The sequence below is a fragment of the Jaculus jaculus genome, chromosome 13 (genome assembly GCF_020740685.1).
Source record: "Jaculus jaculus isolate mJacJac1 chromosome 13, mJacJac1.mat.Y.cur, whole genome shotgun sequence".
NCBI classification, from domain to species: Eukaryota; Metazoa; Chordata; class Mammalia; order Rodentia; family Dipodidae; genus Jaculus; species Jaculus jaculus.
Genome location: NC_059114.1, coordinates 26,197,137 through 26,267,282, shown reverse-complemented (window position 1 = coordinate 26,267,282; position 70,146 = coordinate 26,197,137). Strand labels below are relative to the sequence as shown.

Genomic DNA, 70,146 nt, shown 5'->3' with positions numbered 1-70,146 from the left:
CAAGTTTCTTTAACCACTGCTGCGTTTTCCAGAACCCCTTCCTGAGCTCCCTGTACACCAGAGGCAGGGACAAGCAAGTCCCCTGAGGACACAGCTGCAAGGCCAGGCCAGACCAATGTCTGGGAACTTTACTGCTACCAGTTTGCAGGTCCTGCTCACCCAGGAAGTTAGGGCACCTTGCATGTGCTAATGGCCAGCCATATGTATTTTTTGGTGGGGGAGGTGTACTCAAAATAGAGTCTTGCTATAGCCCAGGCTGACCTCGAATTCACTATGTAGTTTCAGACTGGCCTCGAACTCATGGCAATCCTCCCACGTCTCTGCCTTTTGAGTACTGGGATTAAAGGCATGCACCGCCAAGCCCAGTTGTATTTCTCCCCCCCCCCATGATACTAGTGACTAAGCCAGGGCCTCTGGCCTGTTAGGCAAGTTCTGAGTACCATCCCCAGCCCTGTTTTTTAAAATTAATTAATTTGACAGAGATAGAGGGAGAGAGAAAGAGAGAATGGACATGCCAGGGCCTCCAGCCACTGCAGACAAACTCCGGATGTGTGCGCCATCTTGTACATCTGGCTTATGTGGGTCCTGGGGAATCGAACCTGGGCCCTTTGGTTTAGCAGGCAAATGCCTTAACCAGCGACCACCCCCCCCCCCCCAAGTCCTTCCTGCATTTTATCAGGAATGCTGGTGCTCCAGGTTATCCTGGCTGTCCTTCACTACCTGGCCTGGGCAGTGACACCCTTTGCCTAGAAGCTCCCACGCTTCCATCTCTTCACTTAAAACGTTTGTCCACACTACAGCACACTTATCAGGATGCCCACAATCCTGAGCAAAGAAACAGCCGACAGCCAAAACTGTGGCTCAGTGGGAGGGAGCTTGCTCAGTACGCACCAAGCCCCGGTTCTACTCCCAGCACTCCGTAAACCGGGCACAGACATACGTGCTCGCCATCCCTGCACTCAGGAGGTGGAGGCAGGAGGATCGGAGTACAAGCTCATCCTCGGCTACATAGTGAGTTTGAAGCCAGCCTGGGCCCATGTGACCCTGTCTTTAAAATAATTAAGGCACACGCCTTTAATCCCAGCACTCAGGAGGTGGAGGTAGGAGGATCACTGTGAGTTTAAGGCCACCCTGAGAATACACAGTGCATTCCAGCTCAGCCTGGGTTACAGGGAGACCCCACCTTGAAAAACAATAATGAATGCTGAGTGTGGTGGCGCACACCATTAATCCTAACACTCAGGAGGCAGAGGTAGGAAGATCGCTGGGATTAATAGTGTGCGCCACCACTCCTGGCTAGATTTTTGGTTTTTGTTATGCAGCCTCAACTGGCCTCAAACTCCCAGTCCTCCTGCCTTGGCCTCCCTAGTTGCCAGGATTACAGGCCTGCACCGTCATGCCCAGCTCTGCGCCTGTTTTGTTTTTCTGATGTGTATGTGGTATATGTTGTGTGTGTGCAGATGTGTGTGCTCCATGGACACGGGCGTGTAGGATGTAGGGTGTCTCCTCTATGGCTTTTCTCACGGAACTTGGAGCTGCTGTTTCTCAGTTAGAATAAGTGACCAGGGAATCCCAGAAACCCTCCTGTTTCCACTGCCCTCAGCATGGGCTGCAGGCATGAACAATCAAGCCCAGCATTTCCCATGGCTTCTGGGATCAAATTCAGGTCCTCATTTTTAAAAATGTTTTTATGTATTTATGAGGGAGAGAACATATACCAGGGCCTCCTTCCACTGCAAACTCCAGATGCATGCACTACTTTGTTTATCTGGCTTTACATGGGTACTAGGGAATTGAATCCAGGCTAGTTGACTTTGCAAGCAAGGGCCTTTGACCACTGAGCCATCTTCCCAGCTTCCATCAGCATGTGTTTCCTTTAAGTTCCCAAAAACCCAGGTCTTCTCCTTCTCAAGATTTCTTTTTAAATTTAAGTTATTTATTTGAAAGAGAGAGAGAAAGAAGGAAAGAAAGAAAAAGAGAAGAAAGAAAGAGGGAGAGAATGGGTGTGCCAGGGCCCCTAGCCACTGCAAACAAACTCCAGACGCATGCGCTATCTTCTGCATCTGGCTTCATGTGGGTACTGGGGAATCAAACCCAAACCCTTTGGCTTTTCCAGCAAGCACCTTAACTGCTGAGCCATCTCTCCAGACCATGTGTTTGATATTTTTTTCCTTCCCATATTTCAGAGTCTCCCATTGCTTATTGGCTCACAGATCTGCTCACTACCTGTCCCTTCCCTCCAAAATCCCCCGCGGCCCCTGGCGCAGGTGTGGCCCTGCAGCTGCCCCAATGTGGGCAGCATCTTCCGTTTTGTAAGAAGGTTGCTCAATGGGTTATACTTCATAGTTGAAAAACTGAGGCCCAGCGAGACAATGGGATATTCCGGGACCACACAGCCATTGCTGGGGGGTTCAAGACCCAGCTCTACCTGAGCTGCTGGCTGCAGCTTGTGGGGGAACTGCCCCATGGCAGTCACCTGAGCATCACCCTATTCAGCCCTCTACTTCTATCCCTCCCCATCCTCACTGCCAGACTGGGAGGTCGCCCAGACAACACTCCCAGCACCTCAGGGACAGCCTGAGTCCTCTGGAGGTTGGTGGTTTGACCTGCTGCACCGTGTGACTGCTCAGAGCTCATCGCCTTCCCTCCCGCAAGCCCAGGACCTCTCCCCTCTTGCTCTCCCCTCAGAGTGCACAGTGAGGTGGTACTGCTCTGGGTCTGGTCGAGGGAATGGTCTACCTCCCCTAGTCCTGCCATCCTCTTCCCCAAGGCTCCATCTGAGCCCAAGAGATCTCTGAGGACACAAGACTCAGGGGTTAGGTGGGACAGGAAGGGACAGCCAACTCCATGCCTCAGGGGGAAGTAGAGAACAGAAATGCCCAAACCCACAGGAACACTTGGAATGCACGTGCCCTGCTGCAAGGCACATGCTAAACCAAACACAGGTCCCTTCCTTGCACAGAAAGAAGCCACCGCAGGGCTGGGGTGGAGTAAGGAGCCCTGAGTGTTGTCACCAGCTGGCTGTGTGACCTCTGACAAGCATCTAGACGTCTCTGGGCTTCCCTTTCCTCACCTGCAGAGAGGGCTTCACCAACCCTGCTGTGGCCACAGTCACCCTGGTGCCACCTATGTTTAGCTCCATGCTGCCCTGCCCTCCCTTTGTGATCTGAGGGAGGGATGGGGATTGTGGAAGTTCCCACCCCCACGGCGGCTCCATGAGGAGGCCGGACAGCTAAGAAGGCAGAGGAATGCTTCCATACCTCTTCCATGTTTGTTAACTCAAAGTTCTGGTCTGCTGGGCACGATGGCACACACCTCTAATCCTAGCACTTGGGACGCAGAGGTAGGAGGGTCACCGGGAGTTGGAGGCCACTCTGAGACTACAAAGTGGGTTCCAGGTAAACATGGCCTAGAGTGAGGCCCTACCTCAAAAAAAAAGTTCTGAGCTGGGTCGTCTGGTGACACACACTTTAAATAGAAGCACCTGAGAGGCAGAGGTAGGAGGATCACCATGAGCTCAAGGCCACCCTGAGATGACAGTGAATTCCAGGATAGCTTGGGCTACAGTGAGCCCCTACCTCAAAACAAAACAAAACAAAAGTTGTGGACTTAACAAATATGTATTTTATATATTTATGAGAGATAGAGGCAGATAAAGATAGAAAAAGAGAGAGGGAAAGGGCATACCAGGGTCCCTAGTCACTGCAAATAAACTCCAGACACGTGTGCCACCTTGTGCATCTGGCTTACATGGGTGCTGGGGAACTGAGCCCTGGTCCTTAGACTTTACAGGCACGTGCCTTAACCACTGGACTTTTATGCTGAGGTGATCCCCACTGTGTCTCCCCACACGTCACATCCTCAGTGGCTCTGCAGCCTGAGGATGTGACATGCTGGCTTGAACACGGTGGAAGAACGAAGAAGCCCATAAAGCAGTGGCTGCTGGAAGCGCGAAGGGACAGACGGCCTGGGGGCCTCCGGGAGGAACCAGGCTCGCATGCTCACATTTTAGCTCTCCGGGACCCACCTGAGTCCCAGAACTACACAACAGATCTGGGTTTGCTTGTAATTATTTTTATCTTATTCTTTGTAATATTTTATTTTGGGGATGAAGAGATGGCTTAGCAGTTAAGGCACTTCCCTGCAAGCTATAGGACCTTGGTTCAATCCCCTAGGACTCTCACTCAAATAAATAAATAAATAAAATCTTTTTAGAAGATTTCATTTTTATTTATTTGAGAGAAAGAGGCAGAGAGAGGGAGAGAGAAAGAGAATGGTAGCGCCAGGGCATCCAGCTGCTACGAATGAAATCTAAACACATGCACCCTTTGTGCATCTGGCTTATGTGGGTCCTGGGGAATTGAACCTGGGTCCTTTGGCTTTGCAAGCAAGTACCTTAACTGCTATGCCATCTCTAGCCCTTTATTTATTTATTTCTTTGAAGTAGGGTCTCACTCTAGCCAACGTTGGCCTGGAACTCACTCTGTAGTCTCGGGCTGGCCTCTAACTCATACCTCTGCCTCCCAAGTGCTGGGATTACAGGCATGTGCTACCACGCCTGGCCCTGCTGTTATTACTTTAGACAGGGTCTCATACAGCCCAGGCTGGCCTTGAAAACATCTAGGTAGCTGAGGCTAACCTTGAACTCCTGACTTGCATGTGTACCAGTGTCAGTGTTTTAAAACTGGGACATGTGGCAGTTTGTCACAGCAGCAACAAAAAGCTGATAGCCTGGTCAGAAGTCCCTTCAGTGAAGACCTCATAGCACCTCTGCCTCTCAGCTTCCTAAATTCCTCTACTCAGCCCCCCCAAAGACTATGCCCACGTGACACAGACAGCCTCCTCTCCTCAGCCCAGCAGGTTCAAGAGGGCAAAGGTTAGGGGAGGACAAGCACATGCCTCCCAGCCAGAAGCAGGAAATTCTCAACAGTGTTCCCCCAAAGCCCTGAGTCTTGTGACAACTGCTCTGCAAGGCTGGGTGTCGCTGGGTTATAGACACAGGGCCTCAGATCGTGCTGTCCATCTTAGTGCCGGGGGACCGTGGACAAGTCACTGAACTCTGAGCCCAGCTTCCTCCTCTTCAGTGTGAGACGGGCGAGCGCATGTCTTTAACCCCAACACTAAGGAGGCTGAGGTAGGAGGATCACTGTGAGGTCAGCCTGGAGCTATAGAGTGAGCTCAGCCTAGGCTAGAGTAAGACTCCACCTTGATAAATAAATAAATAAATAAAGTGAGAGGGGGCTGAGGAGGTGTCTCAGTGGTTAAAGGTGCTTGTTTGCAAAGCCTTCTGGGTTCCCAGATTCAATTCCACAGTTACCATGTAAAGCTACATGGGCATTCATTTGCAAGAGACCCTGGCATGTTCACATGCACACACGCATGCACACTCATACATGCATGTATGTGAGCAAATAAATAAAACAAATACAAAAGCAAATGTGAGAATAGATAAATACAAAAATAATTTTCAAAAATTAAAACGAAACTACAGGACCTAAAGAGATTGCTCAGTGGTTAAAGGTGCTTGCTTACAAAGCCTGACAGTATAGGTTCGATTCCACGGTACCCACATAAAGCCAGATGCACAAGGTGGTACATGTACCTGGAGTTCGTGTGCAGTGGCAGGAGGCTCTGATGTGCCCATCCTCTCTGTCTCTCTCTCCCACAGCTGCTGTCACCATGTCACCTGGCAGCTGCCTCCTGCTTCCTGCTCCTTTGTGTCCTCAGACTGTGCCCACCCTTCCCTGCAGCTCCCAAGTGACCAACAGCCACAGTCTGCCCAGTGGCCCACGCGGACCCTGTGATTCAGCCCAGCTCTCTCTCCAGTCCCAGTCCCAGTTCCCCCACCTCTCTTCCTTAGTCACATTAGCCTCCCAGAGTCTGTGAAAAACACCACCCTGTCCCCACCCCAGGGCCTTTGCACCTGCTCTTCCCTCTGCCTAGACTTCTCTTCCTCCAGATGTTCCGGAAGCCAGTCTCAATGAAAACATTACCTCCAAGGACAGAGCCCAGCTGGCCACAGGCAAAAATGCCACACCCCCATCCTGTTTTCTGTTTGTTCATGGCCAGTGAAGTTACCTTGCAGGTTTATTTCTTAGCTTGCATCCTGAGCTGTCTGCTTCCCACTATACCCTGACATAGTTTTGTACACAGGGGGTGTTCAATAAATATCCACTGCCATGCATGTGACCCCAGCACCAAGTAGGCTGAGAGGCTGAGACTGGAGAATTGCTATGAGTTTGAGGCCAGCCTGGGCTGTGAATGAATTCCAGTTCAGCCAGGGCTGGAGGGAGACTTGACTCAAAATAAATAAATGGAGCCAGGCATGGTGGTGTATGCCTTTGATCCCAGCAGTCAGGTGGCAGAGGTAGACGGATCACCTTGAGTTTGAGGCCATCCTGAGACTACATAGTGAATTCCAGGTCAGCCTGGGCTACAGCAAGACACTACCTCAAAAAACTAAATGATAAAATAAAATTAATCAATCAACCAACTAATCATTATTATTATTATATTTATTCTTTTGCTTTGTTTTTTTGAGGTAGGGTCTCACTGTAGCCCAGGATGACCTGGAATTCACTATATAGTCTCTGGGTGGCCTCGAACTCATAGTGATCCACCTACCTCTGCCTCACAAGTGCGGAATTAAAGGTGTGCGTCACCATGCCGGTCCTGACTAATTAATTAAACACGATCTGGGGACATGTTTCAGTGGAGTTTGCCCTGGAAGCATGAGGACTTGCGTTTGGGCCTCAGGGCGCACGTCGAGCTGGGTGCTATAGCTGGCTTCTGCAAGCCCAGCCCAAGTACAAGGAGAATGGAGGTGAGCCCTGCCCCAGACAAGGTGGAAGGGGAAGACCGACATGCGCTCTGACTTAGACACACATACACGGAAAAAACACCAAAAATAAAGTTAAATATTTTTTAAGAAAAGAGGGGCTAGAGAAATGGCTTAGCAGTTAAGGTACTTGCCTACGAAGCCTAATGACCCAGGTTCAATTCACCAGAATCCACATAAGCCAGATGCACAAGGTGGTGCATGTGTCCGGAGTTCGTTTGCAGTGGCTGAAGGCCCTGGTGTGCCCATTTTCTCCCTCTCTCTCTGTCTGTCTGTCCATCTCTCTCTCTCCTCTCTCTCGTTCTCAATAAACAAATAAAAATATATTTTAAAAAATAAAACATAATGGGGCTATCATAGCTACCTCAGCAGGTAAAAGCCACACAAGCATGAACATTGGAGTTCAATCCCAGCACCTATGTAAAAACTCATAAGAGGGCTGCAGAGATGGCTTAGCGGTTAAGCCACTTGCCTGCGAAGCCTAAGGATCCATGTTCCACTCTCCAGGTCCTACGTTAGCCAGATGCACAAGGTGACCCAAGTGTGTAAAGTGCGTACAAGAGGGCGCACTCATCTGGAGTTCAATTGCAGTGGCTGGAGGCCCTGGCATACCAACCCCCACCCCCCACCATAAAAACAAAAACCTCAAGATGAAAACAAAAATCAATAAATAAAAATGGGGATGTGGCAGTGCACATCTTTAATCCTAAACACATAAATAAAAGCTCAGTATGGCCATGCATGCCTGTAACCTCAGCCGTGAGGTGGACGGAGGCAGGAGGATCACTGTGGATTTCTGGTTAGCCCTAGTCTACCCCCCAAAACAGGGAGCTCCAGGTCCAGTGAGAGACTGGCTCAAGGAAATAAGGTAGAAGAGTGACAGGGAACATCCTGTGGACACTTTCTGTGGCCTCTGCATGCAGGTGCACAAGACATGTCCATCTGCACACAGGTGCATAACCCACATACCACACCACACATATTAAACACACCAAAAATAAATAAATCAGCCAGGCGTGGTGACACACACCTTCAATCCCAGCACTTGGGAGGCAAAGGTAGGAGGATTGCCATGAGTTAGAGGCCACCCTGAGACTACATAGTGAATTCCAGGTCAGCCTGGGCTAGAGTGAAACCCTACCTCGAAAAACCAAAAAAAAAAAAGACATAAACACTGGCTGAATGAATGATTGCTCCACTAGGGTACAAGCTAAGGGGTGGTGGCCCTGGCACCCCCGGAATTTCTAGAAGGGGGCAGATTTGAGGAGAGTCTTTCCAGAGAAACAGTAGACTGAAAAGTTTAGATTCAGCATGAGGCTGCCACTTACCTTGTGGAAAGCCAGTTTCACCTCCCTGACCCTCAGAGCTTTCTTCTTGAGCACAAGGATAGTGGCACCCACTACAAGGGCTTTAGGAGAGACACGGTGAGTTTGGCACTTCACCAGCCAAAGTGCTTGGTCATGCAGACAGAGCATCTAGTTTCTCACCAGAGAGGCAGCAGCCAATTTTATAACCACGGTAATTGCAAACCACTTTCCTGTCTATAAAACGGGCTTAATTGCCTATCTGCCTGCTCAGAGGGTGGCATGAAGACACTCTGCCTGTAAACTTGGGATGGGTGCAACATTCTCCACCCCTAGGGTTTGAGTCTAAGGTTCCAGCCAGATAAAATATAAGAAGTGCTGGAGCTATGGCTCAGTGGGTAGCGTGTAGGTCTAGCATGTGTGAAGCTCTAGGTTCAATCCCCAGCACCACATAAACTGGACGTGGTAGCACATGCTTATCATCCTGGCACTCATGAAGCTGAGGCAGGAGGATCAGAAGTTCGGCTACACAGAGGGCTGGGTTGCCAGAAGATCCTGTATCAAAGAAAGAGAAGAAAATACCAAAGGGGACTGCAAGCACCCACTGGCATTGGCTCTGTCACGGGAGGTACATGGTGACCTCTCTCCCCACTGACTCCAGAAGGGAATGATGCAAGCTCCCCACAGCTATGTACCGCCCAAGGGCTAGGAGGGAACTACCTTTGTCCTCAAAGCTGGGGCATGACCAGGCTGGAGCCACAGCAATGAACCTCTTTCCGTAATGCTTTCTGCCAAATCCACCCATGCATCCTACCTGATGTCTGGAACATCTGTTCCCAACCCTACCACTGTTCCCACGTCACTGCTCCACAGGAGCTCCACCCCTGTGGGTCTCTCAGCCAGCACCCTCTCTCCTCTCAATCCATCCTCCCTACAGTGGCCAGAAAGATTCCTTACAGAAATAAATCAGATGTCCACATGTCTCTGCTTTAAAACCATCTGCCTCCAATTCTTATCTTCCAGCCGCAGCCCACAAGGTCCTTTGTTATGGGGCCACTAGGACCTCCCCATCCTCCAATCTTAACTGGAGGCAAGACAGGGAGATAGAAAAAACTTTGAGAAAGCTGTCACACACCTTTAATCCCAGCATTTTTTTTTAATTTAATTTTATTTATTTACTTGAGAGGCAGAGAGAGAGAATAGGCATGCCAGGGCCTCCAGCCACTGCAAAGAAACTCCAGATGCATGCGCCACCTTGTGCATCTGGCTTTCATGGGTCCTGGGGAGTCAAACCAAGGTCCTTTGGCTTTGTAGGCAAGGGCCTTAATCACTAAGCCATCCCTCCAGTCCCCCTCCCCCTTTTTTTTGTTTTATTTATTTATTTATTTGATAGTGACAGAGAGAGAAAGAGACAGATAGGGAGGGAAGAGAGAGAATGGGTGCACTAGGGCCTCCAGCCACTACAAACGAACTCCAGAGGCGGGCGCCCCCTTGTGCATCTGGCTAAGGTGGGTCCTGGGGAACTGAGCCTCGAACCGTAATCCCAGCATTTTAATTCCACGCTGAGGTAGGAGGATTGCCATGAGTTTGAGGCAACTATACAGTGAATTCCAGGTCATCCTGGGATACAGGGAGACTCTACCTGGGTGGGGGTGGGGGGGGCTTTGGGAATGTTGAGAAGGGACAGGAACTTTCCCCACCCCACAGGAGTCTGGTTGAAGTCTCTTATCAGCAGAGGAGCAAGCATTCCAACACAATTAGGCTGGAGAGATGGCTTAGCTGTTAAGGTGCTTGGCTACAAAGTGTAAGGACCTGAGTTAAACTCCCCAGTTCACACATAATGCCAGATGCAAAGTGGTGCGTACATCTGGAGTTGATCTGCAGTGGCAGGAGGCCCTGGTGTGCCCATTTTGTGCTCTATTTGTCCCCCCCCCAACACACAGTTGCTCAAATTAATTAAATTTAAAAAATTAACACCTGTTTAAGGGCTTAATCCCTTTCCCAGCTGGAAGGCTTGCAAGTTTCCGAAATCTTACCAGAAACCCCATTTCCAGGGAAAGCCATGCTATAATCTCAATTACCAAAGAAGGAAACAGGAGAGGATTGTCCCCTACAAACCCGTTGAATGCGGAATTCCAAAAAGCTTTTAGAAACCTATATATAGTCACCACCAGGCCACGTGCACGTGACTCTCCCCTGAGACACCCATACCACCCTTCAATAGGCCTTATTCCTTCCCAAGCAACTCTCTCATAGACGTATTCACATCCACACTCTCAGGAGTGCTTTCATTCTCTCTTAAGCCTGGATTAAAATCCCTTTAGGGAGTCTGGAGAGATGACTCAGCAGCTAAGGCACTTTCCTGAAAATTCTAATGACCCAGGACTGGAGAAATGGCTTAGCGGTTAAGGTGTTTGCCTGAGAATTCAAAGGATCCAGGTTCTATTACCCAGGACCCACGAAAGCCATATGTACAAGGTGCTGCATGTGTCTGGAGTTCATTTGCAGCAGCTGAAGGTCCTGGTGTGCCCATCCTCTCTCTCCCTCTCTCTCTCAAATAAATAAAACAAAATAAAAATAAACTTAAAAGCTTTATTTAAAAAAGTTGAGAAAGGGAGGAAGGGGGATACTTAATAGGATGGTATTGTATATATGTAAGTAGAAGAATAGATTAATGGGGGTGAAAAGGCCCAAAGTGAGGTATGGGATTAAGTAAAGGAGAGGTGGAGGGAGGGCTAATCAAAATCTAAGAGGATATAAATAAATCATATGGAAACCTATTTTTTTGGACAATGGAACACTCAGGAGCCATATATTGTTGCTAGAAAATTTTCAGTTCCAGGGATGGGATACCTTCCAGTGAGTTTTTGGCCAGGAAGGTTCCTGATGCCCCCAAAACATTACAGGCCATTATCCAGGCCCTTGGTTTCCCACCAGGAATGTAAGACCCTATTGCTGAAGACTCCACATACTTGGGCTGCAAGGCCACTGAGAAATCCTGCTGGAACTGAGCTGATAATCTCCCTCATGTAGACCAGCTGACAGAAAGCTGGAAGAAGCCATTCTGCATGCAGTTCAATGGGAGAGAGAGAAATCACCAGTGAAGATACTCAACAGTGGACACTGCAAGCCTTGTATTTTGCCAGCTAGGCCAAATGAGCCAATGGGTGCAATAGTGGCATGTCTGTCATGGTGGAAACCAACTGCCCTCTAATTGGACTGGAGTCCCGCTCCATGGGAGGGAATACATCCCTACTACTGAAAACCTATAACAGGAGTAGTCATGAGCCCTAGGGGTGTAACGTCTGCTGCTGTCTGGCTGAATGTATATACTATGCTTATCAAACTGCCCAGTAAGTACTTCTCTTAATGTTCATACCCATATATTAATGCTACTCTCACTTTTGGTAGAGAACCTTCTCTTTTCAGATGGCAGTGACCTTGGGATGACTCAGAAGGCATCATGGTGCTGGGAAGAAGTGACAGGAATGTTTAGCACTGCAATATCTCTATCATACCTTCCAAGGCTCAGAGTCCAATGCGAAAGAGGTGGCGAAAAGAATGTAAGAGCCAAAGGAAGGGTAAGACTCCTTACAACGTGCTCCCCGCAGACACAAAATGGCCTGGATATCCATTACCTCACAGTGCCTGACACTACCTACACAAGACCATCATAATAGGAGGAAAAGATCAAGATATCAACATAAAAGACTGATTGAGGGGGGATATGATGGAGAGTAGAGTTTCAAAGGGGAAAGTTGGGGGAGGGCATTATCATGGGATATTGTTTACAATCATAGAAATTGTTAATTAAAAAATTGAAAAGAAAAAAATGTCCAATGATCTGGGTTCAACTCCCCAGTACCCACATAAGCCAGATGCACAATGTGGCCCATGTATCTGGAGTTCATTTTCAGGGGCTGGAAGACCTGGCATGCCCATTCATTCTCTCTCTCTCCCCTCCTCCCTTCCCCTCTCTCTGTTCTCTCTCTGCTTACAAATAAATAAAAAAAATTTTTTTTAATCTCTTTAGGGGCTGGAGAGAGAGCTTAGTGGTTAAAGGCACTTGCTTGCAAAGCTTGACACTCCAGGTTCGATTCCCCAATGCTCATGTAAAACAATATACACAAAGTGGGAACATGTGTCTGGAGTTCATCTGTAGTTTGCAAAAGGTCCTGGCATGCCCACACTCACTCTGTCTGCTTCTTTCTGTATCTCTCTCTGTCAAATAGGTAAATAAAGTATTTAAAATCTCTCTCTCTCTCTCTCTTTTTTTTTTTTTAAGGTAGGGTCTCACTCTAGCTCAGGCTGACCTGGAATTCACTATGTAGTCTCAGGGTGGCCTCAAACTCATGGTGATCCTACCTCTGCCTCCCAAGTACTGGGATTAAAGGTGTGTGCCACCACATCCAGCTTTTTTTTTTTTTTTTGAGGTAGGGTCTCACTCTAGCCAAGGCTGACCTGAAATTCACTACGTAATCTCAGGGCGGCCTCAAACTCACAGAGATCCTCCTACCTCTGCCTCCCAAGTGCTGGAACTAAATGTGTGTGCCACCAAGCCTGGCTTAAAAGTTTCTTTAAATCACAGTGCATCACACCCTATACTCTTTAGGGCTGAGAAGATATCTCAGTTGTTAAAGGTCCTTGCTTGCAAAGCCTACTGGCCCAGATTCAATTCTCCAGTCCCCATGTAAAGCCAAATGCCCAGTGACACACGCATCTATAGTTTGTTTGCAGTGGCAGGAGAGCCATTCTCACTCTCCCAAATAAATAAAATATTTTAATTAAAAAAATAAAATAAGCTGGGCCTGGTGGCACACACCTTTAATCCCAGCACTCGGGAGGCAGAGGTAGGAGTATCACTGTGAGTTCAAGGCCAGCCTGGAACAACAAGAGTGACTGCTCCATCAGCGTGGGCTAGAATGAGAGACTACCTTGGTGAGGGGGGGAACAGTGCTGGAGAGATGGCTTAGCAGGTAAGGGGTGTTCACCTGTCAAAGCCCAAAGCCAAAGGACTCAGGTTTGATTCCCCAGAACCCACTTAATCCAGATGTACAAGGTGGTACATGTGTCTGGTGGCTGGCGGCCCTGTACACTCATTCTTTATTTCTCTCTCTGCCTCTTTCTCTCAAATAAATAAATAAATAACAAAATATTTTTAAAAATATATTAACAAAATGTCATTGATCAACTCTGTCACCACATTTTTTACCACAGCACTCCAGAGGCCGAGGTAGGATCATTCTGAAGAGGCCAAACTGGGCTACAGAGTGATTTTCAGCTCAGCCTGGGCTTGGATGAGACCCTGCAACACCCACACACCCCAAAAAATTATCATCAACTCTGCTTCTTATGTGTTTTTCCCAGACTCCTTTCCTGTATTGAAGCCATAAACCCCAGGCTTAGCTTGAGTTCCCAAAGTCTGCTGAAGGTGAGTGTGGAGCCATGTCTCAGGCTCTCACCACTGAAAATGTCTTCAGAGAACTCAGCCTGATAACCAGCTGAAGCAGCTGGACCTGCTCCCCCTCCCCCACGTCACCGCCTGTTTGCAGAGTCCTCTGGCCCTTGAACTCTCAGCGACCCTCCTGAGTTCTGAGATTAAAGGCATGTGCCCTCACGCTCAGCTTCCAGTAGATTCTTAATAAATGCTTGTCAATTGAACAAACACATCCCACCCAACTCTGGGTACTCACGTCTGCCATGGGGGTCACACCTGGGGCTGGAAACTGGGTGTTAACATGGACTCCAGTGGATGAGTCCCTGGCACTGGGTGCTGTCTCCACCATCAGAGACACCTGCCAAGTGTCCAGTGCCCACTCAGCCACCTGCCAGCCATTGGCCCCTTGTGGAACCCTCACTTCCCTTCTGAGCTTCAGTTGCGAAGGCTGGTAGCTCTGGTGCCTGCAGGTGGGATGGGAGGAAGGGGCAGTGTCACTGAAGATCCCAGGTCTAAGGAAGAGGGACCCAAAGAGCTTTCTGCACCTCCCCCAAGGAAAACCCACAGAGAAACACCCATTTTCAAGGGGGTTTCCTTAGGTAATCGAGCCCTGTGCATTGGGGTTTCTCCCTGAGACCCGTCCCTCCACACTTGGTCTCAGAATGTGACATCTAAAAGGAGCTTCAGTTGCCAGTGCCTCTGGGCCAGCTGAGGGGACCAACGTGGGAAGTGTGAGCCCCAGAACAAAGACAAACACCTCTCCTTCCCTCCCTCCCTCCTTCCTTCTTTACAGAATTGAGCTCAAACCCAAAACTTCGTGCATACGAGGCACTCTTACCAATGAATTACATCCCCAGTCCTCCATTTTTTTTTTTTTTTTTTTTTGAGGTCGGGTCTCACAGAAGCCCAGGCTAACCTAGAATTAACAATGTAGTCTCAGAGTGGCCTCGAACTCATGGTGCTCCTCCTACCTCTGCTCCCCGAGTACTGGGATTAAAAGGGGTGCGCCACCAAGTCTGGCTTGGAAAACACACTTCTGAGGTGGACTTGGCTTGTGGCTACCAGTCTAAGAAGCCAGTGCATCACGCCCTAAGAAAAAAGGCCCTGCTCCAGGAGCAAATTGTGTTCCCGGAAGAGCAAGGAGGTCAGAATGACCGGAACCGGGTGCGGAAAGGAAAGGTTAAGACAGGTGCTCCGACTTACAAGGTCTTACAAGAGTGAGCCTGGCACTTTCCGGAGTATCTCATTTAATCCCCACTTGGGCAAACTGAGGCAGGCTCCTCACTGTCAGCGCGGGCACCACGCCTCCCTGGTGGCAGCCTCAGGAGAGGCAGGGCACTATGCCTTCTAGCTTTTACTGAGGAGGGTGGGGCTCAGAGAACTTCTGCAACCTGCCCCAAGTCACACAGCTCTCTGAATGGGGAAATCAAGGCCCATTGCAGAGTGAATTGCTCAAAGCCAACAGCCTGTGGGCAGCAGGAATGGGTGGGGCTTCAGAACCCCCTCCACCTGCCACTTCCCCCTAGGCCGGAGGGGAAAAGGGCTTCATTTTTTTTTTCAAGGCAAAAAATAAAAATAGAAAAGAAAATGAATAATTGTAAAAAGAAAACAACTGGCAAATCACTTCCTGCTTTGGGCTTACAGAGATGTTTGTGAGTCTCTTATTTTTGCAATCAGGAAAAACAAAGTACATAAAATGTTTTGGGCATTTTGGGGGGTGATTCTTTGTATAAGCATTCTCAATTTCTCAATGTTCTGGTGGCCCAAGGGAGGAGAGGAGAGACCCAAGAGAAAGAGAAGGGGGCAGGAGAGTGCAGATGGCAGCTTCCTCACCTGTTAACCTGACAAAGTTCTCTCTCTGTTCTTGCTGCTCCTCTTGGCACGGGCTTGGAATGGAAAAACACGCAGGCCTCTCAGTTCCGACTGGGCGGTTTATTATCTGTGCAGCCCGGGGGAGGACTCGTTGCCTCGGAGTCCTGGTCTCGAAAATGGACACAAACGCTGGCCAGGGGACATTCCAGACGACCACAGCCCGAGGGTCCCCAACATGTGCTTGTGCCTCGACTCCTCCCTCCACTGGCACTGCTTCTTTTCCTTACTTCCAAATTAGCTTTGATTGCGCGCCTCGTGAATCGCGGGGCCAGGGCCAAGCGCTAAGTCCGCAGATGAGGACCGGAAACAGGCAGCGCTGTCTAGGCTCGGGTACCCAATCGGGCCAGGGGTTGAGAAGTGGAAGTTGGGGTGATGGGGTCCTGTCGCAGCGTGTGCCCGGTGGGGAGGCGCGTCTTACCTCCAGCCGGCCCGGATCCCCGAACCTGAGCCTCCTATCGCCGGGGCCTCACGGTCCTGCAGCTCCGGCCCGCAACCCTCCGCCCCAGAGCTGCCGAGCCCGGGGTCACGCCCGCAGCAGCTGGCACTCCCGAAGTTCGGCGCAGCCGGCCACGCCCACGCTCCGGCCACGCCCCGCGCCGGCTTCCCCGCCCAGGCCACGCCCACACCGCGGCCCGCGACTGGCTCTCTTGTCCAGGCCACGCCCACGCCCATACACGCCGGCACACTAACTTCCCCTCTCTGACCACGCCCCAGCCACGCCCACGAAGACTAACCCCACCCCTCCTCCGCTCTTAAAGGCGCAGACTACATCAGTTCTCGGCTTGCCGCTTTGGCTTACTGGGATTGGGGGACTGGGGAGATGGCTCCCCAGTTAAAGGCACTTACTTGCAAAGCCTAACAGCCTGGGCCCGGGTGTTCGTTTGTGGTGGCAGCAAGAAACCCTGACGTCCATAACACAAGCATAAATTAAAAAATATATACATATATATATATTTATATATAATATATATATTGTATATGTATATAAGTTATATATTTTATATATATATTTTATTATATATATATATATATATTTTTTTTTTTAAAACAGAAGCTTAGTGGGGCGTATTGGCGAAGGACTTTAATATGACCACTCAGGAGGCAGAGGTAGGAGGATTGCCATGAGTTGGAGGCCACCCTGAGACTACATAGTGAATTCTAGGTCAGCCTGGGCCAGAATGAGCCTCAAAAAACAAACAAAAAAAAAGAAAGAAAGAAAGAAAGAAAGAAAGAAAGAAAGAAAGAAAGAAAGAAAGAAAGAAAGAAAGAAAGAAAGAAGACTCATTTGGGAAAGTCATGTGTGTTGGCACAGGCCTGTACTGTCAGCACTTGCGAGGTGGAGGGCAGGAGGAAAATTCAAGATCGTTCTCAGCTATGTGGGGTGAGTTGGGGGCTATCTTGGACTACATGCAACCCTGCCTCCAAAACAGGGAGGCTGGACATGTGGCTCACACCTTAAACCCCGCACTTGGGAGGCAGGAGGATGAGGATCGCTATAAGTTTGAGGCCAGCCTGAGACTATGTAGTGAATTCCAAGTCTGCCTGGGCAACAGTGAGACCTTACAGTGAAGAAAAAACCAAACCAAACCAAAACAAAACAAAACAAAAATCATGGGCCTGGGAGATAAGTCAGTGGCTAAAGTGCTGTCTTGCATTCACTAGGCCCTGGGTTCAGCCTCCAGCACTATATAAAACTGAATGTTCATAAAGCCAGCAGTTTGGGTGGTGGAAGCAGAAGGATTGGCAGTTCAACTACACAGCCAGTTGAAGCCCAACTTTGGCTATGAGAGAGTTAGTCTCATGATACAACAATCAATCGATCAATCAAAAACTAGGTCTGTTTCCCTGTGGGGACACTGGAGAACGGCCAAGGTCACTCTTGTTACTGTAATCATAATTAGTGCAGTGACTGAGGTGGCCATGTGCCCCACGGCACAGCTCACTCCTCTGTCCAGGCACTCACAACTGGTGTCTACATGGTGGAATGATCTAGTCTGCTCTGGGGCCACCGTCCCCTGGTCACCTGCTACCTGGGCAAATAGCTCTAGAATTGCTGAGTTCGGAGCCAAGGTCCTCCTTCCTGAGTACTGTGACCCTGGTATCAGGTGCTCAGCTCTGAGGGGAAGGTGTCCCAGGTCACAGAGCAGGGGGCCATTATCTCTCCATCTCTCAGGACTGGGTTGGAGCAGGGGCCCAGTAAGTGGGAGCATGAGTATTTGCTGTGGCTCACGGATAGATCCAGGGAGGGGAGGAGCCCTGGAGGCAGAGAAAGGGAGAGAAGTGGCCAAGAATAGAGTCTCTGACTCACCCTGCTCTAGTGAAGGGTGGCAGAGTTAGGGCTTGTTCTCCATGCTGGGAAAGGCTATCGGACATTGTAGAAGCTGCTTTATTTATTTGTTTATTTTTATTATTATTGGTTTTTAAAAATTATTTATTTGGGCTGGAGAGATGGCTTAGCGGTTAAGCGCTTGCCTGTGAAGCCTAAGGACCCCGGTTCGAGGCTCGGTTCCCCAGGTCCCACGTTAGCCAGATGCACAAGGGGGCGCACGCGTCTGGAGTTCGTTTGCAGAGGCTGGAGGCCCTGGCGCGCCCATTCTCTCTCTCTCCCTCTATCTGTCTTTCTCTCTGTGTCTGTCGCTCTCAAATAAATAAATAAATAAATTTTAAAAAAAATTATTTATTTATTTATTTGAGAGCGACAGACAGCGAGAGAGAGAGAGTACGTGCGTGCCAGGGCTTCCAGCCACTGCAAAGGAACTCCAGACGCGTGCGCCCCCTTGTGCATCTAGCTAACGTGGGTCCTGGGGAATCGAGCCTCGAACCGGTGTCCTTAGGCTTCATAGGCAAGTGCTTAACCGCTAAGCCATCTCTCCAGCCCTTATTATTGGTTTTCTTGAGGTAGGGTCTCACTGTGGTACAGGCTGACCTGGAACTCGCTATGTAGTCTCAGGATGGCCTCGACCTCACAGTGATCCTCCTACCTCTGCCTCCCAAGTGCTGAGATTAAAGGCGTGTACCACCATGACCGGTTAGAAGCTGCTTTAGAAGCCCCCCAAACAGCTAGGTGTGGTGGCATATACCTGTAAGTTCAGCATTCTGAAGGCTGAGGCATGAGAATTACATTACTGTGAGTTCAAGGCCAGTCTGGTCTACATAATCAGTCCCAAGCCAAACAAGACTACACATCAAGACCCTGTATAAAAACTTAAATTAAATTTCAGAAGTCACCTCCTTCCCCAACCCAGATTCAAATCCCAGCTATTGGATCTAACCATATCATTCCATCTTTTAAAAAAATTATTTAGCTGGGCGTGGTGGCACATGCCTTTATTCCCAGCACTTGGGAGGCAGAGGTAGGAGAATTGCAATGAGTTCAAGGCCACTCTAAGACTCCATATTGAATTCCACGTTAGCCTGGGCTAGAGTGAAACCCTACCTCAAAAAAAATTTATTTATTAAAGCCAGGAATGGTGGTATATGCTTTAATACCAACACTTAGGAGGCAGAGGTAGGAGAATCACCGTGAGTTCGAGGCCACCCTGAGACTCCATAGTGAATTTCAGGTCAGCCTGGGCTAGAGTGAGACCCTACCTCAAAAAAACAAAAAAAGAAAAAGAATTTTTAAAAAAAATTTTATTATTTATTTGCAATGCGAGAGAGAATGGCACACCATGGCCTCTTGCCACTACAAACAAACTCCAGACATATGTGTTACTTTCTGCATCTGGCTTTACGTGGGTACTGGGGAATTGAACCCAGGCCGTTAGGCTTTGCAAGCAAGTGTCTTTAACCATTGGGCCATCTCTCCAGTCCCATGCCTTCTTTTGAGCTTCAGTTTCATCATCTGAAAATGGGAACAAAAAATGGGAACAAATTCACATTTAAGTTTATTACTGACTTCATAGTCTGTTCCTATAGAAGTATTTTTCTGGGCTTGCAACTATTCCCACATATGAGTTTCCCCTTCTGTTAGGAGAAGTTAATGTTACTTCACTGATTATGAAACTTGTTCCCTGAAACACATTAAATTTGTTTAATAGTTGAGTGACTATATTAACCTGCTCAAACAAAAATTTGTGAGACTACAATGGGCATATGATAACAAGACAGTGTCTAAGAGGCGTGTGCTGCTTTGGAGGCAGACCGAACATGTGAACAGAAGCTTTTAGTATTAATTATGTAGTGTTTAGTGTGATGTTATTCTTGGAAAAATAGTCTTTTGATAAGTTGCATGCATAATGATATGACATGTAGTATTTCATTTATAAGCTGCCTTCAACACATGCTTACCATTAGTGTTTTCTCAAAATATAGTAGTATGTTTTCCAGAATTTCACTATGTGCTTACAGTAGATAGTTCTAGCTTGCTGAAATGTTGAATTTCTTGTTGGTTTCTTTTTAATTATATGGATCATATAGCAAGCCTGAAAGACACTGTAATCATTTTTTACAGGGTGGAAATTTAGAAAGATTGTGTATGAGAGCCTATATATTTTATCATTATCATCTTTGATTAAGACTTTTTTACAATTACCATTTAATACATGCTACTTCCAGTTAATGCCTGTGGCCCTACTGAATTTTAAGGGACTAGAAAACTTTTAAAAAGTTTTACATCTTATCGGGGCGTGGTGGCACACGCCTTTAATCCAAGCACTGGGGAGGCAGAGGTAGGAGGATTGCCATGAGTTCGAGGCCACCCTGAGACTCCATAGTGAATTCCAGGTCAGCCTGGGCTATAGTGAGACCCTACCTTGAAAAATCAAAAAACCAAAAAAAAAAAAAAAAAAAAAAAGTTTTACATCTTGAGTCAGGCCCCGCGCCCCGCATCCTGGGAGAGCGAGCGTGACGGACGTTGACGTGGTGACGTCGGGGCGCGCGGGACGAATAAGTGTGAAAATTCCAAAAGATAAAGATGGTAAACTAAAGCAGTTTGCATTTGTGAATTTCAAACATGAAGTATCTGTTCCTTATGCAATGAATCTACTAAATGGAATCAAGCTTTTTGGGAGGCCCATTCAGTTTAGATCCGGAAGTAGTCATACATCTCAGGATGTTGGTTTATCATGTCCCCAGCATCATGTTGGAAATTCAAGCCCTACCACCACATCTCCTAGCAGGTATGAAAGGACTGTGGATAATATGACTCCATCATCACAGATAAGTCAGAGGTCATTCTCTTCTCGGGAAAATTATCAGAGACAAGCAGTGATGAACAGTGTTTTGAGACAGATGTCATATGGTAGGAAATTTGGCTCTCCACGTGTGGATCAGTCGGGATTTTCACCATCAGCTCAGTCACATAACCATACTTTCAACCAGTCTTCAAGCTCCCAGTGGTGCCAAGATACACCGTCATCACTGCATAAACCCAAACAGAATTCTCACCCCTACCTAGCGGTAGGCACCATAGCCCTGAGTGAGCAGCGTTACACTGGTCATGGGTCTGACCATCACTACAGAGGAGGCAGAGATGATTTCTTCTATGAAGACAGAAATCATGACGGCTGGAGCCATGACTATGATAACAGAAGGGACAGCAGTAGACATGGAAATGGCGCTCATCTCGACACTGATAGTATTCCTAGGACATGACTAGGGCCATTTTAGGCCCTGTTGACTAAGGTTGTCTGGAAATAGTTTGAAAAACTCTACAAGCAGTTTTACAAATTAACCACATTTCTTTACAATTTTTTTTTCTAATTATGTTGCCAAAAGTAGATGCCTCCCGTGTCAACAGTAGAAGATTCTGAAGAAACCTTTAAAAGGTTTATGTCCTCTGTAACATGGGACACAACCTTTGGGCATTCAGTATCACAATAATCCAAGAATCTTCGCTTGATTGGCTTGGATAGTTTAATGGCAGTAATGGAAAGTCGGGTCTGCTTTCCCCTAGTATTAGCAGCCTTACATGAATTTGGAAAATTCATTGGGGCAGAAGCTCCTTGGCCATCCACTCTCAACTCCTTAAGATACAGAAACATAGGGGATCCACATTTATCCAAGGTCTGTCTTTTTGCATCAACAAATTGCTTGAGCTCATGCCCAATACCAGCAGGAAGCCATGGGATAATCCATCTTCTGTGAATGTTTTCGTCCTCATGCAAGGTGTCATTTCAGCAAAAGTAGCCATGAGCTTAATTTGTGATGAAGGCCTTTCCTGTCAGGCCAAGCCCACTGAAGAACATTCCACAAGTTCAAGATGTCATCTGAGTTACAACATCCTTGCTATTTATGAGGCTGGTGTCAAGGTCGACTGAGTGTGTGTAGTGGGGTGGTCACTCCAGGCCTTATAGCTACAAACATTGCATTAAACCTCTTTCTTAATTTGTTGAAGCAGTTTCTGTTGTGGCTTCCTAGCAAGGTAATAAGCCAAGGTCAATACAATTTTAATCTTTAGGTCACTATTAACCCTGTGATGGCTAATTATCAGAAAGGCTTTGCTCAGGCCGAATATTGTCCAAAAGACTAGAAGCTAGATTATAAAGTTGAGGGAATACTGTAAGAAATGTTAGCGTGACTGAGATCACTTGGCCAGGGGTCGTCTGGATTATCCATCCAGGTAGCATCAGCCATTGCTGTGGCTGCACCTGCATGCTCAGGCTGAGAGGTATGTCAAAAGTATCCATGCCTCTACATTCCAGCATTACAGACATTGTGTCCTCTATATAATTTAAAAAAAAAAAAACTTAATACAATTTCATACAGAAATAAGAATTGTGGTTGTAGTTTTATTACATTGATAACCTTCCACCTCAGGGTTTTATGAAGAGGAAAGGGTTTTTTTGTTTTTTCAAAATAAGTACAATTCCTAATCATTTCAGGCAATTTTGAAATGGCAAATTGTACAGATTGGTTGTATTATAAAGAAATACTTAAATTACTGATTATCCTTTTGTATTGCAATAAAGTTCTTCATTTTGGTGTGTGTGTGTGATAGAAAACATCCAAGTTAGTAGTCTGAAATGGCTGTTTTATTTTGTTGATAAATTTAAACATACAACGTTTCCATGATTGATTTTATTAGAGAAAGGATCTTGATTATGTTTGAGGACAGGCCATAATGGCTAACTTAGAATTGAAGGATAAATTCTGTGACATTTCTCTTGAGTTTAATCCTAATTGAGCATACATTACATGTCTACTATTCTAAAACAAATTAGACTTTTCTCATTAGATCATGTTTGTATGACTGGTCACTCAAGAAGTTAAATATTCACATGTATATTTTTACATTAAAATAAATTAAAATGTTAATGAATTTCCTTTTTCTTTTCCAGAGGAACAAAAATGTCAGTGCATAGATTAAGTCATAAAATGGCTTACTGCAAGTATTCTTTTTAGGAATTGGAAACCTGTATGTGCCTCCCTAATCACCCAAATTTTAGAAAACATACATTTTTACAGAGCTCATAATTGTATACCAGGATACATTTTATTACAGGAATTGTACAGGTTCCTTCTTTGTAAACATTGGAAATGTTATGTTACTTGGTTTATAATTTTTTTAGATATTGCTTAATAGAACATCCATGTATCAAGATACTGTTTTATTTTAATTGAAGAACTGTTTATAAAAATTAACACCTTGAGAAATTTGGATTCTTTCAGTACCACAATATTTGTACTATTATTTCCTTATATTAGATGCATTTAAAAAGGCAAAAAAAAAAAAAGAGTTTTACATCTTACTGTTGTAACCAGTTAAGTATCATCTTTGGGTTGTCCTGAAGTATGAATTGCATAGAAACTTTAGTAAGCATAGTTGGCAGGATTCTTAAGCTGAAACTTGCCTAAATTTGTTTTTGAATGTTAATGGAAATACATACAAGCAAAACAAAATTTAAGGTGGCCTGAAAGAAAAGGATGTTTAGTCTTTGTAAGGACTCTCCTTGTCTGACTTACCCCAATTTGCCATTACATGAGGACAGATTACCTTAAAACATGCTAACTTGGTCTATTTTACATGGAAGATTAGTTGTATAAGTTCACTGAAAATCTTAGCCTAAAAGAAATTGCATTAGCTTCTGGTCAGCACTGACTGAAATGTGACTAATCTACCCGTGCTATCATAGGTTTCTGAGGTAAAAGCACTCCTCACCTAGTGGTATTATATTTGTATCCAGAATACTGTGTAAAATTAAAAATTGCTATGTTCATGCTCCCTCCAGGCACAAAATGGCCTGGATATCCATGACCTCACCATGCCTGACACTACCTGCACAAGACCATCATAAGAGGAGGAAAAGATCATGACATCAAAATTAATAGAGAGACTGATTGAGAGGGGGAGGGGATATGATGTAGAATGGCGTTTCAAAGGGGAAAGTGGGGGGAGGGAGAGTATTACCATGGGGTATTTTTTATAATCATGGAAGTTGTTAATAAAAATTTGGAAGAAAAAAATTGCTATGTTCAGAAAAAAATGAAAAGGGAACAAAAGCAGGCCCTCTAGGGCAGTTTCTGGTCTGTGAGAGGATTCGCTGAGGTTGCTGTACTCCATGTACTGCTGGCATTTGTGACAGCTCAACAGATAGGTGTGAGCCACCATGATTCCAGTTTCCTTCTCACTACTCCTGACAGAACCCAGGGTCTAGCAAACAGCAGGGAGTTGGGGGGATGTTGTTCCCCTTTCCTTGAAGGAGAGAATTTGGGGCTTGCATCAGTTAGCTACAAAGTTACAGGTCAAAGGCACCAGGAACTTAGCCTTATTGTGTCTGGTTGTCTGACTGCTTGGATCTGGAAGGGGATCCTTGCAAAGCCTGTGGCACAGGTCCCTCCAGTGTTTGCAGCCTCGTGGTGATATCGCTGGGCTGGGCAACTCGGGGGGGGGCCTGAACATGTGCCTTTCCTTGTGTCGTCTCAGGTAGCCCCCGTGTGTGAGCTGCCTGGGCCCACGGGGTCAAGGTAGACGTGTGCTCACGTACGCTCATGTGGCATTCCAGGAGATCAGGAAGGGGACTCAGAACAGAGGGGAAGTTTCTTGTCTCTGCCAGTTGTGAAAGTGACTTTCTTTCACCAGAGTCACAGGCCCAAGCCAGACTGAAGAAGAGGAAACAGTTTGTCTCTCAGAGGGAAGGTGCTTCCAAGTCAGAATGTGAGACCCAAAGCCCTGATGTGGCCTCATTTGCAAACACAAGCTGCCACCCGTGACTCCGGTCACAGAGGTGTCCAGCGGGGGATGCTTATGTGGCACAATGAGTGGCAGAGGGGAGCTATATTGTGGGTGGGAGGGGAGAGGCTCCCAAGTCCCACTGGGTGGACAACTTCCTATAACATAACTTGGGAGCTGATTCTGTCATGTGACTTTCTTTTGAAACGGGATCTCCCTATGTAACACACAAGGCCTTGAATTTCTGATCCTCCTGCGTCAGCCTCCCTGGGACTGAAATCACTTTGTGTGCTGCTATGACCAGCTCCTGTCCTCAACTTCTTATTAATTAACCTCAGCCCAATAAAAATAAGTGGTGAAGTGGGCTGGGAGGATGACTCAGTAATTAAAGGCACTTGCTTGCAAAGCCTGCTGGCCCTGGTTCCATTCCCAAAAGCCAGATGCACAAAGTGATGCATGCATCTGGAGTTTGTTTACAGCAGTAGAAGGCCCTGGCACATTCATATGCTCTCGTTCTCTCTCTTAAACAAAAAGCAAATTAAAAAGAACTTTTTTTTTTTTGAGGTAAGGTCTCACTCTAGCTCAGGCTGACCTGGAATTCACTCTCTATTTTCAGGGTGGCCTCCACCTCATGTCAATCGTCCTACCTCAGCCTCTCAAGTACTGGTACTAAAAGTGTGCACTGCTGGGCGTGACGGCACACACCTTTAATCCCAGCACTTGGGAGGCAGAGGTCGGAGGATCATTGTAAGTTCGAGACCACCCTGAGACTACATAGTGAATTCCAGATCAGCTTGAACTAGAGTGAGACCCTACCTCAAACAAACAAACAAACAAAAAAAAGTGTGTCCCACCACACCTGGCTCATATAAAAATACTTTTAAAATAGGGCTGGAGATAGCCGGGCGTGGTGGCACACGCCTTTAATCCCAGCACTTGGGAGGTAGGGGGATTGCTGTGAGTTCAAGGCCACCCTGAGACTACATAGTGAATTTCAGGTCAGCCTGTGCTAGAGTGAGACCCCACCTCAAAAAACCAAAATAATAATAATAATAACAACAACAATAAAATACTTTTTTTTAAAAAAAAGATCTCATTTCACCAACGAGGGAAATTGCTGTTCAAGGAGCTGAAGCAGCTGTCCCCACAGCACACAGGGGAGAGTGGCAGAGGCGGGCTATGCCAGGTCTGAGGGGTCCGGTAGAGTCCCCTTTCCTGCTGCATACATAGTTAAGGCCAGACCTACCTCACTTTCAGCATGCGTGTTTCAGAGGCCATGCTGTGGGTGGCTGGTGACGTAGTGCCAGAAGCTGGTAGGGCACAAGCAGAAGTGGTAAGGGGGAACTAAAGAGGAACGCAAACTAGGACTTTCAGTCTTACTCTAAGGGGCCCACAGACTAGGAGACGCTACTGAGGGGCACATGAGACTCGCCTTTAACCTATGACCTCCCCGCTGATCCTGGCATCTCTGGGCAGAGTCACACAGCATCTAGTTAAATGCCCCTAGAAGCCAGGCATGGTGGTGCCCGCCATTAATCCCAGCACTTGGAGGCAGAGGTAGGAGGATCACCATGAGTTCGAGGCCACCCTTGAGACTACATAGTGAATTCCAAGTCAGCCTGGGCTAGTGATTCTACCTCAAAAAATCAAAACAAAAAACAACCAGAAAAAAAAGTAAGATTTGGGGTGAAGAGATGGCGGTGCTTCTTGCAGAGCCTACATGTTATGGTTTGATCCCCCAGTACCCACATAAAATAGATGCACAAAGAGTTCAGGTGTCTGAAGTTCCTCTGCAGCAGCAAGAAGACGTGATTTCATTCTTACTCTCACCTCTCTGCTCACATATAAAGAAAAAAAAAAAACCCTAAAATTTGAGTATAATTGAAGGATTTACTGAGTCTGTTTGGGTTTTTCCTTTTTTTCATGTTAGAGATTGAATCCAGGGCCTCAAGCGTGCTAAGTACCAGCTAAACCTCTCTCTAACTTTTTTTTTTTTTGTGGTAGGGTTTCACTGTAATCCAGGTTGACCTGGAACTCAGTCCATAGTGCCAGGCTGGCCTTGAACTCACAACAGTCCTCCTACTGGGATTAAAGGCGTATGCCACCACACCTGGTTCCAGCTTGCCGTTTGTGTGTGTGTATGTGTGTGTGTGTGTGTGTGTGTGTGAGAGAGAGAGAGAGAGAGAGAGAGAGAGAGACAGACAGACAGACAGACAGACAGAGGCAGAGACAGTTTGTCTCACTATGCAGCCAGGCTAGCCTGGACCTCTCAATCCTCCTAGCTCTGTCTCCCAGAGGTGTGCCTCCATGCCAGCCTCTGAAAGCCCATGCTCTATTGGGTGGAGAAGCACCCACTGGGTTTGCACACAACTCCAAGGTGGCCCCAGGGGTGTTTGCGGCTGGGACTTGGCCCACCGAGCACCGTGCTCTGTAAACAACCTTGTGACTTTGCTCCTGTGGGCAGCATCCTGACAGGGGCCAGCAGGCCAAAGGGCATGCTTCCACTAGATGTCAACAAGCTCTGGCAGAGCCTTCCTTGCCTTAAGGAGCTGTGGCGTCCACTGTGCCCACCAGCGCCTCCTGGCAGGACTGACCCCTGCGTCCAACCAGCTGACCTCGGCGGCTCTGCTCAGTGGTGCCACCCAGGCGGGGACAAGCGCTTTCTCACGGTGGTTCACTCGGCTCGCTCGGCGCCTGCGCTTTCTTGGGCACGAACTCCTGGCTGGCTCACAGGCTGCGGATGGAGCGCGGGCGCTCAAGGGGGTCTCTGCCACTCGGTTCCAGCCTGCCGGCTCACTTTTGTATTTTAGCTTTGGAAAGAGAGCCAGAGCGGGAGAAAGAGCCAGAGAGATAGACAATGGGTACGCCAGGACCTTCCGGCCGCTGTGGACGAACGCGAGCCCTGCGCCCCCTTGTGCGCATGTGCGACAGTGCACGCTCGCGTCCCTTGCGTCTGGCTACGTGGGCCCTGCAGATTCATCAGGTTCTTAGCTTCGCAGGCAAGCGCAAGCTCTGTAAGTTCAAGGTCAGCCTGGTCTACACAGCATAACTGTTTCTTAAAAAAAAAAAAAAAAAAAAAAAAAAGATGCCGGGCGTGGTGGCGCACTCCTTTAATCCCAGCACTCGGGAGGCAGAGGTAGGAGGATCGCCGCGAGTTCGAGTCCACCCTGAGACTCCATAGTGAATTCCAGGTCAGCCTGGGGTAGAGTGAGACCCTACCTTGAAAAAGAAAAAAAAAAAAAATAATATAATTAAAAAAAAGAGGCTAGGAGTAGTGGACCACTTTTCTTCTTTTAATGAGTTTTTTGTTTGTTTGTTTTTGTTTTTTAGGTAGGGTTTCACTGTAGCTCAGGCTGACCTGGAATTCACTATGTAGTCTTAGGGTGGCCTTGAACTCTTGGCGATCCTCCTACCTCTGCCTCCCAAGGGCTGGCATTAAAGGCGTGCATCACCACGTCCAGCCTTTTAATGAGTTTTAAAAATTATTTATTTGTTGAGTTGGAGAGATGGCTTAGTGGCTAAAGTTCTTGCCTGCAAAGCCAAAGGACCCAGGTCTGATTCCTCAGGACCCACATAAGCCAGATGCACAAGGGGATGCATATATCTAGAGTTTGTTTTCAGAGGCTGGAGGCCCTGGCACAACCGTTTTCTCCCCCCCCCCCACCTGCCTATTTCTCAAATAAATAAATAAATAAAAATAAACACTTTAATTTTTAAAATTTATTTGCAAGCAGACAGAGGAGAGAATGAGAGAGAGAGACAAACAGAGAGACTGGGTGGGCCAGGGCCTCTAGCCACTGCAAATGAACTCCAGATATATACACCGCTTTGTGCATCTGGCTTTATGTGGGTACTAGGGAATCGAACCTGACAGGTGCCTTAACTGCTGAGCCATCTCTCTGACTGGATTTTTTTTTTTTGTCTTTTTAAAAATAATTTTATTGATTTGAAGAGAGACAGAGAGAGAATAGGCACGTTAGGGCCTCTAACCACTACAAATGAACTCCAGATGCATGTGCCCCTCTGTGCGTCTGGCTTACATGGGTACTGCGGAACACAACTTGGGTCATTAGGCTTGGCAGGCAAGCCATCTCTCCAGCCCTGGATTTTTTTTTTTTTTTTTGAAGGAAGGCCTTGCTCTGTAGCTGAGGCTGGTGGTACACTCATGGGGGTCCTCTTGCTCTTGCTTTTGCCTCAGCCTCCTAGGTCCTGAGATTACAGTAACACTTGGTCAAAGGGCAATTTGAGTTCTTGCTCAGAAGTCTTCCAGCTCCACAATGCACTTGAGCAGGTGTTGGATCTTTTCTTTTAGTCCCTCCATTCCCCCCTTTTTAAAAAATTTCCTTCAGCTTATCTTCCTTTTTAATTTTTTTGTTTGTTTTTATGGCTTTTTGAGGTAGGGTCTCACTCTAGCCCAGGCTGACCTGGAATTTATGCTGTATTCTCAGAGTGTTTATTATTATTATTATTAAAGTTGTGAGCCACCATGCCTGGCTAAATTTATCTTTTTAAATAAACACTATTTTTTTTTTGTTTGTTTGTGTATGCTGGCTATTGAATCTAGTGCCTCAGGTATGCTGAATATATACACACATTTGCTGGGTGGGTTTGTTTGTTTTCTTTAAAATTTTTTTTTTTTTTGATTTTTCGAGGTAGGGTCTCACTCTGGTCCAGGCTGACCTGGAATTAACTCTGTCATATCAGGGTGGCCTTGAACTCATGGCGATCCTCCTACCTCTGCCTCCTGAGTGCTGGGATTAAAGGCATGTGCCACCATGCCTGGCTTGATTTACTTTTTTATTGACAGCTTCCATAATTATAGACAATAAACCATGATAATTCCCTCCCTCTCCACACTTTCTCCTTTGAAACTCCACTCCCCATCATACACTTCCCCCCTCTCAATCAGTCTGTCTTTTATTTTGATGTCATCATCTTTTCCTCCTGTTCTGATGGTCTTGTGTAGATAGTGTCAGGCACAGTGGGGTCATGGATATCCAGGCCATTTTGTGCCTGAAGGAGCATGTTGTAAGGAGTCCTACCCTTCCTTTGGATCTTGCATTCTTTCTACCACCTCTTCTGCAATGGACCCTAAGCTTTGGAAGGTGTGGCAGAGATATTTCAGTGATGAACACTCCTCTGTCACCACTTCTCAGCACCAAGGGGCCTTCTGAGTCATCCCAAGGTCACCACCATCTGAAAAGAGAAGCTTCTTTAGCCAAAAGTGAGAGCAGCATTAATATATTAATATATGAGCATGAACATTAAGGGAGGTGCTTACTGGGCAGTTTGATGAGCATACTATGTACATTCAGCTGGACAGCAGCAGATGTTACATCCCTAGGGGGTCATGATTACTCCCTCATAGAGTTTCAATATCAGGCATGTATTCCCACCTGTGGAGCAGGCCTCCAGTCGAATTAGAGAGCATTTGGCTTCACCATAACTATTGCACCCATTGGCTCATTTGGCCTGGCTGGCCAAATTTAAGGCTTGCAGTGTCCACTGGTGATTTTTCTCTTTCCCATTGAACTGCATGGAGTGTAGCTTTTTCCAGATTTCTATCAGATAGTCTACATGGAGGAGGTTTTCAGCTCAGCTCCAGCAGGATTTCTCAGTGACCTTGCAGCCCAAGTATGTGGAGTCTTCAGCAATAGGGTCTTACCATCTGTTCCTGATGGGAAACCAAGAACCTCGGCAATGGCCTGTAATGTTTTGGGGGTATCAGGGGCCTCTCTGGCCAAGAAGTCACTGGGAGGTATCCCATCCCTGGCAATTTTCTTTCTTTCTTTCTTTTTTTTCCTGGCAATTTTCTAGTAACAATCTATGGCTTGTGGGTGTTACATTGTCTAAAAAAGTAGGTTTCCATATGACTTATTTATACCCTCTTAGATTTTGATTAGCTCCCCCCCACACACACCTTTACTCACATAGGCCTTTCCACCCCCATTAATCTAGTCTTCTACTTACATATATACAATTTCTTCCCACTACGTCCCCTCTTCCTGCCACCTGGTCTTCTAGTTTAGATATTCTGTCTTCTCCTTGATCCATTCTACTGGTGAGACTTTCTACAGAGTTTTCTATTTGGCTTACTCTATTTTTCATTTCTAGTCTTTCTGATTGGTATTATTTCTATTTTCTTACTCATGTTTTGTATTGACCTACTTATTTCATTAAGTTGGTTTCCCTTGTTCCTTCAGGAGTTGTTTGGTTTTCTTTGCTTTCTTTGAGTATAGATATAGTCACTTTTTAAAAAGACTTATTTATTTATTTATTAAAGAGAGAGAGAGAGAGAGAGAATGTGTCCATCAGGACTCTAGCCACTGCAGACGAACTCCAGACACATGTGCCACTCTGTGCATCTGGCTTATGTGGGATTTTTAGAATTGAACCTAGATCCTTAGGCTTCATAGGCATGTGCCTTAACCACTAAGCCAACGCTTCAGTCATAATCATTTTTTTAAAATATTTTTTTGTTCATTATTTATTTTTGAGAGTGACAGACAAAGGGAGAAAGGCAGATAGAGGGAGAGAGAGAGGATGGGTGCACCAGGGCTTCCAGCCAGTGCAAACGAATTCCAGATGCGTGCGCCCCCTTGTGCATCTGGCTAACGTGGGACCTGGGGAACCAAGCCTCGAACTGGGGTCCTTAGGCTTCACAGGCAAGCGCTTAACCGCTAAGCCATCTCTCCAGCCCCATAATCATTTTTTGAAATCTTTGTCAGGCATTTCATCTAAAGCAGTCTTTCTGGAGGTCATTTCTGATAGATTTATAATTTTTGGTGGGATTGTATTGTCTTGATTTTTTTGTGTTTCTTGTATTATAATGTAGAGATGTTTGCATCTGGAGTTAATTTGATGTTTGGGTTTTCTAATTATCTGCAGTGTTCGTAGCCATATAAATCCAACTTTATATATCTTCAGTGTAGGAATTTAAGGTGTCAGGTATAGCTTTAATACTCCAAGAGAAACAACAGCAGTAACCCTAGGTGTTCAGTTGGCCTGTTATTCAGGTGTTGTAGTAGACTAGGTGAAGAAAATTACTGGCAAATTCTAAAATTCAACTAAGCAATATAGACATTCAATCAAAACCAGCACAGAGTATTTACACAAGTGTGGGGATTAAACTAAACAGATAATCTAGTAAAGCCAAAGTCCCTAAGGGTGTGTGTTGCCCTACACTCTTAATCCTGTTAACTAGAAGGTTGTTAACTGTTAACTGGCCTGGAGCCAATCAGTCCCTGCTCCCAATAGTGACTAAAGAAAAAGACAAAGGTCCTAAAAATCACGAAATGTCAAAGGCAACAAAGTCAAAACCAAAATATAGCTTATTTGAGAAGGGTAAAGCCAACCAAGAATATATCAGTCAAATGTAATGCATAATCTTTCCTGACGTGGAAAGAGATTAGCACTTCCAGTGCAGGCCTATGTATCTGGCTTTGTATAAGTAGGCCCTGTTACCTTGTTGGATGGTTTCCAATGTCACCAATGCTGAGTGCCCACCTTGATCCCTCTTGGTGCTGGGCTGCTGGTGGGGTGAATGAGTTCTCTGGACTTCATGGCCCTGACGGTTGGGGGATGGGAGACTTTGCAGGGTGCCTGGGTGTACTGTAGATGCTCAGCTTTTGTATCTCCTTTAGCAGCTGCTCAGCTGGTCTCTGGTATCTTCCCTTTCCGGTTTCTTTGAGTGGAACATCCCCTCACCTTGTTTCTGCTCCTGCCGCTCTGCGTGGGCTTGTGACTCGGCACTGCTGGCCCCTCGGTGTGATTCTGGCCAGTTTCCTCCTTACTGGAAGATCTTGATCTCTCTTGCTTATGTGCTATAGTTAATAAAAACTTATACACCTTCACTTTTCAGTAGAAGAGTGTATTTTGCTTTGTTTCTGTTTTATTTCCTTCCCTAGGCTGCTTTAGTATGGCTAGTATGCCGTCATCTAACCGGGAAGAACTTTTCTTTTTTTTTTGAGAAATGGTTTTGCTGTGTAGACCAGGTTGACCTTGAGCTTGCAGAGACCCTTCTTCCTTAGCATTCTGAGTGTTAAGATTATAGGTGTGTATCACCAAACCCCACTTATTTAGCACTTCCAGTTAGTGCTGGGCTCAAACCCATGGTTTCCTACATGGCAGGCATTCACTTGACCAACTGAGATGCAGCCCCATCCCTTGTGGTTTTGTTTGTTAAGTCAGCGTCTTGTGTACCTGGACTGGCCTTCACCTCTTGATTCCATCCTCCTCCAAGTGCTGGGATTATAATTGTATGCCACCACACCAGGCTCGCTCCCTCCCTCTCTCTCTCTCTCTCTCTCTCTCTCTCTCTCTCTCTCTCTCTCTCTCCCTACCTATCTATCATCATTATTACTATCTATTTATCTATCTATCTATCTATCTATCTATCTATCTATCTTCATCATCATCATCATCATCTATCATCTATCAATCAATCATCTATTTTGTGTTGCTAAAGGTGGAAGCCAGATTATGTGCATGCTCAGAAGTACTCCACCACTTAGCAACACCGTCAGCCCCCTACTGACAATAGTATGCACTTTCAGCGTGCAGTGTGTCATTTCAGCATGTGTTCACATTGTGTAATGTTCAGATTAGAGCAACTGCAAGATCCAGTACAAAAAACAGTGCCAGGAATGTGTGTGTGTGTGTGTGTGGTTACCATGGTTTATTGTCTATAATTATGGAAGTTGTCAATAAATATTTTTAAAAAAGGGCTGGAGAGACAGCTTAGTGGTTAAGGCTTTTTCTTGCTAAGCCAAAGGACCCAGGTATTCCCCAGAACCCACATAAGCCAGATGCACTAGGTGGTGCATGCATCTGGAGTTTGTTTGCAGTGGCTGAAGGCCTTGGTGTGCCCATTCTCTCTCTCTTTTTCTAGCTGCCTCTTTCTCACTCTCTCAAATAAATAAAATAAAATAAAAACCCTCAACAAGGCTTCTATTTGTTTATTTGAGAGAGAGACAGGCAGATATATGGGGTGAAAATGGGCACACCAGGTCCTTTAGCCATTGCAAATGAACTCCAGGCACATGTGCCACTTTGTGCATCTGGCTTATGTGGATCTTGAGGAATCTAACCTTGGTCCTCAGGCTCTGCAGGCAGGTGCTTTAACTGCTAAGTCATCTCTCCAAACCTATATTTGTGCTTTCTTTCTTTTTGGCTTTTCAAGGCAGGGTCTCACTCTGGCCCAGGCTGATCTGGAATTCACTATGTAGTCTCAGGGTAGCCTCGAACTCATTGCGATCCTCCTACCTCTCCTGAGTGCTGGGATTAAAAGCATGAGCCACCACATTTGTACTTTCTTATCATTGACTTACTGCTAAAGGATTTTGTTTTTGCCTCCAAATCATGTAACCTTGGAAACTTGTAACCCACCAATAGTACAAAGAAGTCAAGATGGTGTCAAACTGTCTATAAAAATTCTGAGCTATTAAAGCTCAATACTCAGACTTTGTAAGTTATTTCCCTGAGTCGCTGTTGACATGAATAAATTTTCTGATCCTTCACTTAAAAAAGGAAAAAAAGGGGGGCTGGAGAGATGGCTTAGTGGTTAAGGCACTTGCCTGTGAAGCCTAAGGACCCAGGTTCAATTTTTCAGGTCCCACATTAGCTAGATGCACATTGTGGCATATGTGTCTGGAGTTCGTTTGCAGTGGCTAGAGGCCCTGGCATGCCCATTCTCTTTTCCACTCTCCCCCATTCCCCCTGTATCTAATAAATAAATAAATAAAATGATTTAAAAAATAAAAAGAAAAAGAAAAGAAAAAAGGTCTAGAGAGGTTGCTTAGTGGTTAAGGTGCTTGCCTATGAAGCCTAAAGACCCAGGTTCATTTCTCCAGGTCCCTCCTAAGCAAGATGCACGTGGTGATGCATGTGTCTCGAGCTCATTTGCAGTGCCAAGAGGCCCTGGTGTGCCCCCCCCCACACTCTTTCTCTCTCTGCCTCTTCCCCTTCCTCCCTCTCAAATAAATAAAAATATTTTTTAAAAAAGATGTGCACCACCACACCAGGCTGGAACTTTAAAAAAAAAATGTTATTAGCTCGGTTTGGTGGCACACGCCTTTAATCCCAGTACTGGGGAGGAAGAGGTAGGAGGATTGCCATAAATTTGAGGCTACTCTGAGTGAATTCCAGGTCATCCTGAGCTAGAGTGAAACTCTACCTTGAAAAACAAAAACAAAACAACAACAAAAAGCTGCCAGGAACCCTCACAGTCCTCTCCACCAGTGCCCGCCTGTGCTTGGGGCACAGCTAAAGCCTACAGGGAGTTTCATCGTCAGCACCAACACCAAAACAAGAGCAAACAAAAGCCTGGTTTGGTGGTGCTCATTTGTAATCCCAGCCCACCGGAGGCAGAGGCAGGAGAATCAGGTTCAAGGTCAGCTTTAGCTACTGAGATCCCTTCAATCAAGCAAGTGCCTTGAATCACTGAACCATCTCTCCAGCCCAAGAAAACTAATCCAAAGAAAACAACAAGGAGCTGGCAATTAAACGAGCTTGCTTGCAGAGCCTGATGTCCTGGGTTCAATTCCCCAGTGCCCACATAAAGATAGATGCACAAAGTGAAACATTTGCAGCAGCAGGGAGCTTGGTGTGCTCATATTTTCTCTCTCTTTGTCAAATAAATAAATATTTTAAAAAAAGAAAATAAGCGGGGAATGGTGGCGCACGCCTTTAATCCCAGCACTCGGGAAACAGAGGTAGGACTGGTGTGAGTTCAAGGCCACTCGGAGACTACATAGTGAATTCCAGATCAGCCTGGAATAGAGTGAGACCCTACCTTGAAAAACCAAATAAATAAATAAATAACAGACACAAAACAAAGCAAGAAGCAAAACAAACAAAGCCGGTGTAGTGGGGCGGTGGTAATGCCAACACTTAGGATTCTGAGACTGGAGAACTGTGAACTCAAGATCGGCCTGGGCTCCAGGACAAAAACCCCTGTGTCAGTTCAGGCACGAATGACAATGTGGGTCCCTTGTCTGTCTGTCTGAAGCTTGCTTGACACAGCGCTCCCCAGAACTATCTGTATTACTGCAGATGACAGAATCCTTCACCCGGCTTTGCAACGGGGTGGTAGGATTCCTGAACCCCCCACCCCACTCTGGCAGGTTCCCTTGCTTTCCCTCAGACAGCCCCTCCTTTCTGCTTACTTATCACATGCACCCCATAACCCTCTCTATGCCTCCTAGGTATTTAGTATTCTTGCAAGTTTTCTCTAGAGTTGAACTTTTTCGAAATGGCCAGGAGAGGTGGTAACTAACATTCCTGTAACCCCAGCACAGGAGTTGCGGCAGGAGGATTGTCGAGTTGAAGGCTACACAGTGAGACCCTGTCACAGACAGACAGACAGAGACAAACTCTGGCTTTGCTCAGTGAAGGGTCCTTTAAGGCACGTCCCGCCCCGCCCCTCACGTCTCCGAGTCCCCCCACCCCCGCTCCTGGATTTCCATATCTCCGCCCCCAGGGCTCCGCAGGCCACGCCCCTCCGAGGCGGCAGTCACGTGGTCGGGCAGCGGCGCCGGCTCCGCGCGGTGATGGCGGTCCGGGTGTACGAGTGTCCAGGTGGCCGCCTGGCCCCGGCCCTGGCTTTGCTGGTCGGGGTGTTCCTGAACTGCCCGGCGGGCGCCCTCCGGGCCCCGGGGCGCGGCTGGCAGCGCGGCAGTCCGGAGCCGCCCGCCTCCCGCAGCCGCTCGGTGCTCCTGGACGCCGCATCGGGCCAGCTGCGCCTGGTGGACGGTGTCCACCCAGAGGCCGTGGCCTGGGCCAACCTCACCAACGCCATCCGCGAGACCGGGTAAGGGTTGGCGGATCCCACCGGCCTGGGATCGGTTCCCCATCCCACCCCACCCCTAAGGCTGCAGCAGGTGACAGGACCTGCTTGGGAGGTTCACACCGCTTCCCCCCTCGCCTGCTGGGTCCAGTTCCCTGTGTCCAGACACAGGTGACCGTGCTTCTGTCCCCGGAGACCTGTTCCCCACCTCGGACACTGCAGGGCCCACATCTGGGTCAGGCCCGTGGCTGGTGGATGACACAGTACTTCTCGGCAGCCCGGAATCTGCTCCCCACCGGATAAGTTAGCTCATTCCAGTCCCCACTTCTCCTGTAGGCTAAGCACTTGTCCCTAGCATTGAGGGGTGGTGACAAGTTCTCCCAGAAGCCAAGCACCAGTCTTCCAGTCAGGGTGACGAGAGTGAGCCCGACTCCAGGCCACCACACACATGCAGACAGCACCCTTGTCCTTCGAGGGGACAACTCCATGGCCCCATTATTTGGGATGCGGGCTGGCTCTCAGATGTGTCTGGCACACTCCCCTGTCTGGACCCCACCAGGCCCTCTGAAGCCCAGAATGTGAAAGGTGGCTTTGCTGTGGGGCTGTTCTTTTTTTCATTTTTTGAGGCAGGGTCTCACTCTAGCTCAGGTTGACCTGGAATTCACTATGTAGTCTCAGGGTGCAATCCTCCTACCTCTGCCTCCCTAGTGTTTTATTTATTTGTTTGAGAGAGAAAGAGGCAGATATAGTGAGAATCAGCACTCCAAGGCTTCTAGCCACTGCAAACCAACTCCAGACACATGCACCACCTTGTGCATCTGGTTTATATGGGTCCTGGAGTATTGATTCTGGGTCCTTAGGCTTCCCAGGCAAGTGCCTTAACCACTAAACCATCTCTCCGGCCTTGTTTTTGTTGTTTTTTTCAAGGTAGCATCTCACTGTAGCTCAGCCTGACCTGGAATTCACTATGTAGTTCCAGGATGGCTTTGAACTCAAGGCTGTCCTCCTGCCTCAGCCTCTTGAGTGCTGGGACTAAGGTATTTGTCACTGCAGCTGACACTCATGCACGCTTGATCCTCAGCAAGGTTGGGAAACTCTGAGGAAGAGACTGACCCAGCCCAAAGGGAAGACAGTGATCTACCTGGATCCTGGCTGGACCAGTTCCAGGCTGTGCTGGGGAATGGTCAGGAACCCTGTGGGTCCACTACCCTTCCTGGGAGGATCACAGTGCTCAGTGGAACAAGCCTCCTGCCACAGTACTGGCCTCCTCCTACCTCTCTATGCAGTCCTCCAGGTGTTGGGGGACACATGATACAGAGGACACTTCTTCTTTTGGTGGCACTTGGAATGTGGCTTCACTGGGTGGGGTTAACTTGGGAAGGCTTCCAGGGAGAGGAGGAACAGGCTGCCATCTTCAGAGGGAACTACAGCTTTATGTCTGGTAGCCAGGGTAATGTGTTGACCCATTTTCTGGTGACACACACCCAGCTTGCAAAGCCAAGAGGACATGATGAACCTCTGCTTGGGTGCTAGCCAGAGGGGGCACAGAAGTGATGCCCCAGATTGTCTCCCCAGCCCCAAACTGGCTGGGATTGTTCCTGGTTATGGGAAACATGGATGTAGGCAAGGGTGTTACTTGATTGTGCTGGAAAGTTCTTCCAGGCACAGCTCCATGGCAGTGCAACACAGGACAAATTTTTTTACCTCTTGGAGTCAGTTTCCTTGCCTCCAGGTAGGGCTGAGAGGGTGATGCAATCTCAGCCCTGTTATTTATTTAGTAAAGGAGAAAAGAGCAGGTGCCCTCTGCCTCATTTTGCAGTGGGAAAACAAGCTTTGTCCACACTTTACTTTTTGAGACAGGGTTTCATGGAGCCCAGGCTGACTTTGAACTTGCTATGAACTGAGGATGACTTTGAACTTCTGATCTCCCTGCCTTTACTTCCCAGGTGTGCCCGGTTTCTGCATTGCTGGGGTCTCGTGTGCTCGGCAGGCACTCTGCCAACTGAGCCGTGTCCCCAGCCTGACTTTGCCACACTTCTCATTCTCTCATCCTGTCAGGCTCTCTTCTGTCTGTACTGCCTCTTCTCACAGCTCTCATCCTCCTCCTTTCTGAGTTGGCCAGCTCACGAGGGTACGCTGCAGGTGACTCTCCTGGGAGCTGCCCAGCGACGGCCTCTTCAGGACTTGAGGGCAGATAGACGATACCTGGGCTGTCCTGGCCTGCATCAACAGTGAATTCCAGGGCAGCCTGGGCTAGAGCAAGAGCCTACCTCGAACCTCAGACCTACCCCCCTGAAAAAAGAAACTGAGCAGAGACAACTTGCTGACTTCTGTCTGTCTTGATTTATCTCATGAAGGTGGGCAGTGTGAGAAGCAGACATGTGACAAGGCTGTCACCTGTGGTACAGAGCTCCAGAGTCCTTAATAACCATGTTGTTACAAGAGCTCACTAAACCTTTTGGTCAGGGACGGTGGTAGTTTCTGAAAGCTGTCCATCCAGTGTCTATTAGCTGAAGTCCCAGACTTCCTGAATTACAGATGGGGAAGTTGAGGCAGGACGGGCAAGGCTGTTGGTAGGAGGTAGATCTTTGGGTTAATGTTAGCCTTCCACATTGAAATTCCCGCTCAGCATCAAGTGCAGGGTCTCCAGGTGGCTGATGCATCTTGGGAGCAGGGTGGTGCTGGGAGAAGCCTCTGGGGCCATCATCACCAGTGATGCTGCCTACGCCCCAGCACTGAACCCACAGCTCCTAGCTCGTCCTAAGGATGGGGACTTCCTTACAGAGGCTTCTGCAGAGACTCACATTCCATAGACGCTGTGCCTGTTTGGGCTTCTTCAGGACTGTGGTAGGTACGCGAAGAGCAGGGGAGGAAAGACCAGCCGCTCCTGCTGGAGCAGACACTGATCAGTTCCTTGATTATGGTCTAGGGTGGGTGGAGAATACGCCCTTTTCTTCACCCTACTCCTGTCTTTCTTTTTCTTTTTTTTTTTTTGGCTTTTTGAGGTAGGGTCTCACTTTAGCTCAGGTTGACCTGAAATTCACCATGTAGTCTCACAGTGGCCTCGAACGCATGGCAGTCCTCCTCCTACCGCCTCCTGAGTGTTGGGATTAAGGGTGTGTGCCACCACAACACTCAACTCTTTTTTTTTTTTTATTTAAAGTTTTGAGGTACCAGGCTGACCTGGAATTCACTATGTAGTCTCAGGGTGGTCTTGAACTTACAGCAATCCCCCTGCCTCTGTCTCTCAGTTGCTGAGATTAAAGGCATGGGCCACCATGTCTGTATCACCCCACTTCTTTCTTAAATGATCTCTCTGCCTCTTTATTTATTTATTTGAGAGAAAAAAAGAGGCAGATAGAAAGAAAGAGAATGGCACACCAGGGCCTCCAGCCACTACAAACTCCAGCTGCATGCGCCCCCTTGTGCATCTGGCTAACATGGGTCCTGAGGAATCAAACTGGGGTCTTTTGGCTTTTCAGGCAAGTGCCTTAACCACTAAGCAATCTCTGCAGTCCTCTCTCTTTCTCTTTTGAGGTAGTGTCTTACTGTAGTGTATGCTGACCTGGAACTCATTGTGTAGTCCCAGACTGGCCTTGAACTCACAGCAGTGATCCTTCTACTTCTGCCTTCTGAGTGCTGAGATTAAAGGTATGCACTACCACACCCAGCTTTTTTTTTGTTGTTAAATATATATTTCACTTATTTATTTATGAGGAGAGAGAGAGAGAGTAGGCACACCAGGGCCTTCTGCTACTGCAGACGAACTCCAGATGCATGTTTCACTTTGTGTATCTGTCTTTACATGGGTATTGGGGAGTTAAACCTGAGTCATTAGGCTTTGCAAGCCAGCGCTTTAACCCCTGAGCCATGTCCCCAGTCCTTAAACAATCTCTTAAGCAATTGCATTTAAGGTTATAGTCTCTGCCTGGGGTCTGAGCCTGCTCACATTTTCTCAACACCAGCCCATTACTTTCTCATTTGCTTGCTTGTTTGTTTTCTAGGTAGGGTCTCACTCTAGCCCAGGCTGACCTGGAATTCTGCCACCCAGGCTGGCCTCTAACTCATGGATCCTCCTACTTCAGCCTCCCCAAGTGCTGGTATTAAAGGTGTATGTCATCATGCCCAGCTTTAGTTCATTGCTTTTAAGTTCACCTTTGTTCATGTTTTCAGGACACAATCAGAACACAATAGAATATCATATGGATTGCTTTAGACTAGTTTCCACAAAGTCTTTTCTTTCCCTACTGAGTTCTCATAAGCTGAGGCTCCACAGTCCACATTTTCCTGTGCATTTAGGTCTCACTAGAATGGCCCATCAAGCTCTGCTTACAAGCACACCAAGGCGTCTCTAGTTCAAAGTTCCAAATCCCTCTGTATTCTTCTCATAAACTAGTTTCAAAAGACTAAAAACCGTATGGTTAGACTTACTGTATCAACAGCCCCACTTCTTGGTACCAAATTTTCTGTTGCAGTTACCTTCTCATTGCTGGGACAAAACACCTCACCCAAAGCAGCATAAGGACTGGGAGATGGTTCATTAGTTAAAGGCATTTGCTTTCAAAGCCTGCTGGTCTGAATGGAAGTGCCCACTACCCTTGTAAAGCCAGATACATAAAGTGACACATGTGTCTGGCATTTGTTTGCAGTAGCAAGAGGCCCTGGCATGCCACACACACACTTCCTCTCTGAAATAAATAAAAATATTTTTTTAAGAAAAGTAGCATATGGGCTGGAGAGACAGCTTAGTGGTTAAGGTGATTGCCTGTAAAGCCAAAGGACCAAGGTTTGAATCCCCAGTATGCACTTAAAGCCAGATGCACAAGGTGGCTGGTGGCCCTGGTGTGTCCGTATTCTCATTCTCTCTCTCTTTCTCTTGTAAATAAATAAAATATTTTTAAAAAGCAGCATATGGATGGAAAGGGTTTATTTTGGGCTACAGTATAGCTGCAGTCAGCACCTCATTGCTGAGACAAACATCCAACCAGACACAGCTTATGATAGGAAGGGGGTTTATTTCAGACTTAAGAGTCCAGGGGGATACCATCAATGGTGGAAGAGGCTGGCTTCCTTTCATAAATCCAAGCAAAGAGAAATCATCAACAGCCAACACAAATGTGAATAGCCAGAACTCAAACTTCTTTGCACACACGTAGTAGGCCTTGGCTCAGATCCACCCTCAGTGACATACGGCCTGTAGCAGGGGTCTGCCTGCTAGGGTCTCAGGTAGGAAGTTTAATCAAACATGATTGGGCTGGAGAGATGGCTTAGCAGTTAAGGTGCTTGTCTGCAAAGCCAAAGGACCCAGTTTCAATTCCCCAGGACCCATGTAAGCAGATGTGCAGGGTGGTGCATACATCTGGAATTCATTTGCATGTCTTGAGTCCCTGATGTGCCCATTCTCTTTCTGCCTCTTTCTCCCTCCCTCCCCTTCTCTCTCTGTCCCTCTCTCTCACTCTCTGTCTCTCTCTCTCAAATAAAATAATAAAATTTAAAAAAATGACTGAGTCTTTATACATTTAAACTACCACAAGTATGGAGAGAAGTTTCATCACATTATGGCACATCAGCTGAGAGGGATCCACAAGAGTGAGCTAGCTAGCTAACAGCCAGTAGGGTGGACTAATAAATCCTAAGATCCACCTCCCACAGCACACCTCCAGCAAGGCTCTGCCTCCCAAAGGCTCCTACCAAATGGGGATGGAATGTAAGTCTTAATCACAAACACATGAGGCCGTGGGGAACACTTCATTAAAACCACCACAGTGACATTAGCTTGATGTTCATAACCATCATCTTCCTTTGTTGTAAACTATCCTTCCTTTACCCAAATCCTTGAAAACACTGTTGAGGTAGAGGCTGCAAGCACCTGCTCCAGAATCTTAGTCTTAACTCTGGTGCTTACATAGCATGTCACCTCAGGTGACATGACTTCTCCTCTCTGGGCCTCAGCTCCACACCTTCAAAGGCCATGTCATAAGGCCTTTGGAAGACTTTAGGGTCCTAAGTTAACATGATAGGTTTAGTCCAGTGCCCAGGGCTGCTGTGTCCAAATAGCTGGGACTTGCTAAGGCTCCTAGCTTCATCCTGCCAGCTCCATGTTGCTTTTCTTTGGAACATTCAGAACTCAGGTGTCCTTTTATTTTTCTTTCTTTCCACCCAGCAAACTTATCTTTTTTTCTTCCTTCTTTCCTTCTTTCCTCCTCCTCCTTTTCCTCCTCCTTCTCCTCTTCCTCCTCCTCCTCTTCTTCTTTTCTTTTTTTTTGGTAGGATCTCACTGTAGCCCAGGCTGACCTAGAATTCACTATGTAGTCTCAGGCTGGTCTCAAACTCACAGTGATCCTCCTACCTGGCTTCTTGAGTGCTGGGATTAAAGATGTGCACCACCAAACCCAGCTCGGCAAACTTAAATCCAGAACAGAGCTGCATGTGGTGGTGCACACTGGTGTTCCTGGTGCTGAGGAGCCAGAGGCAGGAGAAACACAAGTTCAAGGTCTGCTTGGTCCACTTAGCTTCGGTCTAAACAATCGGCAGCCAGGATTTCCTCACTGGCTGCGGAGGGGCCTGTCTGTCCACACTTGATTCCTTTCTTCTCTGTTAGGTCCTTTTCTGGTCCTTGGTCCCTATGAACCTGTTTTTTGTTTTGTTTTAAGACAGGGCCTCATGCATCTCAGTCTGCCCTTAAACTTGCTTTGTAGCTGAGGATGGCAATGAACTTCTGATCTTTCTGCCTCCACCTCCTGAGCGCTGGGAATATGGGAGCGCATCACCGTGCCTGGTTTATGAAGTGCTGGGGATGGGACTCAAGGCTGTGTCATACCAGAAACACTCGCTACCAGATGAACTCTGACCCCTTGCCCCCGTTCTCCACCTGGCTTCTTGAAACTAGGGAGGGTGCCACTCTTCCTGTTCCCTCTCACTGTCTGATACCCAGTGGGTGAGTTCAAGGCCAGCCTGGAGCTACATAGTGAACTCCAGGTCAGCCTAAGCTACAGCAAGACCCTACCTTGAAAAACAAGAAAAGGACAGAAACAGAAACAAGGGGAATAGCTCACTGGCAGAGGGCTTGCAGGAGACCTTACTCTAGTACTGCGGCAGACAAGCAAATAATCCCAGAGTCGCCTATTGTGTGTCTGCAGTGGACCCTGCTGCTGACCAGTTGTCCACCCCTCTCTCTCCAGGTGGGCCTTTCTGGATCTGGGCACCAATGGCAGCTACAATGACAGCCTGCAGGCCTACACGGCTGGCGTGGTGGAGGCCTCTGTGTCTGAGGAGGTAAGACCAAGCGGGCTTGGGATCTCAGCTGCCCCTCCCCTGCCAAGTCAGGGTCTTCACAGGGGCCACAGAGGGTTTCAAAGTATGTGTAGAATGGCCCCATCCTTTTCTCTCCATCTGGTAGGGAGAAAGAGCCCCCATTCTTTAAAGACAGACAGTGCAGGAAGCCAGGGAGACAGGGTGACATGTGCCTGTGTTCCAGCGCTTCGGAGGCTAAGGCAGGAGGATTGCTGAGAGTGTAGGCCATCCTGGGTAATTACAGAGTGAGACCTTGTCTGAAAACGACAAAAACAAGCCAGAGGTGGTGGCACACACCTGTCATCCCAGCACTTGGGAGGTGGAGGCAAGAGAATCAGAAGTTCAAGGTTATCTTTGGCTACGTAATTTGAGGACCGCCTCGGCTGCATGAGAGCCTGTCTGCAGTGTTTCTAAGGTTGTGCAGCAATCCCTACGTTTAGTCCCAGACCAGCGGCAGTCCAGAAGGAAACTCCATCCTTGCCGGCCGCCTCTCCATCCCCCTCAGCCTCTAGGGGCCTCTCATGCACGCTGTGTGTGGACTTGGTAGTCCTGAATGTGGCACCAGGCTCTATTTCCTTTTCTCTGTCTTTGTTTTTCTTTAACTTTTCGTTAATGTACAAAATAATGTTTCATTATGGTGTTTTCCTACATATGTCGTTGTACTTTGCTTCTGTTCTCCACATGGCTTTCTCTTGTCCCCGCTCCTGCTGTCCCCTTCCTCTTCCTAGGCGTCCTCCCATGTTCATGTATTTTGTTTTCTTGTGTGTGATGTGTGTGACGTGTACGGTGGTGTATCCACATTTGTGTGAAGATGCACGTGCCCCGTGTGCACACATGTGGAGGCCAGTGGAGAATGTCAGGTGTCTTCTCTGACTCTTCTGCTTTTTTAAAAAATTTTTTATTTATTTGTTTGAGGGAGAGAGGAAGAGGCAGAGAGAAAGAGAACAGGTGTGTCAGGGCCTCCAGCCACTGCAAACGAACTCCAGACGCATGCTATCTGGCATACGTGGGTCCTGGGGAATCGAACCAGGGTCCTTAGGCTTCACAGACAAAACGCCTTAACCACTAAACCATTTCCCCAGCCCCTCATTTGCTTTCTTTACGTGAGGCGCAGGTGAAGTCTCCCACTGACCAGCAAGTTCCAGTGATCCTTCTGTCTCTGCCCACCTCAGCACTGAGGCCAAAGGCTTGTGTGGCCACACCTAACTTTATTTATTTATTTTGTTTTTTCGAGGTAGGGTCTCACTGTAGCCCAGGCTGATCTGGGATTCACTGTGTAGCCTCAGGGTGGCCTCAAAGTCAAGGTGATCCTCCTGTTTGCCCCTACGCCCACAGTGCTGGGATTAAAGGTGTGCGCCACCACGTCCGGCTCAAACCTTACTTTTTACATGGGCTCTGGGCATCAAGCTCAGGCCTCATGCTTGCATAGCAAGTACTCATATCTGTTGAGGCATCTCCCCAGTTCCCCCTCCCTTCCCCCCCCCCAAACACAACAGATGACCCAGATTATTTAATCAAAGCACTCAGTGAACACTGTTCACAAGACGGCTCTACTGCTGCATGTTCTCAAGAGTTTCCTCCTTGTATTTGCCCTTTTTTTTCCTACTTGGTGGGGTTTGGCTTTCTGTTCTAGGACTTTCTTGTCATCCTTATCCAGTTTTAGCCTGGTGATAACGACCTTGCTGGGGTGAATGCCCACATGGGCAGTTGTGCCACTAACTTTTTCCCTCTGTGCCCATTCAATGTGGATGACATATTTCTTTCTGTAAACTTGGACTACTTTGCCAATCTGCTGACCTTTACAGTGTCCTCTCACAACCTGAACTTCATCATCCTTCTGGATGGGCACAGAATGAACACTGTACTTCTGTCTCAGCTCTTTGGAAAGAGGGGAAGACATACTCTTCCCCCGAAGGTGGGAGTGTGCATTGAAACGCCTCGTATGGCTCTTGCTTCGGACAGAAGTCACAAAGGGATTGAACTTCATTTTGGCAGCTGCCAGTCCTGCAATGGTTACTAAAGGGAAGAGCTATTTTTAAAAAATATTTTTAAAATATTTTATTTTTTTTATTTATTTGACAGAGAGAGAGAGAGAGAGAGAGAGAGAAAATGGGCATGCCAGGGCCTCTAGCTACTGCAAACAAACTCCAGATGCATGCACCCCCTTGTGCATCTGGCTAACGTGGGTCCTGGGGAGTTGAACCTGGATCCTTTGGCTTAGCAGGCAAATGCCTTAACCACTAAGCCATCCCTCCAGCCCTTTTGTTTTTTTGAGGTAGGGTCTTGGTGTGGCTCAGGCTGACCTGGAATTCACTCTGTAGTGTCAGGGTGGCCTCAAACTCACAGTGATCCTCCTACCTCTGCCTCCTGAGTGCTGGGATTCAAGGTGTGTGCCACCATGCCTGGCCTTCCCTTCCCTGCTTTTAAAATTTTTATCTACTTTTTTTTTTTTTGAGGCAAACCCAACAGACTAGCCTGTTTTTGTTTTTCATTTTTTATTTTTATTGTTTGTTTTTTTGAGGTAGGGTCTCTCTACTAGGCTGACCTGGAATTTACTATGTAGTCTCAGGGTGGCCTCAAACTCATGGCAATCCTCCTACCTCTGCCTCCCAAGTGCTGGAGAGTTGAACATGGGTCCTTAGGCTTCACAAGCTAGCACCTTAACCACTAAGCCATCTCTACAGCCCTTGCCCCCGCCTTTTCTTTTTAACCATGGGTTCTAGGCGTGAACTCAAGCTGTGCTAGTCAGGTAGGTGGGTACTTCACTGGCTGAGCTGTCTCCTCAGCCCTGTTCTCCTTTCCAGAGAGTCTTGTTATGTGGCCTAGGTGACCTCAGACTTGAGATCTTTCTTTTCTTTTCTTTTTTTTTTTCAAGATAGGGCCTCACTTTAGCCCGGGCTGACCTGGAACTCACTATGTAGTCTCAAGGTGGCCTCAAACTTAAGGTGATCCTCTTACCTCTGCCTCCTGAGTCTGGGATTAAAGGAGTGTGCCACCACACCCGGCTCAGACTTGCAATCTTTGTGTCTCAGCCTCCTGAGTGCTGTGATTACAGGTGTGTGTTTCTGTGGTCCCTCTTCTGCTCCCCCTTGTCTTTGATACCGGGGCTCATATGGGGCTGGAGCTCAGGGCCTTGCACATGCTGGACAAGCTCTTACCTTCACCCCACACCTCTTTACATTATGAGGCAGTGTCTCACTGGCATCATGACTCAGGTTCAAATCTTGACCCTGAAGTTTGGTGCCTGATTGATCTTGAGTCACAGGTACTCAGCTTTCTATGCCTCAGTTTCCCTAGCTATACGGTGGGTGTGCTGGTCATTTCATATCACTGAAATGAAATAGCTGAGATAATAAGCTTATAAAGGGTTTGATTTGTTTGGTTTCAACCTAAGGTCAGGTGGGTCCATCCCTGTGGGCCCTGGATGGGCATGCCAGAACGCAGTGTTGGGGAAACACGAGAAGGGCAGAGCAGAATGTCCCTGCATGAGTGAGCTGGGAAGCACACGGAAGAGGGGGGACTGGGGTCCTACAGCCCCCTACCAGGCTCTGCACCATCTCCCAGCAGTGCCACCCTGTGGAGGCCAGACCACAGCGGTGGGGATGGCTGCCATGTTGCCCAGAGAGCTTGAGCGTGGCAGTCCTTGGGAGGCTGCTTGTAGCCTGGAGCGCCGGCCACACGCATGCTAGGCTCTCGGATTCTGCTGGCAGGGCTGGCTGGCCCAGAACAGTTTGTTCCCATGCCCAGGGATCACTTGTCTGTCAGCTGGGGAACAGGTGGCTCTGCATGTGGCATTTGGGCAGGTGCAGTGGCCTATCATGCATTCTTGGCCCAGGGAGTCAGTAGAAGGACTATCTTGTTCCCTCTGTAGTAGATGCTTAGAGCCAAGCAGGGAGTGACTCACAACTATAGCCAGGTGTGGGGTACATCCCTGGAGGCGGAGGCAGGAGGATCATAGTTCCAGGCTAGTGTCAGCCCCATCATGAGACCCTGCCTCGAAAACCAGAGCAGGACTGGGGAGATGGCTCAGTGGCTAAAGGCTCTTGTGTGCTATGCCTGACAGTCTGGGTTCAATTCCCCAGTACTCACATAAAGTCCAACACAAAAGTGGCACATACATCTAGAGTGCATTTGCAGTGTTGTGAGATCCTCTTGTGCCCACCCCCACACATCCTTATCTATTTGCACACATACACATGTGTGCATGTGTATGCAAGTAGATAATACATTAAAACAATAGGCTGAGGATATGGCTTAGTTGGCAGGGTGCTTGGGTAGAATGCACAAAGCCCTGGGCACAGTCCCCAGCATTGCATGAACCCGGGCTTGGCGGTCACATGCGCAATCCCAGCACTTGGTACGTGGAAGCAGGAGAAGGTCATCCTTGGCTCCCACCCAGTTCCAGGCCAGCCTGGGCTCCATGAGACCTTGTATCAAAACAAACAAGACCTGGGAGGTGGCTCAGCAGTTAAGGTGCTTGCTGCAAAGCCTAATAACCTGGGTTTGATTCCCTGGTACCCACATGAAGCTAGATGCACAAAGTGATGCATGCATCTGGAGTTCGTTTGCAGTGGCTGGAGGTCCTGGTGCACCCATCCTGTGTCTGTCTCTATCTGCCTGTTTCTCTCTTTTCGCATACAAATAAATACATAAAATATTTAAGAAAAGAAGAGAAACAAGAGCTAAGGGTGTAGCTCAGTGGCAGAGCTCTTACCTCCCTCTGCCCAGCCTGGTCCATGTTCACACACCATCCCCAGTGCCACATACAAAATAAAAACACCAAAAACTTCACATTTATTTATTTATGTTTTTGCATGTGTATATGTGTGGTAGTGTGCATATGTGAGTGTATACTTGTTCATTTCTACGTGGGCACATGTGTGCGTTTCTGCTGATGTCCATGGATGTGTGTGGGCTTGTGGAGGCCAGAGGTCAACACTAAGTGTCTTCCTCAATCTCCACCTACTTTTTACTGTGAGGCTGGGTCTCTCACTGAACCTAGACTCATTGCCTCAGTCTAGCTGGCCAGCAAGCCCAGAGGTTCTGTCCACTCCCCAGTAGTGGGATGACAGGCACACACTGCCGTGCCTCACACTTACATGGGCTCTGGGGATCTAGACTCTGGTCCCATACTGGTGCAACAAGCATTTGACTGACTGAGACATATTCCCAGCTCCCAAATCCTACATCTGATGACTACATAACTAGGTTGAGGTATTCAGCCACAGAGGGGTACAGCCTAATCTATACGTTGTAGGTTGTGGGCTCCAAAGAAGACTTTAGAGGCTCTGGGCTGTGATAGAACCAGTGTGGGGCTCCCCAGCCTGAGTCCTCCACTCCCACGGGCCCTGCCCTGCCTTGCTTGCTTGTCTCACAGCTCATCTACATGCACTGGATGAATAGCATGGTCAATTATTGTGGCCCCTTCGAGTATGAAGTCAGCTACTGCGAGAGGCTCAAGAACTTCCTGGAGGCCAACCTGGCATGGATGCAGAGGGAGATGGAGCTCAACCAGGACTCCGCTTACTGGCACCAGGTGAGCCACGCTGCCCTGCCCTGCCCAGTGCGAGGAGGCTGCTGTGACTGTACGTCACCACTATGGCCACGGGCTTCCAGCTGGGCAACGGCCCATGCCACGCTCCCTGGCCAGCCCTTGGGTGTGGCCAGCTTCTCGGCCCGCTCTTGTGTCCATCAGCACATGCTTCCCTCCTGCTCAACCTACCATTCTTCCATCTGTCCACTTGATGGACCTCCAGCTGCCCACCCTGGTCCATGCTTGGTCCCTTCTGCTTCCCTGCTGCCCATGAATATTGAACACAGTGGATAATTAGCACACTGTTTCGCTTGCTGCCAGGGAGGCTAGCAGGTGGATTGCGTGCAGGTGAACACTTGGAGAAAGGGGCAGGAGGAGAAGGATGGCCCTGGAGAAGGAGCTGCAGTGTTTGGCTTCTCTCCCTTGTGGAGCTGCTAGGTGGTGGATGCTTGCACAGCTCCTGGTTGGGTCCTTTGCCTTTGGTCATTAGTGAACAAGTCAGTGAGCCAGTGGATTCCCTGACAAATCTCAGGTGTAGGTACTGTGCTGCTCACAGGCAGCTTGGCTCCACAGGCCAGCTCTCTTCATGTGCTTGTCTTAGGCCGGCCGTGCTCTGTTTTTCTCCCCCAGGGCAGTCTTCACTGCTCACCCACATATGCCTTACAGAGCAGGCTCTTCTCCCCAGCCACCCTCCATGTAGTCATCTGCCATTCATCCTTCCATGTTCCTGTCCGTCCACCCACCCACCACCCTACCATTCAGTGACCCTCTTCCTGAGGTAGCCATCCATCCACGCAGCATCCTGAATCTGCTCACTGTGTTCCTGCTGTGCCCTCCATGAGGAACATGGTAATTCTTCACGGTTATAAGATGGAGAAGCCAAGCAGGGGCAGTGGGGAGAAGTCAGGAGCCTGAGACAAGGGCTAGGGCAGCCACCCAGCCCACATCTGCTTATAGCAGGGAGCTGTTGATGGGGGTCCCTGGATGGGCTAGAGGGCTTCCTGGAGGAGGTGGCTTTTAAAATATACTTATTTGTTTATTTTCATACAGAGAGAGGAGAGAGGGGAGGGAGAGAAAGTGCACACCGGTGCCTCTAGCCACTACAAATGAACTCTAGATGCAGTGCCACTTTGTGCATTTGGGCATTTGGCTTTATGTGGGTGCTGGGGAATTGAACCCAGGCTGTCAGGCTTTGCATTGCAAGTGCCTTAACTGCTGAACCATCTCTCCAGCTCTTGACTTGGGCTTTTTGTTGTTTTATTTTTTCAAGGTAGGGTCTTGCTCTAGCCCAGGCTGATCTGGAACCCACTATGTTGTCTCAGGGTGGCCTTGAACTCACAGTGATCCTCCTACCTCTGCCTTCCAAGGATTGGGATTAAAAGCTACCATGCTCAGCTGGGCTTTTTGTTTTTCATTAAAATATTTTTTATTTACTCATTTGAGAGAGAGAAAAAGAGGCAGATAGAGAGAGAATAAGTGTGCAAGGGCCTGAAGCCACTGCAAAAAACTCCAGACACGTGGGCCACCTTGTACATCTGGCTTATGTGGGTCCTGGGGAATCGAATCTGGGTCCTTTAGCTTTGCAGGCAAGCATCTTAACTGCTAAGCCATCTCTTCAGCCCCTGACCTGGGCTTTTGAATAGACATGACTTTGAGTCAGTAGGAGGCAGAGCATAGAGCTGATTTAATGAAAGCTGGAGGGATTGGTGTGGAGGGTCAGGCTGGCTGGAGCCTGGGGGGCACCCCCCACACCAGGTGAGAGCCTCTCATTGGCACAGAAGGCCTTACCCTTCCTCTGCCCTTCTCCTAGGTGCGGCTGACCCTCCTACAGCTAAAGGGCCTGGAGGACAGCTACGAAGGCCGTGTGGCCTTCCCAGTCGGGAGGTTCACCATCAAACCCTTGGGGTTCCTGTAAGTGCCACCCCCGCCTGCGCAGGGTTGGGGAGGAGCCACCATCCTGATAGTGAGTCGGAGTCCATGCCAGCTCTGCTGCTTCCCATGACCTCCCGTCCATCCACCTCCTTAGCCTGTTGCAGATCGCCGGTGACCTGGAAGACCTTGAGCCGGCCCTTAATAAGACCAAAACCAAGGCCTTCCCGGGCTCAGGTGCTTGCTCTGCCCTCATCAAGCTGCTACCGGGCAATAGTGAGCTCCTGGTGGCCCACAACACATGGAACTCCTACCAGAACATGCTCCGTGTCATCAAGAAGTACCGGCTGCAGTTCCGGCAAGGCCCAAAAGGTGGGAGGCTGTGGCGGCCGTGGGCCGTGGGCCGTGGGTGTGGATCACCTGTTCCTGCCCTGTGCGCAGGCTGCTCCGGAGCAGCCTGGGAGTTCAGATTTGAGTCACGAGGCAGCCATCACTGCTTGACCTGTCACCTTCAAAGTTATGACCACCTCTCTACTGATCTACCTTCCTACCTATCAATATATCTGTCTACCCGCCTACTTCCCTATCTGTCTGTCTGACGTCTGTTGCGGGGATTGAACCCCGAGTCTTGAGCATGTTAGGCAAATGCTCTGCCACTGAGCTAATCCCCAGTCTTCTTTTATTTATTTATTTATTTATTTATTTATTTATTTATTTATTTATTTAAGAGTGACAGACACAGAGAGAAAGACAGATAGAGGGAGAGAGAGAGAATGGGCGCACCAGGGCTTCCAGCCTCTGCAAACGAACTCCAGACACGTGCGCCCCCTTGTGCATCTGGCTAACGTGGGACCTGGCGAACTGAGCCTCGAACCGGGTTCCTTAGGCTTCACAGGCAAGCGCTTAATCGCTAAGCCATCTCTCCAGCCCTCTTCTTTTAATTTTGAGCCAGGTTATCGTCAAGCTGTCTGAGCTGGCCTTGAACTCACTCAGCATAGGCCTAGCCCCTGACTCCACCCCTTTAATGCTGGGATTACACCCTAACTATGTGTGCGCCACTGCCTGACTTTCTTACATTTTCAGCCTTTTATTTTTATTTAGTTGCGTGTGCATAGGGGTGCACCAGGGCCTCTTGACACTGCAAATTAATGCCAGACACTTGTACCACTTTTTGCATCAGGCTTTAAATGGGTGGCTTAAGAATTGAACCTGGCCTGGCAGGCTTTGCAAGCAAGTAACTTTAACTGCTGAGCCATCTCCTCTGCTCTGTGAACTTAAACAGAAATAATACAAGCCAGGTGTGTTGGTGCATACCTTTAGTCTCAGCACTTGGGCAGCAGAGGTAGGAGGATTACCACGAGTTCGAGGCCTCCAGCCACCGCAAAGGAATTCCAGATGCATGTGCCACCTTTTGCACCTGGCTTATGTGGGACTGGGGAGTCAAACCTAGATCCTTTGGCTTTGCAGGCAAGCACCTTAACCACTAAGCCATCTTTCCAATCCCCAATTTTTTTTTTTTTGGTTTTTCAAGGTAGGGTCTCACTCTAACCCAGCTGATGTGGAATTTGCTGTGTAGTCTCAGGGTGGCCTTGAACTCATAACAATCCTCCTGGGATTAAAGGCATGTACTACCACGCCTAGCTTCACACATACTTTTTTTTCTTTTCAGATTTTTTTCTTTTTTTTTTATTAGCATTTACCATGATTATAAAAAAAATATCCCATGGTAATTCCCTCCCTCCCCCCCCACACTAAGATTTTTTTTTATTAACAACTTACATGATTAAAAAAAAAAAATCCCCTGGTAATGCCCTCCCTCCCCCACTTTCCCCTATGAAACCCCTTCCATCATACCTCCTCCCCTCAATGAGTCTGTCCTTTATTTTTATGTCAGATCTCTTCCTCCTATTATAATGGTCTTGTCACGCACACTTTTTGTGGGAAGTGGCCTTGTTGGCCAGGTGGTAGGAGGGTGAGAGTGGGACCTTCTCTGATGCCTGCTACTCGCCAAGACCTCAGCGTTGTGGGGTGGGGTGTGGGGTCCCCATAGAGCCTGCTTGACCAGCGACTGGCTGCTCTCTCCAGAGGAGTGCCCCTTGATTCCTGGCAACAACCAGGTCTTCTCGTCATACCCTGGCAGCATCTTCTCCGGTGATGATTTCTACATCCTGGGCAGCAGGCTGGTGAGTCGCCTCTTCACATATCCTCCATGGGGACACTGGCCAGCCGTGTGCCAAGTGCCATGTAAGAATGGAGACATAGTGGGAAAGGAGGTGGAGGGGTGTCACCAGCTCTCTCCCAGTCCCAGGCTTCCGCTTACCCTGCTATGATGTCTGGACCTTTCCATCCCCCAAGAAGTTGATGAAGGCAGATCTCCAGGCGGAGCTTCCCAAACCTCAGCCAGCTTGCGACTTTGTGTCTCTGTGTTGGGTCCTCGGGGACCTTAGCAAACCCTCTTGACCTCAGCAACCTTGCAGTGTGTGCGTGTGTTCTGGATAGGCCCTATTCCCCTGGCCTGCTTTCTGTCTGCTCTCCTCTACTTCCTCTAACATGGCTCAGCACGTTGTTTTCGCCAGTCTCCCTGGCTGGTGTACGGCTCCTTTAGAATTGGTTCCTGGCGCCCCGCTGGGAGGCTGGCTTCTTGTGATTGTTGGGTGATGTTGCCAGGAGACAGAACCCTGCTGCCTAAAATGCCCTGGGTACAGGGAGTTGGAGACACTAGCAGGCATGACTGGGGCTGTTCTCCTGACTTTGCTGTCACTTTCTTCAGGGTGGAAAGAGGCTTGAGAGGGCCAAGAGGATGTGGGGAGGCAGTTCCTGAGAGGCTTGAGGGCAACAAGCTTCCCTCCAGTGGGCTCCTTCACTACCCCTCCTCTCCCTAGAGCCCAGGGCTTGCTGGGTGAGGGCTCCATCACACCAGTCCAGTGCTGGGAGGCCAGTGTACCCAGCTGTCCCTCACTCTGTGTCATAGAACCCTTTGATAGCATAGGACACTGGTGACCTTCTCCCTCTTCTCTTCTCTCTCTCTCTTTTTTTTTGGTGGGGGGGCTTTGGAGGTAAGGTTTCACTCTAGTCCAGGCTGACCTGGAATTCACAACATAGTCTCAGGGTGGCCTCAAACTCACGGTGATCCTCCTACCTCTGCCTCCTGAGTACTGGGATTAAAGGCATGCACGGCTATGCCCAGCCTCTTTCTTTTTTGTAGTACCAGGGATTCAACTCAGGGCCTTGAGCATGCTTGGCAAGCACTCTGCCACCTTCTCCAGCCTTGTTTTTGCTTTCTGCTTTGAGATAGTGTCTCACTAAATTGCCCAGACTGGCCTAAAACTCACTATTTGTAAGGTCCTTAAGAAATATTCCCACAGAGCTTTCCCATAGCTCATTCTTATAGTTCATTCCCACAGGCTTATGTCACCATCTTAGATGCCTGCTTTCCTTCTATTATTTATCTGGAGCCCAGGCTGGCCTCTGACTTACTAGGTACCTGAAGATGACCTGGAACTCCCAATCCTCTTACACCTCTCAAGTGCTGGGATCACGGCTGTATTCTCCAAGCCTAGCTTGAATGTCTTCTTCATTTTATTTATTTGAGAGGGAGGGAGGGGAAGAGAGAGAGAGAGAGAGAGAGAAAAAGAATAGGTCTGCCAGGGCTTTGAACCACTGCAAACAAGTTCCAGACACCCTTCTTTAAAACACTATCCATGGGGCTGGAGAGATGGCTTAGTGGTTAAGGCGCTTGCCTGCAAAGTCAAAGGACCTCAGTTCGGTTCCCCAGGATCCATGTAAGCCAGATGCACAATGTGGTGCATGCGTCTGGAGGCCCTGGCACACCCATTCTTTTCTTCTCTCTCTCTCTTTGCCTCTTTTCCTCTCACTCTCAATAATCCCAGCATTTGGGAAACTTAGGCAGAAGAATGGCTACAAGTTCATGTCCACCTTGGGCTATAGTGTGAGACCCTATCTGAAAAATCATCCCCAAAATAAATTATTACAAAAATGAGCTCCATCCTGCGAGGGCCCTGCTGGTTTTGAGCTGTCTCCACCCTCTGTACAGAAAGAGGAAGCCGTGAGCACCGGGCCTGGGTACAGGGCACCCTGCTCACACTCCATGGCAAGCATGGCTGGAACCACAGCCGTGACCTCGTGCAGGTCTCCTCGCTGCGTCTGGCCTTGGTGCACCTGTTATTGAGACGGGGACAGGTGCACTGGTCTCTGTCTCCATTGGAGGGCTGGAAGAATGCTGGCAGGTGTCTCCTAAAGCAAAAGCACCTGTTGGCTAAAGGACATTGGCTATTTGAAGCTCAAGGTGCTCAGAGAATACTTGTCTGAGCCTGCCCTGGAGGAGAGAGCACCTAGAGCTCTGGTCTGGGGCTTTTTATAGTCAGAGTCTCCCCATTTTACCAAGACACACCATAGAAAGTCACGTTCAACAGAATCTTCTTGACCATTGTCAGAGTTCTGCTTTGTTTGTTGTTGTTTGTCGAGGTAGGGTCTCATTTTAGCTCAGACTAACCTGGAACACACTCTGTAGCCCTAGGAAGGTGTGTGCCACCCTGCCCAGCTTCTGCTTTAGTATTACTATTATTATTATTAACAACTTCTATAATTGTAAACAATATCCCATGGTAATTCCTCCCGCCCCCCACTTTCCCCTTTGAAACTCCACTCTCCATCATATCATCTCCATCTCAATCAGTCCCTCTTTTATTTTGATGTCATCATCTTTTCCTCCTATTATGATGGTCTTGTGTAGGTAGTGTCAGGCACTGTGAGCTCATGGATATCCCAGACATTTTGTGTCTGGAAGAGTACATTGTAAGGAGTCCTACCCTTCCTTTGGCTCTTATATTCTTTCCACCATCTCTTCCACAATGGACCCTGAGACTTGGAAGGTGTGATTGAGATATTGCAGTGCTGAGCACTCCTCTGTCATTTCTTCTCAGCACCATGGTGCCTTCTGAGTCATCCCAAGTTCATTGCCACCTGAAAAGAGAAGGTTCTCTAACCAAAAATGAGAGTAGCATTAACATATGGGTATGAACATTAAGAGAAGTGCTTACTGGACAGTTTGGTGAGCATAGTATATACTTTTAGCCAGACAGCAGCAGATTTTACACCCCTAGGGCTCATGACTACCCCTGTTGTAGATTTTTAGTATCAGGGATGTATTCCCTCCCATGGAGTGGGCCTCCAGCCCAATTAGAGGGCAGTTGGTTTCCCCCATAACAGACATGCCACTATTGCACCCATTGGCTCATTTGACCTGGCTAGCCAAATTTAAGGCTGACAGTGTCCACTGTTGAGTATCTCCACTGGTGATTTCTCTGTCCCCATTGAACTGCATGCAGTATGGCTTTTTCCAGCTTTCTGTCAGCCGGTCTACATGGAGGAGGTTTTCAGCTCAGCTCCAGCAGGATTTCTCAGTGACCTTGCAGCCCAAGTATGTGGAGTCTTCAGCAATAGAGTCTTACCATCTCTGGTGGGAAACGAAGGGCCTTGTCAATGGCTTGTAATGTTTTGGGGGCCTCAGGGACCTCCCTGGCCATATTATTTATTTATTTATTTTTGGCTTTTCAAGGTAGAGTTTCACTCTAGCCCCGGCTGACATGAAATTCACTATGTAGTCTCAGGGTCGCCTCCAACTCACAGCAGCCCTCCTACCTCTGCCTCCCAAGTGCTGGGATTAAAGGTGTGCACCACCACGGCCGGCGCTGCTTTATTTTTAACTAAGAGTGAGACATGGGTTATGCACATACACAAGAAGATGGCAAGATCTTCAGGAGGAAGTGCAGAGGGCAAGGAGCTGTGTGGACAGCAGTGGAGGCTCACAGCCCCAAGACCAGGGTTGCCTGATGCCTCTGGCCACTGGGTCTCCTGGTAAACAGCTTCAGGCCAATGGTTCTCTTTCCCTGAGAACTGAGAGGAGTGGGAGTGGAATACTGTCTCTGGAGTGAGAGCTGACCATTGTTGAGGAAGGCATCTGAGGGCCAATATGTTGGGAACCCAGGAGGAGTCTATACCTGAGGCAGGAGGTAAATGAGGCCTTTTAATGAAGTGATTAGATATGGAACCTGAGCCTTAGTTGATGCAGCACTGCTGAGGAGTGTGGTGGTGGTGTGCTGTGACACATCTGAGGTGTGCGGTGGTGTGCTGTGACACATCTGAGGTGTGAGGTGGTGTGGTGTGACACATCTGAGGTGTGACGTGGTGTGCTGTGACACATCTGAGGTGTGAGGTGGTGTGCTGTGACACATCTGAGGTGTGACGTGGTGTGCTGTGACACATCTGAGGTGTGAGGTGGTGTGCTGTGACACATCTGAGGTGTGAGGTGGTGTGCTGTGACACATCAGAGGTGTGAGGTGGTGTGCTGTGACACATCTGAGGTGTGCGGTGGTGTGCAGTGACACATCTGAGGTGTGAGGTGGTGTGCTGTGACACATCTGAGGTGTGTGGTGGTGTGCTGTGACACATCTGAGGTGTGAGGTGGTGTGCTGTGACACATCTGAGGTGTGTGGTGGTGTGCGGTGACACATCTGAGGTGTGAGGTGGTGTGCGGTGACACATCTGAGGTGTGTGGTGGTGTGCTGTGACACATCTGAGGTGTGAGGTGGTGTGCTGTGACACATCTGAGGTGTGCGGTGGTGTGCTGTGATACATCTGAGGTGTGTGGTGGTGTGCTGTGACACATCTGAGGTGTGAGGTGGTGTGCTGTGACACATCTGAGGTGTGAGGTGGTGTGCTGTGACACATCTGAGGTGTGTGGTGGTGTGCTGTGACACATCTGAGGTGTGAGGTGGTGTGCGGTGACACATCTGAGGTGTGAGGTGGTGTGCTGTGACACATCTGAGGTGTGTGTGCTGTGACACATCTGAGGTGTGTGTGCTGTGATACATCTGAGGTGTGTGTGCTGTGATACATCTGAGGTGTGACGTGGTGTGCTGTGACACTTCTGAGGTGTGACGTGGTGTGCTGTGACACTTCTGAGGTGTGACATGGTGTGCTGTGACACTTCTGAGGTGTGACGTGGTGTGCTGTGACACTTCTGAGGTGTGACGTGGTGTGCTGTGACACATCTGAGGTGTGTGTGCTGTTATACATCTGAGGTGTGCGGTGGTGTGCTGTGACACATCTGAGGTGTGACGTGGTGTGCTGTGACACATCTGAGGTGTGTGTGCTGTTATACATCTGAGGTGTGCGGTGGTGTGCTGTGACACATCTGAGGTCTGACGTGGTGTGCTGTGACACATCTGAGGTGTGACGTGGTGTGCGGTGACACATCAGAGGTGTGACGTGGTGTGCTGTGACACTTCTGAGGTGTGTGGTGGTGTGCTGTGACACATCTGAGGTCTGACGTGGTGTGCTGTGACACATCTGAGGTGTGACGTGGTGTGCTGTGACACATCTGAGGTGTGAGGTGGTGTGCAGTGACACATCTGAGGTGTGAGGTGGTGTGCTGTGACACATCTGAGGTGTGAGGTGGTGTGCTGTGACACTTCTGAGGTGTGTGGTGGTGTGCTGTGACACATCTGAGGTGTGAGGTGGTGTGTGGTGATAACCTCTGAGGTGTGAGGTGGTGTGCTGTGACACATCTGAGGTGTGAGGTGGTGTGTGGTGATAACCTCTGAGGTGTGAGGTGGTGTGCTGTGACACATCTGAGGTGTGAGGTGGTGTGTGGTGATAACCTCTGAGGTGTGAGGTGGTGTGCTGTGACACATCTGAGGTGTGTGGTGGTGTGCTGTGACATGCCTGAGGTGTGCCGTGCTTCTTGGCTCTCCCACAGGTCACTCTGGAGACCACCATTGGTAACAAGAACCCAGCCTTGTGGAAGTATGTGCGGCCCGAGGGCTGTGTGCTGGAGTGGGTACGCAACATTGTGGCCAACCGCCTGGCCTCGGATGGGTCCACCTGGACAGACATCTTCAAGAGGTTCAACAGTGGCACGTGAGTGGGCTCCTGGTCCTGTGGCCCCCAACTGGGGATGGTCCAATAGACCCTTTAACACTTTGGCCCCAGTGAATCGATGGGGCTCTAGGGACTCCTGCCTTGCCTTTCACACAGGTCCTGTTTTTAAAAAAAAACTTTAAAAAAAAATTGACAGCTTCCACAGTTATAGACAATAAACCATGATAATTCCCTCTCCCACCCCCACTTTCCCCTTTGCAACTCCACTCTCCATCATACCTCTCCCCCCTCTCAATCAGCCCCTTTTTAAAAAAATTTTTTGTTCATTTTTATTTATTTATTTGAGAGTGACAGAGAGAGAAAGAGGCAGAGAGAGAGAGAGAGAGAGAGAGAGAGAGAGAGAGGGAGAGGGAGAGGGAGAGGGAGAGGGAGAGATTGGGCGCACCAGGGCTTCCAGCCACTGCAAACGAACTCCAGATGCGGGCGCCCCCTTGTGCATCTGGCTAACGTGGGTCCTGGAGAATTGAGCCTCGAACTGGGGTCCTTAGACTTCACAGGTAAGGGCTTAACCGCTAAGCCATCTCTCCAGCCCTCAGCATCCCTTTTATTTTGATGTCATCATTTTTCCTCCTATTAGGATGGTCTTGTGTAAGTAGTATCAGGCACTGTGAGGTCATTTTGTGCCTGTAAGGAGTCCTACCCTTCCTTTGGCTCTTACATCCTTTCCAGCACCTCTTTTACAGTGGACCCTGAGCCCTGCACGGGTCACACAAGTCTTACTGGGATAGGCTGGAGGCTCAGAGCCCCTCCCTTGTTATGCACCAGGAAATGAGGATTTCCTCCTCTCTGCAGGCCTCTCCCCAGGCAGGTCAGGCAGGACAAGAAGGTGGAAGGACCTCCAGGGATCACAGCCAGGGAAAGGCAGCTGCAGGAGGAGAGTGAGGGTGCAGGCAAGGCTTGGGAGCTGCTCAGCCCGGGAGCTGACTGTTCTGACAAACACAGGGAGCCTAGGGCAGAAGAAGCATGCAGCAAGAGGGCATGTGGGCCCCTGAGCGACCTGCAGCGTCAGGGTGTCACTGGATGACAGGACACCTGCAAGCTACCACTGCCAGGGCACTCTGACCATGTGGGGGGCTGGGGCAAGGGAGGTTGGGGCAGGGGCCACAGGCTCGCTTTAGGTTCTGCTCTTGCCCGTCAGGTATAATAATCAGTGGATGATTGTGGATTACAAGGCGTTTGTCCCGGGCGCACCCAGCCCTGGAAGCCGGGTGCTCACCATCCTGGAGCAGATCCCGTGAGTCTGAGAGGGTAGAAAGGGAGGGCAGGAGAGGGATGCCCTAGGTGAGGCTGGAGGTTCACAGCCCAGGGGCCTGGGGGTCTTGGAGCGGGGTAGTCTTCATGAATCTCACCAAGTCCTGTCGCTGTCCTAGGGGCATGGTAGTGGTGGCCGACAAGACTGCGGAGCTCTATGAGACGACCTACTGGGCCAGCTACAACATTCCGTAAGTGCCCGCCCTCCTTCCCTCCCTCCCTCGCCGCATCCCCGGCTCTTCCTGCCTGGGTCAGGGCCTCCCCCAGGTCACAGTCAACAGCAGGGCTAGGAGAACTGCCCTTGTCTGCAGTGCCAGGGAAGCACCACAGTGCTGCTGTGGTGCGGTGGCTTGTGCCAGCACCCCGTGCCATATTCAGTGCTGACACCCACTGCAGAGTGCTGTGGGGTGGCAGGAGACCAGAGTCCATGCTTGGGTATCCCAACAAGCCACCCCTAGTGCAAGAGCAAGAGGTCCTGTCTCAACCCCAGTGCCCCTGTTCTAGGGGACAGAGTTTTACTTAGACTCCCACCCTACCGCTTTCCTGGCACAGCCATTGCAGGCTGTGGCAGCCAGTGGGGGTGGTAGGTGACCCCTCTTTTCCCAGCAGGTTCTTTGAGATTGTGTTCAATGCCAGTGGGATGCAGGCCCTGGTGGCTGAGTACGGGGATTGGTTTTCCTATAGCAAGAGCCCTCGCGCCCAGATATTCTGGCGGAACCAGTCACTGGTACAAAACATGGACTCCATGGTCCGGCTTATGAGGTGAGCGAGCTCCTGCTGCCTGGGCCTCAAGGGCTTCCTGTGCCCAGCGATGACAGTGTGTTTAGACCTTGCTGCCAGCCCTGGGGCTTGGTGGTGGCTGTGCATTGGATTACACCTGGGTCACCGTGGTGGCTGCCGCAGCTGGGATCTGTCACCCAGGCTGTGATGGAGTGGCTACCCTGGGCTGGGCACACGCTGAGTGTCAAACCTGTCCCCTGGTGTCCTTGGGGGCCCCTGTGGAGGGGGCTGTCCAGGATCCAAGGTGATGGTGAGGGGTGACTGCTGTCACCTGAGTCATAAGAAATGCTGTCAAGGAACAGTCAGGGTGCTTGGTCTGCTGGGGCGGTGGCCTGCAGGGTCTCCCACAGAAATGCTGCTTGGGGCTGGGCTGACTAGTGGAAGGTCAAGGTCGTCCTGTATGTTACCTGAGACAAGGGATTTGCACAGTTGCCTGTGAGGAGCTCAGCCCTTCCTCAGTGTGGTGACGTCCTCTCCACTCCTACCCAGGTACAATGACTTCCTCCATGACCCTCTGTCACTCTGTGAAGCCTGTAATCCACAGCCCAACGGGGAGAATGCCATCTCTGCCCGTTCTGACCTTAACCCTGCCAATGGTTCCTACCCGTTCCAGGCCCTGAGCCAGCGCGCCCACGGCGGCATTGATGTGAAGGTTTGGTGCCTGGGCCATGGGACTCGGGCCGGCAGAGGAGGTGGCAGTGTCAGGCTGCCTGTGGTTGGGTGAAGGTTAAGAAGGCATTCTGGTTTGGGGTCTGGTTCAAAAGTGAATTCTGGGGGCAAGGGCAAGGAGGAAGTTGACTCCACCCAGCTCAGCAGCCTGTTTTCTGGCCCTAGGTGACCAGTGCATCAATGGCCAAGTCCATGAACCTGCTGGCGGCCAGCGGCCCCACATGGGACCAGGTTCCCCCGTTCCAGTGGAGCACGTCGCCCTTCCACACTGTGCTGCACATGGGCCATCCGGACCTCTGGAAGTTCTCGCCCGTCCAGGTCTTGTGGGACTGAAGCTCTTCCTCCACTCAGCTGCCTTCCTTCCGCAGATGCTGGCCGGGACGCCAGACCTGAGCCGCTCCTCCTTGCTCTGCCCCGCTGAACTCTGATCTGGGGTGGGGTGGTCTCCTGTGAGGTAGATACAAACTTGGTGGGGCTTAAGGCTGTCCGTTCCTGCCTCCTCTGCCTTTTGTGGCTCATTCTCTCGGCCCCTGTCACCCTGGGCTGGACTTAGGTTAGGCTGATAGCCTGGTGGGGTCCCCGGAGCCCTCCTTCCAGTGCTGGGCAGGAGCTAGAGCTGCTGGGACTCAGCAGCCAGCACTTGGATGTGGCAAGCTCTGCCCCTGGGTCCAGCTCTGTCCCCACAAGAAACAGGCCCCTTGTGTTCTCTGGGCAGCTTCCTTACAGACAGAAGCTTGAACACAAAAACCAAAGTTTCCGGCCCTTGAGGCTGGAGGGCGCTGCGGCTCCTCTCGTGCGGGCAGATGGCGCGTCACCCCTGCTCTTGCTCCTGTCCCGGCCTCCAGGCTGTGCCACGGTTCCTGCTGTAAACCAAACCACAGCCGTGCCATTAAACACAAGAGGCTGTGTCCCTGAGCGTGCTTGGTCAGCGCCTTCTAGCAGTTCTCAGCACCTTCCTGTCCATCCTTTCTGTCTTTCTGTCCTTTCAGTCTTGTACCAATCCACACAGCCATGGTTAGTTTGTGCAGTGGTCCACTCACCGACCCCCCATCCACTCACCATCTCACCCATTCCCCTATCGTTCCTTCCACCCTCAAGTCCACATTCTTTACTTGTAAGTGTGTGCCTGAGCTTAGGCCACATGTGGAGGTCACAGGACCTCAGGATGTCAGCTCTCTCCTTCCTTCCCCCCCACCCAGGTAGGGTCTCACTCTAGCTCAGGCTGACCTAGAATTCACTATGTAATCTCAGGGTGGCCTCGAACTCACAGCGATTTTCCTACCTCTGCCTCCCAAGTGCTGGGATTAAAGGCATGTGCTACCACACCAGGCTTTTCCTTCCTTTTTTTAAAAAAAATTATTTTTCTTTTTATTTATTTATTTGACACAGAAAAGAAAGAGGGAGGGAGGGAGGGAGGGAGGGAGGGGGAGAGAGAGAGAGAGAGAGGGAAAGAATGGGTACGCCAGGGCCTCTAGGTGCTGCAAACAAACTCCAGATGCATGCACCATCTGGCTTACATGGGTCCTGGGGAATTGAACCTGGGTCCTTTGGCTTTGCAAGCAGGCACCTTAACCACTAAGCCATCCCTCCAGCCTTCTCCTTCCTTTTTTTTTTTTTAATTTTTTATTTATTTATTTGAGAGAGACAGACACTGAGCGAAAGACAGATAGAGGGAGAGAGAGAGAATGGGCGCGCCAGGGCTTCCAGCCTCTGCAAACGAACTCCAGGCACGTGCGCCCCCTTGTGCATCTGGCTAACATGGGACCTGGGGAATCGAGCCTCAAACCGGGGTCCTTAGGCTTCACAGGCAAGCGCTTAACCGCTAAGCCATCTTTCCAGCCCACTCTCCTTCCTTTTTTTGAGGCAGTCTCTCCTTTGCTAATGGGAAAGCCAGACTAGCTGGCTGGTAAGCTTCAGGATGCTCCTGGCTCTGCCTCCCAGTGCCATGGGTGTGTGCAGATGTGTGTGCCACTTTGCTTATGAGGGGAGTTGGAGACTGAACCCAGGTCAGCAGGTTTGTGGAGCAAGTGCCTTTAACCACTGCATGTTTTCTTATGTTTGAGACAAGGTCTAATGTGCAGCCCAAGCTGGCCTTGGACTTGTGATCAGTTTTTGCCTCCCAAGTGCTGGGATTATAGGCATGGGACCCTGTGCCCTTTTGTTTGTCAATTTTATTTTCTTTCTTTCTTTATCTGAGAGAGAGAATGAGAGAGAGAGAGAGAATGGGCACTCCAAGGCCTCCAGCTGCTTCAAACAAACTCCAGACACATGTGCCACCTTGTGCATCTGGCCTATGTGGCGTGGATTGGCACCTTAATCACTAAGCCATTTTACTATCCCTTTCTTTTTCTTTTCTTTGTTAAAAATTCTGTTTATTTGTTGGAGAGAGAGAAAGGCAGGTAGAGAAAATGGGCACCCTAGGGCCTCTAGCCACTGTAAGTGAACCCCAGACATGTGTGTCACCTTGCATGTGGGTACCGGGGAATTGATCTTGGGTCCTTTGGCTTTGTTAGAAAGCACCTTAACCACTGAGCCATCTCTAGCCCCATTTTTCTATTTTCTATCCAAGTACCCCTCTATCTATTCACCTATCCATCCATTTCTACACACACACCCGTCTATCCATCCATCTGTCCACTTCCCATGCTATCATCCAGACCACTACTCTGTTCTGGGTCCTGTTCTTGGGCCCTATGAGCCACCAAGACCTTCCTTCCTAAGTCCTTCACAGAACGAGGCCTGAGCTCAGGTGCACTAGCTGTGGCGCCCTCCGCCCTCACCACTGGCAGGTCCTCGTTGAGCCCTCGCATGCGCCAGGCCATTGGAACATCCTGACTACTTTGCCTGGAAAGTGAGGAGACCTCTGCTAAGTGCACGTGAGGCCGAAATGAGACACGTGACTCTGTGTAAGGAGCCATCCAGCCTGAGGAGGTGACACATTTGGGTCCGTTTCCCCTCACAGGAGCACTAAGGTGCCACGAGGGGACAGGTGCCCTGGGGTTTAAAGACTGGCCACTGACCTCCATTGCTAAATGGAGACCGGGGTGGGTGCTCGGTCCTGAGTCAGTTTCTACCGCCGCCCTGGAGGAGGATGGGTCTGTGTTTGGAAGGGGCTCCCAAGACACAGAGGTCAGATTCGCTCATGCTGGCTGCCTTCCCTGCTCTTCAGACAGGTGTCCAGATCAGTCTCCACCACATGTGTAGGGACCACCAGTGATTCTGAGGTGCACTTACCTGATAGTAAGAACTTCTTGTCAGAAACAGGTGGCCTCACCTGGGCCCCTGTCTGGCTGTCTTTATCCCAGGTCCCTGTGTTCTGGCTGCTCTGCACCCCCTTCTTGTCCCAGTGTGCATACAGACCTCTCCCCTCACCAGATCACTGGGACCCCTAGGTCCCCAGAGTGAAGGATGAGGCGCTTTCCTCCTTTCAGAGCCACATCAGCCATGGTAGGGCACAGAGACCAGGGCGGGACACAGTGGGTGATGACTGAGTCACTCGTGGTGGCGCACGGCTGACTCCCAGCACTAGGGAGGCTGAGGCAGTATGACAAGGTCGAGGCCAGCCTGGACTACATACCGAGACCCATTCGAGAACAAACAGCTGGACACGGTGGCATAAGCAGTTAATTCTAGCACTTGGGAGGCTGAGGTAGGAGGATTGCCATGAGTTCAAGGCCACCCTGAGACTATGCAGTGAATTCCAGTCTGGGCTAGAGCAAGACCTTACCTTGAACAACCAAGGGGGGGGGGGCGAGCAGAACAAACAACTCGAGGGATCTTTGTTTATAAATATAATGAAAAAGTGCACATTAGAAAAATGAGAAGGGAGGAGCAGGCTTCTGGGAGAGTGGGTGTCATGGCACATCCCTGAGACTGCAACCAACTGGGCACTCTTGAGGGAGAACCTGCGGTGGGTTTTGTCACTGAGAGGGCGTCTCTCCTGCTGGCGTGTGGGTTCCCAGGCTACCCTACTCTGAGGATCTAGTGTGCCACTCACTTGTGGGTGGTTGTCGCCACTGCCCAGGTGGCCAAGGACAGTCACAGGTACCAAGGAGGCTCAGCCTCGGGGTCATGCCACACAGTAGGATCCCAGGTGGACCAAAGCTCACAGCCACAGCCCATCACTCAGGCAGCCCGTTCCTCAAGCCCAGCTGCTCCTTGAGCGCGCGCAGCTGTGCCAGGCTGATGTTGCTGCCCCCGCACACGATGACCACCACCGAGGCCAGCGGGACCTGCAGCTTGCCCTCCCCTTGCAGCTTCTTGATTACTTGACTGTAGATGGCTGCCAGTGCAGCCCCGCAGGCCGGCTCCACCAGGATCTTCTCATCGTCTGCGGGAGAGCGGCGTGGTGAGGGCAAGGGGCATCCCAGGCCATTGGCATAGCTGGGCTCAGCCTCAAGAGAACTGTCAGGCCATTGATACAGCCTAAGTCACAGACCAAGCAGCTCTCAGCCTTGTCTGTGGACTCAAGTCTTGGGCCAAACCTTCCGTCACTCCCTAGATGGGCTCTAGGTTTCACCACGAGCACCAGCACTAGCTATAATTGGTGTGGTGGCTTAGCCAGGGTCTCATAGGTGCTTAGCTGACTTGGTTGCAGGTTCAGAAAGAGTTCCCTTATATGCCACCTCTAAAACCAACTCCCTTTTGACCCTGGCTACCAGAAAGCTCCCAGCCAGCATTCTCACTGGTGGCTTTGGTATGTCTGTGGTCACTACTGCTACTGTTTTGTGTTAGCTGTCATTTATGACATGCTCAGACAAACGGAGACAGAAGTATGGAGAAACGGGGTGAGTAGACTCCTTGGTACATACCCACAAACTTCTCAATGGCAGCAACAGCCTCTTGGTCTGAAATGACTTCAGAGAAAATGGGGTGTTCATTAAACAGCTTCAGGGCCTGCGCCCCCACGGTGTTCACACCCAAGGCCTTGGCAACACTACAGGCAGAGGGAAGACAGGATGGAGAGAGCAGACAGGAAAGGGTGGGCCAGGAATAGATGGAGAGAGGGAGGGAGAGGAAGAGAGAGGAAGGATACAAAAGACAGTGAGTTGGGAACCCAACAAAAACAGCTGCCTGGACCCCAGACAACCTGGCCTGTGGATCACCTGACTAGTCTAGGACCTGCCTGCCTCTGGCCCTGCCCTTTCAGTCTCAGGATTAAGGCTACCTCTTCTGAACACAGGCAGGTCCTGTGACGGCACCATGCATCCAGCACTTCCTCACTGTTCCGCTTTGCTGCCATTCACTGGGGCAGCCCCAGGCTCAAGGTCACTGGTCCTGGAGGGTGGAGCCATGGCTCCGAGGATCTATGTATGGGTGGCCGCATGGTGGCCACACACACACAACCCCCCCCCCCCCCAGCCTCCAGGGACATTGCTGCTCTTCATGGCTTCTCCAGCTCCACCAAGAACACCTCGGGCCTGGACCACCTTAGCTATGAGATAGCATGTGGCTCACAGGAACCTCTCAACCTGAGCTTCTCCCTGCAACAGTGGGGGCCAGAGGCCAGCACAGCTCCCTTCTCCAACCCCAGCATGCGCAGAAATCTAGAAGGATCTATTTAGATTTAGTGTGCCAGTGAGGAAGATTGGCCTGCTGGGAAGTCTGCACGGGCTGCCCGCGGAGGGCCTGGGGTGGACTGCCCAGCCTTGCTCACAGCTAGATGTGGCCAGTAAGTCCCACCCTGACTGTCAAAATTCATCTGTAATCTTTCCCAGCCTCACAGCGGCGTAAAAGCCATGCACATTCAGCAGGAGCCGGACTTTGAATGTGAACTTGGTCCTTTCCTCGGGCGTGCATGGGTGGTGGTTTTCTTTGGCTGTGCTGGGTGACATCCCCGGGCCGCAGCTCCCCACCAGGTGGAGGCTCCCTCTCATCATGGGAGGAACCAGCCTATACGCCATGGAGTGTCAACAGAGACAGGCAAGTACAGAGAAAGCTTAGCAACTGGGGGTTCCACTTGGCTTGAGAGATTCTCTTTCTCTCTCTTGGTTTTTCAAGATAGGGTCTCGTTCTCAGGTGGCCTCGAACTCACGGTGATCCTCCTACCTCTGCCTCCTGAAGGCTGGGATTGAAGATGTGCGCCACCACGCCCCTTCTCTAACAATCTGCCCCTAGCGAGCACATAGACCCTATTCCAAACAATGCCATCCACCTGTCCTCTCTAGCAACCCCACAGCAACACCCTGCTTCCCCTCAAATATGTCCCTAACCATATTCAGGAATGGGAGGCAGGGGGCAAATCCAGCCTGAACTGGTTTTGGGTGCAAGTGCAGTAAAGCAAACTGTATCATCTGTTAACATTTTTTATTTTATGTTTTTTGCGGTTGGGTCTCACTCTAGCCCAGGTTGACCTGAAATTTACTATGTAGTCTCAGGCTGGCCTCGAACTCATGGATATCCTCCTACCTCTGCCTCCTGAGTGCTGAGTTTAAAAGCATATGCCATCATGCCTGGCTTAAGGGTTTTTTTAAAAATATATTATTATTTTATTTATTTGAGAGAGTGTATATGGGCCCAAGGCCTCTTGTATCTGCAAACAAACTCAAAACACCACTTTGTGCACCTGGCCTTACATGATTAGTAAGGGACTGAATCCAGCTGGAAGGCTTTGCAAGCAAGCACATTTGACTCTGAGCTATCTCCCCGGTTCACAAGGTTTTACTTTATTTTATTTTTTTCCCAAAGTAGGGGCTCATCTAGTCCAGGCTGACTTGAAATTCACTATGTAGTCTCAGGCTGGCCTCAAACTCACAACAGTCCTCATTCAGAAAAGACAAAGGGGATTGGGACCAACATACATTATAATATACATATGGAAATGTTAAATAAAAATTAAGGGCTGGAGAGATGGCTTAGTGGTTAAGCACTTGCCTGTGAAGCTTAAGGACCCTGGTTCCCCAGGACCCATGTTAGCCAGATGCACAAAGGGGTGCACGCATCTGGAGTTTGTTTGCAGTGGCTGGAGGCCCTGGTGCGCCCATTCTCTCTCTATATATATCTGCCTCTTTCTCTCTCTGTCTGTCGCTCTCAAATAAATAAGTAAAAATAAACAAAAAAAATTAAAACCCTTGCTCCTTCACTATTTGTGTGCACTTTTTCAATTGTTTTTTTTTTTTTTTCCCCCACTATGTAGTATCAGGCTGGCCTCAAACTCACAGTGATCCTCCTACCTCTGTCTACCAAGTGCTGGGATTAAAGGCGTGCACCACCATGCCTGACTTTTCTTTTTTTTTAATATAAGGGAGAAAGAGAGGGGGAGAGAGAACTAACTAGCACTCCAGGGCCTCCAGCCACTGCAATTGAACTCCAGATGCATGCACCCCTTGTGCACATGTGCAACCTTGCATGCTTGCATCACTGTGTCTGGCTTATGTGGGACCTGGAGAATTGGACATGAATCCTTAGGCTTCACAGGAAAGTGCCTTAACCACTAAGCTATCTCTCCAGCCCTTCTTTTTTGTTGTTGTTTATTTTTATTTATTTATTTGAGAGACAGAGAATGTGCACACCAGGGCCTCCAGCCACTAAAAATGAACTCCAGACGCATGTGTCCCCTTGTGCATCTGGCTAACATGGGTCCTGGGGAATCGAGCCTCGAACCAGCATCCTTAGGCTTCACAGGCAAGCCTTTAACTGCTAAGCTATCTCCTCAGCCCCCCCTTTTTTTGAGGTAGGATCTCACTCTAGCCCAGACTGGCCTCAAAATCACAGCGATCCTCCTGCCTCTGCCTCCGAGAGCTGGGATTACAGGTGTGTGCCATCACACCCGGCTTTTCAGTTCTTTCAACAAGATGCTGAGAACCTGGAAACACCGAGTCCATCAGCAACAGAACTGCTTAGGCTGGTGGTCAGTGGGTCGGTGGATTCCAAGTCCCTTCATTTGGGCAGCTGCATGTTGTCTGTCTCTAAAGTTTGGGCACAGCCTTCTGCCCTTGCTTCCTTTCTCCTGCCTGGTTGAGTGTGGGTGTGGGGGCTGCACTCAGGCAGCCATCTGGGATCCCACGTTAACATGGCCAAGCAGGTGGGGTAACAAACTCAAGGACCCCCATCCCTGACTTCATGGAGTTGCCCTCGTGCTGTTCACCTCTAGACAGGGAAATAAAGATAATTTTATTTAAGCCACTGTTACTTTGGGTTTCCGTGCAATGTACCCTTAACTTAAGCTGATTGTTTTTAATTTATTTATTTGAGAGACTGAAAGAGGCAGATAGAAAGAGAGAGAATGGAGCCAGGCATGGTGGTGCACGCCTTTAATCCCAGCACTCAGGAGGCAGAAGTAGGAGGATCGCCCTGAATTCAAGGCCACCCTGAGACTACATAGTGAATTCCAGGTCAGCCTGAGCTAGAGTGAGACCCTGCCTCAGAAAACCAAAAAAAAAAAAAAAAAAAAAAAAAAAGAAGAAGAAGAAGAAAAGAAAAGAAAAAGGAAAGAAGAGAGA

At 49.0% G+C, this 70,146-nt stretch overlaps 3 protein-coding genes and 2 pseudogenes across 5 annotated transcripts in view; 2 read left to right on the top strand and 3 right to left on the bottom strand.

The window, feature by feature from the left end:
• Slc8b1 (solute carrier family 8 member B1) overlaps window positions 1–15,980 on the bottom strand; it is a 34,982-nt gene extending 19,002 nt beyond the window's left edge. For 2 of the 3 annotated variants that reach the window (XM_045132972.1, XM_045132974.1), the window contains exons 1-2: window positions 15,413–15,973; window positions 13,836–14,043 (exon numbers count right to left, since the gene is read on the bottom strand). In XM_045132972.1, coding sequence (XP_044988907.1) covers window positions 13,836–13,928 — 93 coding nt within the window. In that variant the 5' untranslated portion in view covers window positions 13,929–14,043; window positions 15,413–15,973. Of the gene's footprint in view, window positions 1–13,835; window positions 14,044–15,412 lie in introns of all 3 variants that reach the window. The other variant, XM_045132973.1, reaches the window with a different exon arrangement.
• Window positions 15,981–20,358: 4,378 nt separating this feature from the next.
• LOC101599027 lies at window positions 20,359–21,027 on the top strand (annotated as a pseudogene).
• A 14,416-nt stretch (window positions 21,028–35,443) lies between these two features.
• Plbd2 (phospholipase B domain containing 2) lies at window positions 35,444–62,620 on the top strand. The gene is made up of 13 exons (XM_004668425.2): window positions 35,444–35,544; window positions 36,043–36,372; window positions 43,530–43,623; window positions 49,019–49,177; window positions 50,985–51,085; window positions 51,201–51,415; window positions 53,129–53,226; window positions 58,824–58,984; window positions 60,144–60,239; window positions 60,376–60,447; window positions 60,866–61,018; window positions 61,526–61,688; window positions 61,871–62,620. Exons 1-13 carry the CDS (start codon window positions 35,444–35,446, stop codon window positions 62,036–62,038), a joined length of 1,911 nt encoding a protein of 636 aa, XP_004668482.2. The 3' UTR covers window positions 62,039–62,620.
• Window positions 45,192–45,628, bottom strand: LOC105944779 (annotated as a pseudogene).
• Window positions 62,621–65,536: 2,916 nt separating the features above from the next.
• Sds (serine dehydratase) overlaps window positions 65,537–70,146 on the bottom strand; it is a 9,001-nt gene continuing 4,391 nt past the window's right edge. Inside the window, exons 7-8 of the mRNA XM_004668464.2 lie at window positions 66,517–66,641; window positions 65,537–66,035 (exon numbers count right to left, since the gene is read on the bottom strand). Coding sequence (XP_004668521.1) covers window positions 65,827–66,035; window positions 66,517–66,641 — 334 coding nt within the window. The 3' untranslated portion in view covers window positions 65,537–65,826. The remainder of the gene's footprint in view (window positions 66,036–66,516; window positions 66,642–70,146) is intronic.

Coding starts and splice junctions, on each gene's coding strand:
- Plbd2 (XM_004668425.2), top strand. CDS start 35,444: ATGCCAACACTTAGGATTCTGAGACTGGAGAACTGTGAACTCAAGATC. Junction 60,240..60,375: donor ACCATCCTGGAGCAGATCCC/GTGAGTCTGAGA, acceptor TCGCTGTCCTAG/GGGCATGGTAGTGGTGGCCG. Junction 60,448..60,865: donor TGGGCCAGCTACAACATTCC/GTAAGTGCCCGC, acceptor TTTTCCCAGCAG/GTTCTTTGAGATTGTGTTCA.